Source organism: Ambystoma mexicanum, chromosome 2p (assembly GCF_040938575.1).
Source record: "Ambystoma mexicanum isolate Mex_15411 chromosome 2p, UKY_AmexF1_1, whole genome shotgun sequence".
NCBI classification, from domain to species: domain Eukaryota; kingdom Metazoa; phylum Chordata; class Amphibia; order Caudata; family Ambystomatidae; genus Ambystoma; species Ambystoma mexicanum.
Window position 1 is genome coordinate 196,101,940 of NC_090923.1, and position 72,089 is coordinate 196,174,028.

A 72,089-nucleotide genomic window follows, 5' to 3' on the forward strand; every position below is an offset into this window, starting at 1 on the left:
GGATCAACCCATGACACAATGATCCGGTGGAACAGCACGGTGCCAGCATACATGGGGACACAGAGAGCAACAGACCTGGATGTTGGGTGAGTACATGTCCAATCTCACCTATCTTGCTGTATGAGTTGTATGCAGAAGGGTGGGCAAATGTTGTGATTGCATGAGCTGACTAGGCCCTGTAGATGCAGGACCCATGAGTGCACCCCACAAATGAAATGCTGGGACCTACCGATACAGCAGTCACTGGCCAGCCGATGCACCCCCAACATGCCAGCAACACACAAAGTAATGCAGGGACCAGAATGCAACACCACAAATACCACAACATGCATGGTCAGCAAAGTGGTTAGCCAGGCCACCTAGGGGTGTCTGAAGTATGTGTCAGGGAACCCCCAAGAGCCAGGGACTAAGGATGAAGATGATATAGGACAACAAGAGCAATGACCATGGTTGATGTCATGCACAGTAAAATTCACATTGTACAATGCCACACAAATACCTCAGTTGCCCCAATCACACTCAGTTGTCCTGGATAACCTGCCCAGGACCAGACACCCCTGCTGTGAGGTGAGGAAGGTGGGGAACGACTAGGAGCAGGGCACACAAAGACCAGTGTAGCCCATGGGGTACCTATGATATGATATGATATGATATGATAGGATATGATATGGCATTTGTAACATGCCTATACACAAGTGTTTCAAGGTGTGGCAAGGAAGGGGGAATAGAGGGAGGACAGAGACAACGATCTTACTAGGCCAAGTGACATTGAGATCTCGCAAGTGTAGGGGAGGCAGGAAGGGAAAAGTGCCAGAGGAAAGGGGAGAGGGCAGTGCTGTACATGGGATCAAAACAATAACAATTATTGCAGCCAGCAGATGGCAGGTGCACGGGTAAGTGCAGACAGCAGGTGTCCAAAAGTGCAGGTAGTGGGACTGTAGGGTTACAGATACAGACCCAAGTGCAAGGGTTGCCGGGAGGCAGTGCGGGTATGCTACTGGGCGGGCAGGGACCTGGGCCCGAAATCAGAGGGTAGCCAGGTGACCAGTACAGTATCAGACAGGAAACTTGCAGGAAGGAGGAAGAGAGAAGGCAGAAGCAAAGAGGAAGGTCTTGGGGTGCTTACAGAACCGGAAATGGTTCTCCTCAAGTTTCAGAGAGGCAGGCAGGTTGTTCCAGAGGGAGACCCCAGCCGAAGAAAGAGATCTACCACCAACGTTGCTTGGAGAAGCAACTGACCCTGAGGGAGTTGGAGGTGGAGGAGCGAAGAGCTTGAGTATGAAGGTATTTACGAAGAGCGAGTTGGAGGTATTGAGAACCCAGGCCCCAGAAGGCCTTGTGGACAATGCAGAGGGTCTCGAACTTAATCCTTGTAGCCACTGGGAGCCAATGCAGAGATTTCAGTGCTGCAGAGATATGATCCCTGGGCTTGAGGCCATTGAAAAATCATGAAGTCCTGTTCTGGATGAGTTGCAGAGGGCGGAGAGTAGAAGCAGGCAGGTTTAGAAAGAGGCATCGGGACGAGACGACATTCCTCCATTTGTTCTTAAAGAGGATCTGGGCCTATGGGCCGAGCTGTTGAAGCCTGCGTTTGACTGTATCTTTTTGTCCCATTCTGTTCCCGACTCTTGGGTACAATCTATCATTGTACCGATCCACAAAAAAGGGGATAAATTGGATATGACTAATTACCGACCAATAGCATTGATTTATGCAACAAGCAAGGTCTTCCCTATCTTCTTTCTAAGGGACCTCAACTGTGTTATTAAGGGACATAATCTGTTCAGTCGGTTTCAGGTGGGGTTTTGAGAAGATTTAGGCAGCTCACTCAACGCAACAATTCTGTCACATCTTAGACATTTTGTTCAACATTCATGGGTGGGGCAGGTGTATCTAGCCTCTTTAGATATGACTAGCGCTTTTGATGGTGTTATAAGGTCCAGACTTTGGCATAAAATGCTCTCTATGAACATCCCCGTAAATTGGTTCAATTGATTGCCCTTCTTCACTCTCATACCACCATAGCAGTTCGCTTGATGGAGGATTCGTCTTTATCCCCCGAGATACATACTTGCATTGGTGTGAAACAGGGGTGTACTCTGGCACCTACACTCTTCAACCTATATGTGTGCGATGTGAAGGGACTATGGCAGGGTCCTTCCATCTGGCCGGCTAGGTTGGGGGTGTTAGGCTGGAGTGGACGGCCTTTGCAGATGACTTTATACTTTTTGAGAGAACTCTGCGAGACCTGAGAGTGAAAATGCAGCTGTTTTATAAATATGCTGCGGATAATAATCTTTTGCTGAATGCCTCAAAGTCCAAGGTCTTGGTTCTATCTCGTAGTCAAGAACATAATGTATTTGGGCCATCACCTCTTTAATAGGGCTAGCATTGAATATTGGAACAACATTCTGGCCGATAAAACTAAGAAACTGAATGTACAACTGACGTTTTTGAGGCATAACGCTGGTAAATTGTCTCTGCTGCCCGTGAGGCGTTATTATTTAGCCAATTTCGAATCTATCATCTTGTACGGTCTGGACTTATGTAGCCACAATACGGGAAACACTTTAAACCTCCTTCAAGGGAAGCTCTGGAAGGAGGTACTGGGCCTCTCGATGACCATTCCGAACACAGTCATTAGACATGAGTTGTGCCTGATTTCCCTTAAGGCTAGCATTTCTTTGGTTTTAGCTCTGAATTCTTTTCTAACCTTTCTTAATTCTAAATTGGATAACAAAAACTTGGAATCATGTAATGTTAGTTTAATGAAATTAGATTCTGCGAAATAGATTTGTATCAAATGAATGTTTATTCTTTTATTTTATTTTTTTATGAATATGACTTGTATTTTTTATGTGATTTTATGTCGGATTTACGTCTTTTTAATGGATTTCTTTTTTAATGTTACTTATGTTGTGTAAGGTTTCTTGTAAACTATATATGCAACAATAAAAAGAAAGAGGCTGTTGTAGTAGTCCAGCCTAGGGAGAACCAGAGTTCTATAGACAGTGAGCTTCTGCAGGGAGGAGAGGAAAGGAAGACTACCTCTAAGGAGGTTCAGTTGGTAGTTTGACTTCTTAGAGACGTCAGAGATGTCAGGAGAAAAGGAGAGTGTGGAGTCGAAGATGACCCGAGGTTTCTAGCCTCACAGGTGGGAGCAGTAAGAGGGCCAAAGGAGGCCGGCCAGAGAGTGACAGGAAAGGAGGATGCAGGTGGGCCAATGAGGAGAATCTCCTTCTTACTGGCATTAAGGCAGAGATTGTTGGCGGTGCACCACTCCCGGATAGCAGACAGACATTCGGAGATGAGAGAAGGAGAAGCGGTGGCAGAGGGGAGACTGACAACAAGCTAAGTGTTATCTGCATAGCACTGACAATTTGGAGCAGATAGAAGCAATGCAATGGGCAAGAGGTGCCAGGTATTGGTTGAACAGCCAGGGAGATAGATTAGACCCCTGGGTAACACCACAAGGTAGAGAGTGATATTTAGGAAAGGAAGGACTCAAGTTGGACCTGGGAGGGTTGATCATAGAGGAACGAGGTGAGCCAGGCCAGGGCCTGATCAGCGATACCCAGGTTATCACTGAGACGATTGAGCAGGGTGGCATGGTAGACCGTGTCAAAGGCAGAAGAGAGATCGAGTAAGATGACGACAGAGGGGAGATTAGAATCAAGGTTAGAGAGCAGGTCTTCATGGATGTTCAGGAGAGCAGTTTACGTGCTTCTGGCTCCTCTGAAGCCAGACTGATGGGCATGGAGACAACCAACAGATTCAGTGTGAAGATTAAGCTGGGAGATGGCAAACGTTTCCAGGATTATGGCCAGGAAAGGAGTGATGGAGATTGGGCGATAGTTAGGTAGGAAGTAGTGGTCGGCTGAGGGTTTCTTGAGAAGAGGATGCACAAGAGGGTGTAAATGAAGCTCCTATTACAACCCCATGCATGTGATGACATACTCCAAAACTGCATCTGAGGGACATGCCCCTTGCATTTGGCATGGCATTCACTCAGTTCCCCATGCAAGCCACCCCATCATGGATGCCAGACGGACGACCTGCACACATAACCCAGAATCACATTAATGACATGGCATGGGTGCAATGAACAGGCCCAAACCACCACGAGGCATGCTGCCCTGTCTGTCATGACCCTGAAAGTAATGAGTGTTGGCCGTGAGCTGTGAGCAAGTAGCACCATGTCAGACTGAACACGCCCCCCCGAGCAATGCAATCCACATGCAAATACTAGAATGTGAAACACTGTGGTGCAATGACACATGGGAGATACATGCACAGACTGTGTATGGAGATGCTGCTGTAACAGGCAACACATCAGCAGAACATCATGAGTCCCACAAGTGTCTTTCCCCCTTGTAGGTGACTCTAGATACCAACAGCTACCGTGGCTGATGACCCTCTGAGAAATCACCAGATGCCACAGGAAGTGGCATACAACCGGGTCCATGTCCAGACTAGGGTGACCATTGAGTGCACCTTTGGACTGTGGAAGGCCTGCTTCAGATGTCTACACTTTTCTGAGGGTGCGCTAACGTAAAGGTCCGGCAAGGTGGGACAGATTGCCTTGGCCTGTGTGATGTCACATCACATCTGTGTCAGGCGCAACATTCCCTGCCTCCAAATATGGATATGCCTCCCCCTGAGGATGATGCAGCAGTGACTGCGGGACCTATGCATATGCACACCGAGCATATGGAGGCCAAGGATGGGCGTATTGCCGTCATTAACTGCTTGACATTTTTTTCTGATTGCCACATCCACATTGCACCCTCCTTCCACCTATGTATATGGTTTGCATGTTCACATTCAACACAAATAAAAATGTCCTGTCGTTGTTTCAAGTGAAAATTGTATTTATGTGGCAATGTGATATCTGAAATGCACTACACAAATACAGCTTCCCAACTCCCCACCCTCAACACACGCTCCCTCAACCCATCTTCCCCAAACACACACAAACTTTCTATTATTTCCTGTGCCTCCTTGGCATGGTGCTCTTTACCGGCTCCTTTCCAGTTAGGAGGCACTGAGAGTGCCACCTTAGGGTTCCTGAGGAGGAGTTGGTGTGCTCCAGCACTCTCTGGGTGAGATTGACAATGGCGTTGGTGGCTTGGCCAAGAGATTAAGCCATCCTACGGCTGCACCCTTGCATGCACGGATGCATTGTGCACATTTCCTGGAGTTGCTGGCCTGCAAGTGAGGCCATGTCAGACTAGCGTGCCTAAAGGGTATGCAGGCATGTATCCATGGATGACAAAGTGGGCACAGGCAGAGGTGTAGGGCTAGGCCATGGCCCCCTGCTGCAGCAGGCCAATGGAAATTAGACGTCATCATCATCCTCCTCTTCATCAATCGTAGGCCCATGGTCCTTTCCACGTTGGCCTGGTGGCTGCACTGCCGGTGATGGTGATGCAGGATTGCCTGGGCCCCTGCCACTACTGGACACGGTAGTAATGGCAGCACTGTGCCCCTTGACAGGGGCTTGACCAGGCCTTGTGGTGGTGGCTTTGCTAACTGGCGAATCTACCCGTTGGCCTGTGGAGCGGACACTGACCACTGCCATGGGGATAGTGACAGCCACAGGTACTGCTAGTGTGCCAGTTGCAGTGGTCGGTGGAGGTGGCAGAGGGGGTGATGGTGGTGATTGTGGTGGAGGTGATGATTGTGGTGCAGGTGGCCGAGTAGCCCTTGCCTTGATATCTGGCCATGCTGGCAAGGGTTGGGGATTGATCGGGGTTGGATGCAGCTGATGCGCCAGATGTTAATGGTCCAGGTCCGTCACTGGCCATGAACTGTGTGCCTGCTGGGAATTGAATGGCATGCATATAGTCATCTCAAAGTCATGTCTACAAGCTTTCATTAGACAAATGTGACATTGTGTGTGTCCTTCAACTACTAATTTTATGTAGATTACTTGGATGTGTTGGCTCCAATGTGTGCTCCTACATGTAGGGGGTGGGAGTGCACATTGCCTGTTGGCCTGCTGAGGTAACTTGTTGTTGTGTGTACGGTGAGCCATCAATTCATGACATGGACTCACTTGGCACACATGGGTGCTTCGCGTTTGTCCATATGTCGGGCTGCACGTTTCGGCTATGGTGTTTGTGCATGGCTGTATCCACCTGCATTCCCTGGCATACGGTGTTCACTGGTCATTTCATGTGAATGACGTGTTGGAACAATTCCCTTGCCCATTTGGTGCTTGTCTGCCAGGGGATGCATGCATTTTGACACAACATTTTCTTGTTCATGGTGTCTGTTGCACTTACCATCATAGCCTTGGGTTCCTGATCTGGCCTCTGCATTCCCAACTCCCTCGATACCTTCCATGTGGAGTATGGAGCTGTCTGACTGCATGCACGACATGAGGCAGAGGGGTTTCACCGTCCCTCCTCCTGTGGTAGCACTCTCCCAACTGTGCTTTGCAATGAGGCTGTGTACCCTTTCTTTGAAGTTGCCCCACCGTTTGCGGCAATCTGTCATGCGGGGACCAGTCCCCACAGCTGTTACCCTTGACATCACCTCTGCCCATATTGCAGACTTTCTCTGCACATGGTGCCAAACAGAGCATGAGAATTCTCTACCACTGCTCCAGCCAATTCAGTAAGATCTGTGTCTGTGAATTTCGGCTTCTGCAACTGGATGCCAAGAGGAAATGGGAGATTCGGGGTAGACTGAGTGTTAAAGATGGCCGTCGGTGAACTTCCCATTCTGGCGGTGATACTATTACCGGCACTGGCGATTCGGCACTGGTAATTTGGGTAGTTTAGGGGCAGTATCAGTATTAAAGGAACAAATCTGCTGGTAATACCGGCTGATGACTGTAGACACAGGTATTACCAGCGTACCGGTATTACTGTTTCCAGCGGTATGGGTGCGTGCGCAAGAGGACTCGTGATACACAAGTAATTCCAGCAGTTTACCCACCGGTAACAGTAACACCGGAACGCCAGTATATTCGCTTTCTTACCGTCAAACTCGTAATGAGCCCCATTGCCTTGTTAGTGGACCTCATGTAAATGGTACGAGGAGGAGGAATGGTTACTTACTGTTAATATTAATTAATCCAATTTTCTCTCCATTGTCCCTTTCCTTATGCCCCTCCCCATATCGCAAATATTTAATTTGCCTTCAATCCAGATGTTCTTGCATAGAGGCAAAAGACACATTTTGTTTTAGAGGTGTTCACTTTTGCCCCCACCCATTGAGAGAGAGGGACTTTGTGATAAAATATGTTCTTTTTTCTCAGAGGGTAATGGGGTGCCTGTTTCGCACGGTTGACTCACCATTTGTAGCATGATTACTGGCATGAGTAAGGGAAATTCTGAGAAATTAGGATTATCACTACATAATCACGTAATTACCATTGCATTTCTGATCCTCATCAGGGCACTAGCATATGCTACAAAAGATGGAAGAGTACAACAAAAACCTTGATGTATGATCACCTTTTTTCCGCAACAAACAAACGTATTAAGACAGTTTTTGCTAACCCTATAATTAATTGAGCGGAATAAGCTCCATGCGTTTTCTTAAAATAAAGTGCTAATTAAAAGAAGTGATTTCTACATTTGCGGAAAACCCAAAGCACAAAAGATCATGCACAAAAGCATGGCGAGCTCTGCATCATGTTTATTTATTTATTTTATTTGTTTGCTTTTTAGGCACTTGTACAGCAAGTATCAAAGCACCCACAGGGCGAAGGGAGGGAGTAAGAGGAGGGAGTAAGGGAGTGAAATACATTATTTACACACAATATTTAAAAGAACAGTAGAGGGGAAAGGAAGAAAGGACGAACCTACTATGTCTTGTTAGTATTCAGAACATGCAAGTGCAGCAAGGAGAAGGTCTGAGGGGGTAAGTGCTGGGGAGTCCAATCTCATGGGTGAGCCACAGATGAAGTGCTTGGGTTGTTGAGCGCTGCACGGCCTGGAGCCACATTAGGAGTAAGTGCGAACCTACAGGGCGCAGGGTGTGCCAAGACAAGTGCTGATGGTAGACAGGAGCTGGGTCGATTGGATGTGGGAGGTCAGGGACCCAGAGTAAGCATAGGATTCCCGGACACCAATCACAGCAAATGTGGGATTAGCAGTGGGAGGCTGTTCCATAGGAGGGGGCCAGCTGAGGAAAGCGATCCACCACCTACCCTCTGTTTATCAAAATGCTTTACACACAAAGTGTTGGTGCAAGAGGAATGCAGTGGTCGAGAGAGAGAGTATTTAGTAAGATAACGGTGAAGATAGTGTGGACCCTGGTCCCAGACAGCCTTGTGGATGATGCAGAGGGATTTGAATTTAATCCGTGCAGCAACCAGAAGCCAGTGAAGATGTTTTGGGGCAGGAGAGATGTGGTCCCTGGGCTTAAGGCCAAGGGTATGTCTTCCCTCTCTATTCTGGATAAGCTGGAGGGGTCACAGAGTGGAAGAAGGAAGATTCAGAAGAAGGCTATTGCAATTGTCAAGCCTAAAGATAACCAGGGTTTAGGTTACACTGAGCACCTGGGGGAAAGTGAGAAAAGGAAGAATTCCTTTGAGAAGGAAGAGCTGAAAGTTGGCAATGTCCTGAGTGTGAGGCATGAAGCAGAGGAGTCAAAGATGACTCCCGATGGTAAAGATCTCAGTTTTACAGGTGTTGAGGCAGAGATCGTTGGAGGTGCACCAGTACTGGATGGCAGACATCGAATCCATACATATGAGAGAGCAATATACAAGCAGTCTAGGAATAATGATACTTCTGCAGACATTTGGGGATAATTTCTTGATGCATATGGTTAATCCTTAAACTATATAATGCACGTTGTTGCATGTTGTTCACTGTGCACTTATCTCCCCCCATTTTTTATTTCTTCTTTTTCTTCTCTCTCTTCTCTTTTTCTTTTCTTCAGTCAATTCAATGTTTGATTTTTATGAACCATTATTGACTATTCGATTCTGTTTAATTATTTGCTAGTCTCTACTCAGTGGTTAGATTTCAATGTTATGTACCATTTGTTATGACTCTTGAGACTTGTTTTTGATAATTGAAAATAAAAAAATTGAAACAGGAGAATTCGAATCCATTGAAAATCTGGGTCACCGGAAGTCCCTTTTCAACTGAATGGACACAAAGCAGTGCTTTATATATTGGGGCAAAATAATATCACATCCTGATGCAGTGCCATGCTCGATTTTTCTGACTTCTGAGTGTTATGATAATATGAAAGATGAGAGCCCGAGTCATAGCGTGGCCATTCCTTATTACCCACCCTTGGGGGTCTAAGACATCATGCAATGCAATGGTTACACATTACCAAAGAATCACAAGGACAACTGGTGTATATTTGGAAACACAAGATCACATTTATTAGAGTCAACAACATTTTGGGGGTAGGCCCAGTCCTAAGTAAAGACACGTCCGCTAATACTTCTAAGGTAGCCCATTGGTCATGAACTGTTGGACTCCAGCCCTTTAAGACGAGGTAGCAATACCATTGAGATGGATGGGGACGCAGAAGTTACTCAAACATCAATAATCGAAACAACTCAGGTAGTTGGCAAAAAGGTAACTGTTTTAATATCAATTATAAAAAAGGGAGTACAACGGACATCAACGGACATCTCAGCGTAAGATCTCTCAATGCATCTTAAAAAAAGCATTCCTTTATAACAAAAAATCGTCATTGATGACGTTAACCTACCTATTACTGTCATCCTACGTGGCAAACTACAAAAACCTAGTGTTAATTGTGATAGCTTCTTAAGGAACCTCTAAGTATACGATCCGTACTCGTCTAAGAGAGTGAATAAAAGTGATAGGTTTCTTAACATCAGGTGGGGCGACTAAGCCCTCTCCTTAAACAGGTCACTACGAACGTCACTAAATACACAACGTACCATTGGTTACAAGAACTATAGGACCCTTAATCACGCAGCCCCCTACAATTGGTTGGCACGCTAACCTCCGTCAGTACCTTTCCACCTACGTTAGCAGCACGCAGGCTGGTCTTCCAGGTGCTGGTGAGCTAGTCTTAACCATTGTTTCCCACCAACTAGCATATTCATCTATCATCACCTCAGTGGTCTGCTGTCAATTAAGGGTTTGAGCTTGTCCTTTTGCTCTGGAGAATTCAAGGGAGTGAAGGCCCACTCTGCCCTCATACGTATGTGTGACCATTGTGTTTGTCCAACTTCATCCTTCCACGTGACTGAAGACCACAAAATTGAGCTCCAGAGCATAAAAAAATACTATTTTTTAATAGACCTCTGACGTCTTCCTTGTTTTTATCCATGTCTTCTGAACAAGAGTTTTGTTCTTTCACATGATTTGTATTCAATGTCTGGTCACCCCAACCTGATAAGACCTTAGCTACTTGGGGCTCGTCCAGCCTTGCCTTTTTGAGATCTGCTTCTGTAATGCAATTGCTTTTTTAACTATGACACACTGGAAAAGAGGCCTTCCTTCTCTAGGCCATCTCTGCTATAATACGTAGTGGAAGCATCCATTCTTTACTCACGTCAATATATATATATATATATATATGTATATGTTGGCGCAATCTATTCACTATAAAGCTAGCCTCAAGAATACTACGTCTGGTTGGTTTCTTTTCATCTGTACGCGTGTAAAATAACTTGATATTTTCATCATTTCTGCAGCATAGGTTTCTTCATCTCGATCTCAAGATGTCACTTATCTTTGATACTTTCTTGATGCCTTATAGAATATCTGCATCATCTTGTCTCTGCATCTCTTCCATGTACGTTAGCTTCTTCATGTGATGTCACCATTCTTCCTTTCCATTAATTGGTCCTGCTTCTTCCTGGATTTCATTCAAATGGCCATCATACTGTCTCATATGCAGGTATGGCTTTCTCAATGGGAACATTGTTTCCAGGATTCTCTTCATTATCAGAATTCTCACTGGTACCGCACGTGTCTCACATTCTGGTTCCAAACATATAGGCAATAGGGGCAAAGTGGTTGAGGTGGGGGTACTTGGCTCCTTCTCTACACTCCCCCCTCTGGGGGATTCATCGACCACTCTCCCATCATCCTTCATATCTAGACATCTTTGTTTGAAGAAATGCTTCTTTGGGATCCATACTTTTATGACTCCCTTCAGGCATCCAACTGATTTCACATGTTCATCCTTGTTCCAAGTCATAGACATGCACTGTCCGCTTGGGCTGCAAAAGATCCACTTTCACACATACTTCTTCTGGTTCTTTGGATAAAGGAACTTTGTTCCCTCAGGTGCATGGATACTGGCCTTCACAAAGTCTCTGATGTCTTCATCTATCAAATCTCTGGCCTTCCATCCTGATTCAACATTGATCATAATTGTCATCCCTATGGGTGTCTTTGCTGTCTTCTTGCATTGTGTGATTATTATCTTGATCACACAAAATCCAAGCAATACCAACATGGTTAGGGCTCCAAGGAACTTGAACATGTCTGCCATCCATTGTGTAACCCAAGAAAAAAGCGATCCAAACCAGCTGTCATCAGCAATATCTTCTACTTTGTCTATCATCTGGACGTGTAACTTAAGTCACTTTTAAGAATCACCAATGCTGGAACATGAACATTCACTAGTGAGTATCGTCCTCCCCAATCCTTGAGTAGCCTCATATATGCTCTGGATCCACAAGCCCAATAGTGATCCATGATCACTGCTGCTCCAAGTTTCATTCCTCGTACATCAAAGATACAACCACAGTTCTGATTCGCTCCAACTTTTTTTGAGACATTATTTTTAAAGCACAGCTTTGCACTCTGCAAAGACACTATCTGCAAGGGTCCTCCACTATCTTCGACCCAGGTCAGTAACTTAGCAAGTCTTGGCCGTAGAGGTTTGCAGCCATTCTGCACTATGTCAATGGCTGGTTGATAACAACCAATGACCACCCAGGCTCTGCAGATCACCACTCCTTCTTCCCATCCATCTGGTGACAGCACTGGTCCCCAGATCTGCATTTGGCCTTTGTTCTTCCATCTACGAATTTCTTCTGCAGATTTTCCTGGACTCTCCAGTCTTTTGTTTACTTCCCATCTGATTCTAACTTCTTTCACTCCAGGTTTTTCATATCTGATCACATGGTTCTTAGTATGAGCCCTGTTTCTTGTCTTCGTGTCTTGGATATAATCATCTGCATCTGGATCTGTCCATTCATTTGCCCATTTGAGATAGGCATCTCGACCCATGTACTGGCCTCTTGTTCGACAGAGTGCTATGTGTGAAAGACAATGTGCTGTCTGGAAGTCAATTTCAATAGCTATGAAGATCTTAGACTTCCCCATGCTATAGAGCAGGAGTGCACATACAAAGCATTCCTCCTTTGAGGTTCTCCTTCCCACTTCTTTCATATGCTGATACCATATGTTAATCCCCAAGTGTGCTGTACTATCCAGGTAATTATTCACCTCATGATCATCCTCCCTAACATTTCTCTTAGATCTCATTATTTTCTTATGAGCTTCTCTAACCATCTCATTCAATATGCCAGCATAGTTTCTCCTTACTGGACCAACCGTAGAAACATTTGTCAGTGGACTGGGTGTTTTTACATGTACTACCTGTGTAGGAGAAAGATCTAAAAGTCTTTTCCTATCCTGAAACCTAATTTTAGCAGCAGCTAAGGCCGGCCATATGGAGTCTGCTATAATCTCTGCATGTGACCTCCCTCCAAAAGGTAACCCAGGATTATCCATCACAGGACCAGGTGCCCTTGTGTGTATCTCTAGAATAGGAAAAATCACATAAGGTCTCGGCTGCCTTGTAGTTGCCACATCAGTACCCCCCTTCTGTACAGGGAGATGCACAGGAGTCTTTGCTCCATTTACGTCTATATAGTAAGCAGTACGTACTGTAAGTGAGAGCAGTATCACTATGAATAGAATCCAATTGTAAATTACGTACAGGTAAGTCCATTTACAACAACAGCATCTTGCACATCGTGGTCATCTCTCAGGATCTGCAATAATGATATTACCATTTTACTTTTTCTTAAGGAGGGAAAAAATAAACTTTAATCAAGCAACAATATGCAATACACTGAAAGTTGCTGAGTCTGCTCCACAAGTTCCCTTGATCAGCTTCGGCTGGCTGACTATGGGATGATGAACATAAGTTCCCAGTGAAGACCATGAATTGGTCTTTTACCAGAAGACATGAAGATTCTCCTTCAGCATCAAACAAAGTACTCTAATGCACAGACTTTTGGATCTCTCCCCTCGAAAGTCTCATTCAGTTCTCAGTGTTCTCTCAGAGTAAATGTTCACCTGCACAATCATGTCTCTTAGTATTTCATTAAATGCAGCATTATTCCTCAAATCCTTCAGGAACGTTCGGACATCAGTTTGTCTCCCAACGAGATGCAGGCATTCCTCAATAAGATAATAGAATACCAAGCTGACCAGTCTATGTGCATTATCCGCTGATAGGGGTATTTGCGTTTTCCCCACTGAAGCTGAAGGATTTGCTCAATGATAGCTACAAGCAATCTCCTCAACATTGGACCATTCTTAGGATCTTGCAGGAACAGAGGAATGCTAGTAGTTCTCCCCACAAGTGCAGGTCATGCGCGCAAAATGAACAGAAAAACTGCAAGAGCGTTCCGTGAAATGTTGTCATGGGGCACTTCTGAAAAGAAATTCAGTGAGAAAGGAATCAGGGAACATTTTCCTCTTTCAGTTGTCAAAAAGGAACTCTAAATTGGCATGCTCTCCTTTATGATCAAGACTTAAACATGTCTCAGTTCAATTTCAACAAACTCTTGTGGCTCAAGAACAAATAGCTTCACTTAACTCATTTTATAGTGACTTTAAAGAGTGTTCCAAAATAAGCCACAGTCCAATGTACTCTTTATCTTTATTCAACAGCTTTTGCGTCCTTCTTCCTCGTCATAGACCTAGTCTGCATGTGCTTTGGTTCTTCCCCGATGCTTGCATCTGACAGGGGTGGGCGTGAAGGGGGTTCGCCAGCATAGATGTTCACGTCTCTGAGAAATATCCAAGTGCGTCTGCCCTGCACTTTGACTGCAGACGGTATCACATCTTCCACTATGAAGGGACTGTTGAAACGTGGCTCGTGCCACCTCCTGGTGAAATTCCTGATCAGGACTGAATCACCAGGAAAAAGTTTGGGAAGACATTCCTTTTCAACTCCAGTTGTTGTAGCATCTCCTTCTGTGTTCTGAGCTGCCCCACAATCCTTCCGCTTGAGCTGATCTGAAATGACAGAGATATTTGAGGTCATGCATGTTAAGTAATCACTTAACTCCTTTCCTAACAATTCTGCTGTTGTCTGGGCATCACTTCTAGTTCTAGATGGAGTTGTGAGAGGTGCCCTCATTCGCCTCCCTGTCACTATTTCATGGGGGGTAAGATGGTGGTCTGAACCTGGTTGATTTCTCAATGCGTACAATGCCAGTGGTAGACAATGCTGCCATCCTGTCTTAAAGTAAGCTTCAATTTAGCTATTCTCTCTTTAAGCAAGCCGTTCAGTCACTCAAAGATTCCATTCGCTAGTAGGTGGTAGGCCGAAGGAAACCTTTGCTTTATGTTAATCAACAAGCTTATTTGTTCAAAGACTTCATTAACAAAATGAGGGCCATTATCTGTTCTTAATACTTCACATATTCCACATCTGGGAAATACTTCTCATACTAGAAATTTTGCTGCACAGGTGGAGTCTGGGTGTGTACAAGGTCCAGCTTCAATCCACCTCGAGAAGGGACATACCACTACAATCATATATCTGTATTCATTACATAGTTTCAGCATGTCGACATAGTCGATATGCAAATGCTGTAAAGGACCACTAGGTCTTGGACTAACTCCTCTAATTGTGCGCAGTGTGTGTCCAATAGTAAACCTTTGACATACAATACAATTTACTACATAAAATGCAATGTGTTCTACTATATTCGGAACAAACCAATCCTCTGCAATAGTTGCGGCAAGGCTCTCTCAAGTTGCATGTGCAGGGTAGTGTAGCTGTTTCAACGCCACCCTTAGTGAGGGTACAGGCATCACCGGTTTACGGTACAGGCATCACCGGTTTACCAGTGCTGTCTTGTCGCCACAATGCTAAAGAGGGTTTTAAAGAACATCCTCTCAGCGTCCACAAGTCTTTTTCATCATGAAGTGCTTCCCCTTGAATCCCTGCCACTTGAGTTCTAGACAAGTTATTATAACATTCAGACACACTCATCATCACCACCATGCTTACATTCACATCAGGCATACCAAACAACATAATAAAACATAATAATATCTGTAAATGCAACTCGCTTTGCTTCCTCATCTGCTTTTTGATTTCCACGTGAGATAAAATCTGCTCTCTTAGTGTGTGCTGCACATTTAACTACTGCAATGGCTGCTGGGAGTTGTGATGCTCTAATGAGTCTGTCCAATAAGGCTGCAGGATGTACTGGAGCGCCATCCGCTCTTTGGTAGCCCCTCCTTTTCCAACGTGCTAATCCCACATGCACTGTCGATCTCACATAGGCGGAGTCGCTGTGCACTGTGACTTCCTGGTCTGCGTGTCTCTCGAGCACGATAATCAGCGCCACTAATTCTACAGCCTGTGCCAAAAAGTGAGACAGTAGTCGTGCACTTATCAGTACTTCAAACTCGCCATTTGCCATGTGCTTCACCACAGCAGCACATTTATATCTTTGTCCATCATTCTGATCAATTGTAGAATAACCATCTATGAAAAGAATCTCCCCAGCTGCCAACGCATTTTCCTTCACCCTCGGGAGTTCATCATAGAATTCCTCATAATTCGAGCAATCAGGTGCATGCTCGTCCTCTGCCAGGGGTTCTGCTACAAACATGGCAGGATTCACAATTTTACATGGGACTATTTTAATCACCGGATTTGATATGACTACCTCATAGGCAGAAGCCCTTTAGAAGTCAACGTTCCTTTAGGTTTTTCCAAGATGGCAAACGATGCATGTTCAACAAACAACATCATGGAACACCCCATTACTATGCTAGCTGCCTTCTCAATGGCGAACACTGCAGCAGCCAAAGATTGTTTGCATGGAAAGTGACCCCTCATTACTGGGTGTAGAATCCCACTATAATATGCAAGGGGCTTGTAAACCAATGTGGTTCTCTGCGTAACTACAGCTGTCATAACAGTGCCATTCCTGTGCGAGAACATAAAGAATTCCTCAGCATATTTGGGAATCCCTAAAACTGGAGCTGTGTAAATTGCCTTTTTCAACTCATCAAACCCTTCCTCCATTTCCTCAGTTCAAACCATTTTCTCCTGAGTTGCCTGCGCTTTCTTCAGAGTTTGCAACAAGGGCCTTATGTATGAACTGTAATCAAATACCCATGCTCTTACATAGTTAAACAATCCCAAAAATATCTGCATGTGCTTTATCGTGAGTGGCTTTACTGTTTTCAAAATAGCCTCAGCCCTCTCAGGAGTAACTTTCTTTCCCTCATGCGAAATTAACTTACCTATGTATAGTACTTCCTTTTGACAATACTCTAATTTATCCTTGTCTACTTTATATCCTTTGTCTGCAAGAATAATCATCAGTTGAACTGAATCGCGTCTGCACTCTTCTTCTAAGGTGCTACAGACCAATATGTCATCCACGTATTGCAACACAACACTTTTCAAATCAATATTGCTTACGTCCATCTGTAGGACTCAATTGAAAATTGATAGAGACTCACAGTACTGCCTGGGTAAGCGAGTACTTTTCAGACGAGTCTGTCTGAACGTAAATGATGTCAGATCTTGCAAGTCTTTATGCAAAGGGATTGAGAAAAATGCATTTTTCAAGTCAATCACAGTGAAATATCGGGCTTCAACAGGGATATTACATAAGATCGTTGCAGCATTAGGAACTAGAGGGAACTCGGCCTCTACAATCTGGTTAATCGGGCATAAATCTTGAATTACACGCCACGACCCCCCTTTCCTTTTCTTCACAAGATAAATTGCAGTATTACACTGTGACTCTGACATCACTAGGATGGCTTGTTCCATCATAACAGATATTATATGTCTTAAAAATACCTTCATCTGGCTCTCTAGACATGGGATACTGTCGTGCTCGAGGTAAAATTGCTCCTGGTTTCAATTTAATGTTCACCTCTCCAACTCCCCTCAACAGGCCTACATCATAGGGGCCTTTTGTCCATAATGAAACTGGCATGTCTTCATCGAAATACTTGGGGGCGTTTCTGGGCTATCCTCATTTTCTGAGGAATCTCACGATTAATTGCTCTTACCCAATAAGTAATACTACTTCATCATCTGATGGATGGTCACCAAACATATCCTCATCAGTGACGTCAGTCAATCTGTAACCTTCGCCAGTGGCAATCACTGTGCACCATCGTCTGCCTTCAGAATCATTCCCATCAAGCAAAGCCATTTCTCCTCGCACTATGGCTGCTAGTAATTCTCGAGGAAAGATTCGCCCTTCCTCTTCATCCATAGGTATCTTTGCCATGAATAAGAATCCATCAGGTATTCTCATAGTTCTGCCTACCAAACCTGTTAGCCATGTCAACAGAATGCGTACCCCATAGTGAAAAAATTCTGGTTCTAACGGATCTCCTCGCATGGCCATTTGTCCTGCAAATGCCATAATACATTCACTCACATTTAAATAATGCATCCCTGATGTTGAACATACTATGCCTTTATCAGTGAACGCAATTGTAATGTTCAACTTGGTCATTAAATCTCGACCTAATATATTGACAGGTGTCTGCCTTGAATATAACAACAGCACAGACATGTCACACTCTCCTATAGAGACTGGCAAAACTTCAGTAAAAGGAACTCTGCTTGTAGCTCCTGTGAACCCTTGAGTATTCATGGCATTTCCAGACATCGAAAATGTCCCCTCTCGTATACATGAGCGTGTTACACCAATATCTACTAAAAAAGAAAAAGATTTGCCTCCAATATTGATGTCAACCCTCGGTTCCTCTTGAGGATTGGGCGTCACTGATAGTATTGAACATATCAAGTCTCCTAGTGAACTGTCCTATTATGGATACATTCTCATTCCATACCTGTGAAAGGAGTTCCTCCTTCAACAGTGACACCCCCTATTCTAGGAGTCATTAACAGACCCGTACTTGGACTCTACTGTATCTGCATGGGTGACAGCTGTGAGTGCCCATGTGGTGGATTCATTATTGCCTGCTGTGTTTGAAAATCTTGTTGCATTCTCAGCGCTTGTGTTTGCTGTACTGTCTGATTCTGAGCAAACCCATCTACATTCTGCTGTGAATATGCAGGCGGGTTTGCTGTCCCCCCTCTTAAGAATTGTCCATTCTGCACAAATCCTTGACTTCTATTTGTGCAAGCATAATGCCCTGACATACCACATGTCCAACATATAGGAGGAGGTCTCCTAACTTGCCCCTCCTGCATGCCTTGACTATCGTTCTGCATGTTTTGAAACCCACTTTGATTGCTCTGGAAGTGTCCCTGATTATTCTGGAAGTATCTACCTCGAAAGCCTCCCCTTCCATGTCGTGCAAATCCATTATTACCTTGATCAAACTGTCTTTGGTTATTCACCTGCAGCATGCTTGCTGCTTGCTGCGAACCCAATCCGTCTCCACTAGTCAACATCGCCCCTTCAATGGTGTACATTGATCGTTTTTTTTGCACTAACTTTGCCTCTTCACCTTTCCTAGCATTGTCTGTCTGTCGATTCTTCTCTTGCAAAATCCTGCAATAATGTGCAATGGCCAGCTGAATCTCTGCCCATGGCTTTGCTTCCATGCCCACTCTTTTCTTGAGCTGCTTTTTTACTGCTTCTGGCAGCCCTTGGCACACTATATGATAAAATACAGGTATGGATTTCCCCCAAGCCTCGCATTTCTCAAAAGCCCACTGCTCTTGAAAATTCTGATTGTAAACAAGAGGACCCTCCCCTTCCTGCCTCTTCTTTGCCATTATAGTTCCCATGTCGGACATGTCCGGATCTAGTATTCTAAGCGCTTTCCAGACCGCCGCGCTACAGTTATTGAACGGTGCTCGATCATGAGCAGTGTTTACCGTGGTAACAGTAGAGTACACTGCTCTTGATCATACATCATCAGCCCTTTCCCCAAGGATGGCAATCAGAGACCTTTAATGGCCCCTATAGCTAACGTGTTTCCTCCTGTCATTTTCTCTAACTCATGTATCCATTTCCCAGCACCAGAAGTTAACCTCTGGAGTGTACACCTTAAATTATCCTTATCCATCTGTGGCCAAGGTATATACTGTGGCCTAGCTCCTCCCTTTTCCAACAAAGGAAACTGCGAGATCCCAAACTCACATTCGTCTCCCATCGTCTTTCTATCCATAGCAGGGACAATGGTTCCACTCCGCCTTCTACCTGGCAGCGACCGTAACCTGCTCGCATAAGATGGCGAGTCCCTCCTCTCACCATAGGATCACCTTCTAGGTGGATCTCACCTTATCAATGATTCTGATGCCCGAGATTTGGGTAGGTCTAGATCTGTCCATTTTACTTCCGTATCCATTGAAAAACACCCTTCAGGGCCACATGCATTGCTTCCTCCTCCCCAAGGTTTCCCTGTCCTCGTCTGACATATCCTGTCTCCAACTTGTGTGACTTCTCTCCTCTTCATCCCTATTCAGAGTCTTTCTATCTAAACAGTAAACAAGGATTGTAGATTTGCAACTGAGTACCTGTGCGCTATTTGTCACTTATCAAAAATTGGGAGAAATGAAGAACAAGAAGAGGTGTAAGCAGCAGTCCAACTCCGCCAACCTATCCACACAAGTTGGTGCTAATACAATGATTAAGTGAAAAGAGGGGTGGAATTGCGCTTTAAACCATTGGGTTAAACACCTGCAATCAGAATTCTGTATTTTAATAAAGTAAAGAACAGCCGACACATGTTTTGACACTCAGGTCGTCTTCAAGGCTGAGTAGTTGGATCAAAATCAATTATCAGTTAACAATAATGCATTTTTAATCACCAGCACTCACCATCATCACTTGAGCTCTATTTGAGATGTTAGCACCAGCCATTAGCCACTAGTTAGCATTCAGCCAATCTTAACTTGTTTTGCCCTACCTCCTTTCCTTACTCTACTTTCTCTGGTATGCCAGTTATTTTTCCTTGCCAATTCCTGTTCTACATATCCAATGATTCTGTTCGTTCAGCTTTCAGTTTATTAGTTTCTTTTTCTTGCTTGTGATTCACCTTGTCTACCATTGACGTCATTTGTGCGACGTAATTCATCCGCGTTACCGCCGACATCACTTCTGTGACGTACGCGGCAGCCGCGATAACACACACGCGACCCCATAAAGGCACCTCCTTTGACTCAAAACTGCATGAGGCTCCTTCTTTGTTGTACAACTGCGTATTCTCAATTTGATCATTTTAACCCTTCCTCTGCAGCACTTTCTTAGTCCTCATATCATAATAGACTTTATTGATAGCATCCCCAATGCTTCTAGAGTCAAACTCATCCTCTAGATTTGCTCTAGACAGACCTGCTATTGGCTAATGTGCTGGGAAGACCTCTTCTATGTCTTCCCATGCCATTATTGGATTAGGATCTATTACTTCCTCTTTCACAGTTCAAGATTGTGTGCTCTCTGCCTCCTCTTTCTTTATAGTTCCTCATCAAACTCTCGTTGTTTCCTTGCTTCTTCTCTTACTCTTATGTACTCTTTTCTTTTCATATGTCTCCTCTCATTTGGCCTTCGTATCTCCTCATCTTTTTGTCTTTGTATTCTTGTATCCCTTAATTTCTGTTCCTCCTCTTCCTCTCTCTTTCTTTCTTGTCTTTCTCGTTCTTCGATTGCCCTCTGTCTATTGTCATACATTCTCTGCTCCTCTGCTCTTTCCTGCTTTCTCAGTTGCTCCTCTTGATACAACTGGTCCCGTCTTTGTCTATCATTCCTTTTCGCTCCGTCTTCTTTCAATCTCCTCTCTCTTTCTCTATCCTTTTTGCCTGTTCGTCTCGATCTTCCCTTTGCCTTACATCCTCGATGCTGTTACCATCGAGTATGAGCAGAATCTGACCACCCATCCATTCGTTCTGTATAAGTGCTAACTCATCAGTCTTATCTTTTTCTCCTTTCCATCTCTTTATTTCCCGTCCTATATCTATGGATGCACTTGGTCGATCACTTCTCTCCTTGTCGCGTATCTCCTTGTCCCTTGGGACCTTAGAGATTGTATTTTCTCTGGGCCCTCGTCGCTGCTTTGCGCAGGTGACTCATATGCCGGATTACCGTACCCCGTTACTGCCTTAAGCTCACTTAATGGGTATAACCCATCATCTTTGTTCCCATCAACATCTGCTTCAGGTGTGGCTGGTGGAGCGGAAGACTCTTCACCCCCCTCTTTGCATATGTTCAATATCCAGTCTTCAGGAGGTGGCTCTTCTCTCTCCTCCTGGTACATTTTCCAGAGCTCTAAGCTTGCTAGACGTTTATCTCACTTTTTTCCCGTATACGCTGCATGCAAATATGTCATCATATGCTGCAAATCTGCCTTCGATAAGGATCCCCCTTGTGGCCATGGCATGAACATTTTGTCTGCCGTTCCTCTAACCCATTCTGCACTGTACTGTCTAACTTTGGGTGCGTATTTTGGCAACTGTTTGCGGACTCCTCACACTTCACTGTCGAAACTCACCCTTACACTTTGCAAATTTAAAAAATATGTTTCCGAAAAACAAAACAATATGAGCGCGCACCAATCATTGCAGGCTGCAAACCCTCTATATCACGTTTTTTACTTTAATCTACTTTTTCATTAAACACCATCAATTCAATTTCCACTAATAAATAATTAATTCTCAAATCTCGTGTTTTCGATTCACATCTATCAATTCCTTTATTGTTTTTTCACCATATCCAGCCACATAAAATGAACACACAAATGGACATACTTGACCGGCCACATACATTTCAGTCTTCTCCTCAAGACCAACCTTTACCTACCCCTAAAAATACCCCGATTGCTATGGGAATCATCCTCTTTAAATTTGTCTTTAACCGAGTTCGTAGTCTACGTCACCCATCAATAGGGCTCTAGGAATGATTCCTTCTGTTACGTCCTTATGACGCAGGAAACTGGGCGTACTATTTACTGTGGCACCTTCCCTCATAATACATTTTAATTGCTTGGCCTCTCCTCAAGTCAATTACCTAATATGTCAATGCTCAACATTCTCAAGTTACTTTAACCCAACCTCCCTCCATTACTCATTTTTCCCTTATCACTTTCTTCACCCACTACCCATTCACAATTTTGCCACATCACTCAGTTTTACTCACCATTTGTTTTATCAACTTCCGACTCTCGGAATTGTGCGCTTCTTTAACAGCCGTTTCATCTTTCCGTTCATTCAGCTTCCTGCAGATGCTGGTAGGGGTTTCTGCCTGAAAACAAGGGAGCCGTTGCGCATAGCTTGCAAGACTTGCTTTAAACTAATATCCGGCTTCTACAGGGAGCTTCACGTCCTTTTAGCCAAATGGCAGAGGTTGTGCGATATTTCCGGGACCCTAAAGCCTACTATCTCGATGGATTTTAAACCATCCTGTCCGCAACCATGTGAACTGGTGGACTCCAGCCCTTTCAGACGAGGTAGCAATACTCTAGAGATGGATGGGGATTCAGATGTTGCTCAAACATCAATAATAGAAATGACTCAGGTAGTTGGCAAAAAGGTAACTATTTTAATATCAAATGTCTAAAACAGGGAGTACAACGGACATCAACGGACGTCTCAGCGTAAGATCTCTCAATGCATCTTAAAAAAAGAATTCTTTTATAGCAAAAAATCATCATTGATGATGTTAACCTATGTATTAATAATGTCATTCTACATGGCAAACTACAAAAACCTAGTGGCAATTGTGATAGGTTCTTAAGGAACCTCTAAGCATACGATCCATACAAGAGAGTGAAAAAAGTGATAGGTTTCTTAACAACAGGTGGGGCTGTTGGACCGTAATACAGATGAGACAAAATGTACCAATGGCCTACCCCTTAGTGGGCAACCATGTATCAGTCTTAGACAACCTCCTAGGGGGGTGTGGATCACTATGCCCCCCCCTGCTTTTGTATCTCAGGGCCTTTGTGCACTGTGTTACTCCTAGATTACTCCTATCTTACTCCAATGAACACATTAACATAAGACACAAAGAAAACACATGAATCGATTCAACAAAAGAAACACTTTTATTCATACATAGCAATGAATGATGAAAATACTACTATAATGCAAATCTCGAATTTGCACCTTTTTATGCTTTTGGTGCAAATCTACCATGCAAAGCAATTAATATAAGCCTTACACTATAAGCTATAAGCCACACCATTCCTCTCCATTGCACACCATACTTCACACTCTCTAATTCCCCATGCACATCTCTTATTCAACAATACTCCCCTTCTTCTCTGTGTTTTGCTCTTTCTCTCCTCTCCTGCTAACTCTGCAACCAGTCAGTCAGTGTCAGGGCCAGGCCTCTCTCTCAAGATCTGGTCACTTGAACTGCCTCAATGCCTCTGGCAAGCTCTCGAACGCCTGCTCTCATCAGAATGCTTCCCCAAGATTCCTCGATCTCAGCTCAATCTCTCTGAGCGCAGCTCTCTCCAAAACTCCATCTCTAACAACTAGAAACTCCCAAAAACCTCACCTTTCATTATACTGTTCAATGACGTATTGAAATCCCTATGGTTACACTCTCTTTCTGTCTGTCAGCAATTCTAAATATGAGCAGTGCCTAAATGTCTGTGTTGCATGTACTTTACTTTGCAATCACTGCGTGTTCTTTGTCAATGTGACATTTTGGCCTATCTATATCATGGCCTTCTTCAGTCTGCCTGCCATCCTCATATTTCTCCATTCACTCCCTCTATCGTCCTGCTGCAAAGCTCTCCCTGCAAAGCTCTTCTCCCTCTCCATGGCGCTGCCCCCACCTTTTCTCTCTGTGTCTGCGAACACAAGGCCTCCAAGATGCTGATAAGGCTCCTTCTCCCTCTCGGACAAAGGGTTACGTTATCTCTCTCTGCCAAGCAAACTGTTTACGAATACTTGTACACTGTAACTCATAACAATCTTCACACTCCACGGAACGAACAGCTTCTGTGTGTCTCAATGGAATGGCTTCATAATGCCATAGGCCTCATTCTTTCTCTATTCTCGAAGGTAGTGCCTAACACATTCATTCATACCAAGCACTATACTCAAAGCTCAATGCATATTCTAAGTACACACTCAATGCGTGTCCCTCTACATGCATACATAATACATAACAAAATATCTCTACATGTGTAACGTGTCTCTAAATGGCACTTCAAATATAACAGGCCTCATTCTATATTCAAATTGCAAATGCATACAAAGTGGCAGAATAATGTAGATAGGCTAATGTTACTATTTCATGTCACTACTAATCAGTACTAATCAGAATATATAATGAATAACTAAATCCCTAAATGGGTAATGATTCTCTAATAATGGGTAATGATTCCATAATGATAACAAAACAGGCCTCTCCATACTATCAGGTTCTACAGGGGATCTAAGCCCTCACCTTAAACAGGTCACTATGAACGTCAATAAATGCAGGACTTCCCATTGGTTACACAAACTAAAGCACCCTTAATCACGCGGCCACCTACAATTGGTTGGCACTCTAACCTCCGTCAGTACTTTTCCACCTATGTTAGCAACACGCTTCCAGGTGCTGGTGAGCTAGTCTTAACCATAGCTTCCCACCAATTAGCATATTCATCTATCGTCACCTCAGTGGTATGCTGTCAATTAAGGCTTTGAAATTGTCCTTGGGAGTGTTCTTTTGCTCTGGAGAATTCAGGGGAGTGAAGGCACACTCTGCCCTCATGCGTAGGTGTGACCATCGTGTTCGTCCAACTTCATCCTTCCACGGTACTGAAGTCTACAAAATCGAGCTCCAGAGCATTAAAAATACTATTTTCAAATAGACCTCTGACGTATTCCTTGTTTTTATCATTGTCTTCTGAACAAGAGTTTTGCTCTTTCACAAGATTTGTATCCAATGTCTGTTCACCCCAACCTGACGAGACCTTAGCTACTTGGGGCTCATCCAGCCTTGCCTTTCTGAGATCTGCTTCTGTAATGCAATTGCTTTTTTAACTGTGACACAGTGGAAAAGAAGCCTTCCTTCTCTGGTCCAGCTCTGCTATAATATGTAGTGGAAACATCCATTCTTTATTCACTTCAATATATATATGGATATGTTGACGCATGCTGCAATCTATTCACTATAAAGCAAGCCTCAAGAATACTTCTTCTGCTCGCGTTTCTTTGCATCTGTACATATGTAAAATAACTTGACATTTTCATTGTTTATGCAGCATAAGTTTCTTCCTCTTGATCCAAAGATGTCACTTATCGTTGATACTTTCTTGATGCCTTATAGAATAGCGACATTCTCTTGTCCCTGCATCTCTTCCATGTACGTCAACCTCTTCATGTGATGTCACCATTCTTCCCTTCCATTCACTGGTCCTACTTCTTCCGGGATTTCATTAAAATGGCCATCATACTGTCTCGTATGCAGGTATGGCTTTCTCAATGGGAACCTTGCTTCCAGGATTCTCTTCAGTATCAGTATTTTCACTGGTACCGCACGTGTCTCACACTCTGATTTCCAACATATAGGCAATATGGGCAAAGTGTTTGAGGTAGGGGTACTTGGCACCTTCGATACAGTCAGGCTTGTCATCATATTATAATTCCCGGGGACACTTGTCACTTCTGGTTTGCAGAATAGCAGACATCTACTTCTGCTTGTACACTGTTCAGCAGTAATTCTTTGGGACCACAGAATCTCGTTGATGAGGAGTCTCAACCGTCCATAAAGGAATCAGTGCCCGTCATCCGAATTTGACTCTAGTGCCGCCATCGAGACACCGCCTACAGCTGAAATTGCAGCGTCAAACTCCTCCCCGCCTAGGACTACCTATAACTCTGCCACATTTTGGGGATGGCTCCCCTCTGCTGCACCCAATGCCCCCGAAAATGTGCTGACCTCACATAACTGCATCTATACTCCCCTCTCTTATTAGCACATCCTGCCCATTTTAGAGCTGTGAACACATCCCAGAAGAAACCTTTGCCTTATGCTGTCTGACTGCCAGTGTTGGAGAGTGTGGGGTACATTTAAGGCCTAAGGCAGAACCCCTCCAACAAAAACTGCATTTCAGCAGTCACCCAAAAAGGGGCTGTGCTTTTGTCTGCTGAGCACATATGGGGTGAGAGTTGAACCAAGCCACCCCACGAATAGCTGCATTTTGTTGTCATTCACATGAATCCAGAGAAAACAACTAAAATTCAGAATGGTTGTGCATTGCTGTTCTGTCATTTAAACATTCAAGGCTGCACAGGAAAATGACCTACATTTAAAATGACATCGCACTGGCGCTACTTTCATTTCAAACATCACGCAATTTTATTCCATTAAAACACAGCCCTGTCCATGTATTTCATTTTGAACACCATCAAATATAACCATCCCTCCCAAAACGGCATTGTTTCATCAGTAAAGTACCTGAAAAGCAAAAGAATTCTGCTTCAAGTCCACCCGGCTTGGATTTACTTTTTGAAATAAACTAACACCCGCAAAGTACTTCAAAGAAAAGATGTTCTCTCTTGCCTCGTGTCAATTACCAAGAAACCATTTTCAAACATATCTATGTGTCCAGAAACTGACCACATCTATAAAAAGCCTTTCAGAAAGTAAATGCAAAGGAAACTGTGTGCGGGAGAAAAAAAAGTATTTTGTGAAATAAACATGAGAAAAAAATTAACACATATAAATCTGCTTTGCAAAGCAGAAAATGACATTGGGAAAGCTAAATGCGAAAAAATACTGTAGCTTGCACAGAAACACAATTGTACATGTGGGGAGAGGGGCTGCAACAAAATGTATATTGTGCTCTGTTTTTCCCCCCAAAAGACAAATCATCCTGGCTGAGGCCCAGGAATTTCTGTCAAACCGGTTTGGCAGCAAGGCCAATGTCGCACCTCCCCGTGAACTGATATTGCAAGGGCATGTGACCTGTTCTTATGGACCTGACTGTGTAATAATTACAGCTTCTCCCTAACTGCCAGGCAGAACTGCCCCCAAAGACAAAGGATGGGGTGAAGCCCTGTGTTTTGCCTCCTAGAGCTATGGGGTGTTATTTCCTCTACAGTCCTTCCCAGTATCCACTGGAGGACTTCAAAGGGGAGTCATGCAAACCCTTGGGCAAGCTGACCCAGTGGAGACAATTTGGATTGTGGGGGTGGCAGCGCCACCCACATCTTTGGCAAATCCACCTCATTGACTATGCAGGAATTTTATACTTTAAGACATTTTTCTCCGCAATCTGAATCAGTAGTAATATGATATTATGACAGTTTTCATGTGATTTTTGGACAAGCAAAATAGGACTATGTGCATCTCTCTGGTACATGGTGGACTGAAATGGCAGGAAAAAGGCATTTCTGGGGGAAGCATAAATGGCACAGATATTAAACTTGGGGAAACTATGCCCAATAATATTATGCATATGTGGAGCCATTTGCAGAATTTTAGATAATATGTTTCTCCTGAAAACGATTAAATTGTGCCCAAGGACGAGGCAACATCGCAAAGAACTGGGATTGGAACCGGCAAATTTCTTGTAAAATATGGGATCTTGTTTTCTGATTTTTATGATGGTGACTATTGTAAATATGTGGTTTTTATTCCATAACTCATTTTGGTAAAAAATAACTGTGGTGAGACAAAGCAAGTCATAAAACGCACACACTTAAAATGATGTCAATTCCCCGGAACCGATCAGCCCACAGGGAGAAGGGGACACTCTGCCTATTTAAGGGGTAGACAGGGAGACACAGGGATATTCAACATTCAAAAATCACACTTCAAGATTTCAAGACTCCAGACCCAGACATACCCAATAATCCAGGGAGAAAGGATAAAGACCGCTGATCCCCTTTAGGACAATCCAGTGACCAGACCTTTTGCCCAGCTGACACATCCCGCTGTCCACATTGACCAGACTTTGTCCAGCTGTTCCCCCACCAGGAGGGTCACGCTGACCCAGTAACCAGATCTCTTGACCCCACTGCCTGTGACCAGATTCTTGGCCCTGCTGTCCAGAGACCCTTCTGGCTGTCCAAATTACTCAACCCAAGTTTGCCTTGTAAGTATCCATCACCTAGTACCCAAAACTGCATATCCCGCAATTTTTCCTTGCATCCTGTTCAAACCCTATCCAAATCCCATAAAACCCTAGTCATATCCAAAATTGCCAGTATCCTCTGTTCACCCTTTCCCTAGAAGATTCTGTTTAGTCTATACCTGGCAGCATATTTCTTTTCTATTTCCTTCAGTTACCTGTGTAAGTCCCTAGTATCATTATGAATAAATCAACTAATTCCTCATTGAAAATTCACCTTCATTATTTTTGCACTTCGAAAGTAACAATTTGGGGGAGTGTTTTTACTAATTATAGCCTTAATTTATAGTCTCAGTAGAACTAATCATTGTGCTAACAAAACCGATTTTGCCCGTGTATTTTGTTTTCTTTAAAATCCGCCTAATAAAAACCCATAACAATATCCAATAGAGAGTAATCCCTTCCCCTCAGTATCCTATCTGTTCTGTATCTTTGGTTCCCATCCCAAAAATCGATTTCCAATTTTGCCTGCTAAGCGCATTTTCTTAGCTGTTTGCCAATTTAAAGCCTGTGTGAATTTGCAATTCTGATTCGTGTGATTTTTGTTCAATTGTTTTCCTTCCAAAATCGATCTTCTCACCTGTGTTCACTTGGCTTTGGTGCCCTGCTCAATAGCCTGTAAACTTCCTTGTCTCTTTAGTGCAGCCACACAAATGTCTGTCCTTTCTATCCTACCGCAAGTGTAAACTGATCGACAAGTAACAAGTGCAATCCGAGTATGCTATTTTGCTCATTTTGAAGGTTTTCATTTTACGTTTTTGGCCTCCCATTCTGGGGTGCTGGGTCGAATTTAAAAACCGATTTTCCCTCTTCTTGCTGACTCCTTGCCACTGCTTTCCATCCACACAGAATTTAGTTAGCAGGTGTTTGGAGGAGTGTTGCAGGGGGAGTGCATGACTAATGTGTCATCTATGCTTGTGAAGAAAAGTGATTTTATTTCCATTTCTATTTAAGTTTTATGTAGATGATGTAGAAAGTTGAATTAATTGTATTATATAATTTTGCATTATATTGTCACCACACTGGTGATTGCTGCCCTAAATATTTTTTGCTCTGATTTTTCATTTGAATTATAAAAATAAATAAATATTTCGTTGTTACACACTGGCCTGGTTCATGGTCCATTGCAACACATGGTATTTGTTAAGGTGGGTGTGAGATGGGTTGGGTGCCTCTTCAAGAAAGAATCCAGGGATCAAATAAAAAATAAAAAGATGTTTTTTTAGTGTGCCACCTTCAGTCTCAGTGGATTGAGTCCCTGGCTGGAGTGTGCCATGCCATAAAATCCATTACAATAGAAAACCGATATGCCAGAGGTCTGGGGATGGCTAAGAGCTTACCCATCTGGCTCCCAAGGGCCTATCAACACTTTCCACAGAATAAACAGAGGATTCAGGCAAGGGCAAGTTAGAAATGTCGTTTATTACAAAAACCGGCAGGGACCATACAGGACAATCACAATTCTCCAGCAGTTTCAATTACACAAGATGCGTCTCCCTGTTTTGATACCAAATTGCATCATCACCTGGGCCCTCCCCTAATAATCTATCCCTTACTTCTGTTGGATGCTCGCAGTGGTAGACCCTACATTGGGTCAGTATAGGTCTAATTCTACAGAAGCTTGGAATGCACTTGTTTATCTCAGACCTTGTCAGTGAGCTCAGTTTTCTCGCTACATGCAGCCTGAGTCTGGTGTCCTGCAGTTTTAGGCCTTCTGTGATTTTCATTAGACTTATAATATGATTTCTAAACACTTATATTGTGCTATGTTTTTCATAGGTTAGTCATACGTGGCCCTACCAGGCTTCATATATACTCCTGTAGTTCCATGGGGTTATTTGCCATAAGCATAAGCAAGCTTGCTCAGGATTTCTGTGTTGACTTGCATTTAGCGTTTCTGCTCTTGGCCAATGAGGGCAATAATAAAAGCTTAAACAGTATGTATATGGATCTGTACTTGTGGGGTGTTTTCGCGCGATTTGGCTGGGAAGTGGCCAGGAATCGCGGGGTGTTTTCACGCGATTACGCTAGGGTGCGGCTGGGGATCGCGGGTTGTTTTCACGCGATTATGCTGGGGTGCGGCCATGGATCGCCGGGTGTTTCCGCACGATTTAGCTGGGCGCGCTGTATGCTGGCTCAGGGATGGCATTGAGGCTTGCGCTGTGTTAGGCATTTCACCTGCTTTTTACTGTGCGTGGGGGCGTGTTGTGGCGTTACTCGCGCAGCTTGCTGTTACTTGCGCGACGGCTACTGATGCGTCTGGGAATCCATGGCGCGCAAAGATTTCTCTGCACCACGGCTCACGCAGGCTAGGATAAGCCCAGAATTATTTGCCGGTCTTTACCAGGGCTAGAATGAGAATTTAGTGATGCACACTTTCATGCTCCACCCACCTAAGCACAGCACCACCTACAAATGCCCCACACACTTAAACATAAACACACACACATATGCACATACAGACACTCTGCGCCTGACTTCCCCATTGCAGTTTTGAGTTCTGAACCTCTGCAGTGTGGCTCCCAAAATGAGAATGTAGTTCTGGAGAGGGCATCTTGCCCAAAAATAAAATTTGTGAAGGGAATGTTTGTGAATGTGTGCAGGGGGGTGAAGGACTGTGTGGGTGGGGTGTAGGAGAATGAGTGTGGGCCATCTGGGTTAGGGAAGTGCCAGCAATATTTGTTCCTGGATTGTTGTCAAATTTTGGATACTCGCTGAAAAATAATGTTGTCAAAGGGCAATGATGTCATATTGGCACAGCAAGCTTGAACACATCTTCTTAAAGTGACAGTAGTATCAATATTAGGCAAAGCCAAGATGAGTTTGTTCTCACAGTTGCAATACTGGCATTCACAGGTACAGCAAGCATGAAAACATCTCCTTAATGTGGCAATATTGGCATCATTAGGCACAGTCACCATGAGGTTAGCATAAATGCATTTGCCTGCTGGGTAATGACTATTCTTCCCACTCCTACTGTTTCTCTATCTTTTTCCCCCGCCTGGGGACCAAAGAAACAAGCATTGGCAAAGCTAACACTTTTGGCTTTTGTATAAGCATGAGGCATTTGCCAGGCACTGATATTAGATGCCCGGATACTTGCACCATGTTGCACCTGCTACCATCAGTAGCCAGTTAACACCACTACGGAAGTGCCTTTCCCATGCCGACACAAAAGCCCATACTATTGGCATTGATAATGCCAGTTTCCTTTGTGGTGGGGATGTTGGGCCACTCTATTATTGACAGCTGCACGAGCATGGACTCCCCATGCCTGTTGAATATACTTATTGCATGTGTACAGAAAGCAATTGCCCACCGCTGGAAAAAGAGTGAGCGCTTTGAACAAATGGAGCTGGCGAAATATTGTACGTCAAATGTACAGAATTGAAAGGATTGCTGTTAGGAGCATGAGGCATCCTGCAGACATGAGGAAATGGCTGGGCGTCAGACATCTTTAGAGACTTAATTCACAACCCCAGAAAATAAGGATGGGAGATAAACTTCGCATCTGCCAAAGTATGCCTCATGTTCATGAGTGGGACGCATTCTTGGGAATAATCTGTTGCATCAGATTCAGCACACTATCGTCCAGCACACTCTTCCTTTGTACCATACATACATGGTTATTTCTCTGGACACTGCCTTTAAACTTGGTAACAGTTTAGAGAGCAGTCGGCTGATGAAAATATGCAACCTTGATTAGGCAGCATGCAATGGGTTGTTCGCCCAATGGAGCAGTACTTCCAAGTGAGCATCGCCTGCAGAAATAGCAGATCCTAACCTCCTAAGCTTCCACCCGGCATTCCTTGCTGGTGATAGAAAATGCCAATGGATTATTTTAAAAAACATACAACTAGAATAAAACAAGCCGAGCGTGGAGGTGGTGTCAGTGCCCACTGTGTCCTCATCTTTCTCTCTCAATAAAGTGCCTCCTTGAACAGGCCCAACAGTGGGGCATGTTTTCCAAAAAATGTCATACTTGAGAGCATGTGGGCTTTGTGTGTTACCACTCTTTTCATACCTCAGAGGCCAAGGGAAAAGTGCCAGGGACTTGGGTGCCAGCCACCTCTCCCATTTCACAGCGCAGCAAAGCTGCAAAGCTGCAGGACAAAGGCCTATGGGAAGCACCAAGCCTCCCCAAAGAGCACAATGGTTGGAATAGGAATTATAATTATGAAATCAATCAGCAACGTACTTATAGCGCTCGCTGCTAGCCATCCGACAGCGTAGACCTGCAGATAGGCGGTGTCCTCGTATACTTTAAAAGCTAAGTCTAGTTAAATAAATAGCCCTCTTTTATTTTATTCCCAATTGAAAGCAATGCCATGTTTGGCTGGGGAGCTGAAATTTGTTCTAGAAACAAACTTGTACAAAGAAACACAGACTTCTGATCCAATGACATTATGCTGACATCACTAACTACGCATCCAATCAGGTTGTGTTTACATCACAAGACATTAGAACATCACCCACAATCAGTACATGGACAATTTGAAGGCCATTTCACAAAACACGTATCATTAACAGTAACTTCTTTATTTGGAAAACCAAATACATCAAAATATGTAACATAACTTAAAAGATAACAAGTAACTGTGTTATGGGCCACTGCGACAAACCAAAAATTATAAGCACTAATGTTTCAAACAATGGTTGTTAAATAGTTTACAGAATCCCATCGTCAGCAAGTGCTGGGGGAAGGACTGTAACACCCAAAGTCAAAGAATATAAAGTATGTGAAAAGGATCCCCCTGCTATAATGCACCCAGGGGCTATGATAGGCAGCCTCTTGAATCCATTTAGTACGTTTATACTTTTAGTATTTATTATATAAACATGTGAGAAAACTCCAAGATCAAATTACATTATACAAGCACGTGACATACATGAAAAACCATGTAGCCAACAATCACCAGTTAGCACACGTGCCTATTGTTTCTCCAAGAGCAGCTTTTTCTAAGCTCAAAATATCCATTGCTTCTTCTAAGCTCAGTAAATCAAAATTATAACATTTTATCACATGAGTCAACATACGCTGTATGCGTAACATGTATGCACATTTGTTTGTAAATATAGAGCGTATTCATGTGTAGACAACTGGTTGTATTTAAATTCACTTTATGGGGAACTCTGTGAGAAACACAAAAGGCTGGGGAAAAAGGGAGACAGAAAAAATAGAAAGCAACGTTTAATGAGTTATTCCTTTGAGATTCATCATACATGTTTTAAAAATGCATCTATATCTGTGCTTCTTGCTATAGAAGCCATCTATTTACAAAGGTGGCTCTGTTCGTACATGACTCAGTTCAGCCACATGTGTCATTAGTATTAAGGTTCTAAATGCCACTATTTCTCATTACAAAAAGACTTATCTTAATTTCAAATGCAAATTAGGAGTGCAGTTTTACTTAGCATGTCACATTGTTCCACTGAAGTGATGGGTCACTATCTGATCTGAAAATACAGCGATGCCAGCCTGCTCTTGGCATTATTGAGAAACGTAACCCACTTATATGAGGCTTTTTTGTGTCCTAAAGTAACTGGCATCATAAAGTATGGGACCAATTACCTAGTTATTGGTGCTCTCCTTTTAGTGTTGATCACTGTATATACATCACCATATATTCAATATAGTCAATTCAATCTGAAATAATAGCATGGTTTTGAATTATAATTTTGCATTGAGAAAGCTTCTACTTAATGCTTAGGTTAAGCATATGTTAAATTTATCATCAACAATTACCTTAGAGTCTGCTATTTGCTATGCGGGCTATTCTTATTTCTTTCAATGATATTGCACTGTTTAGTGTTTCAGAAGAGGTCTAATCTGGAAAAGGTAGCAGAGGTTTCCATTAGACCCTTTATTTAGGGTGCCCAAAGATGATGCCCCTTAATGTTATCTGATCGTTATATATTTTCTCTTTAAGGCTGATCATCCATGGCACTGCTATTTGAGGAAAAGTGGTCTTCCTAATTGGTTCCCATTGGGTGGTTGTATTTCAGAGGCCTGAAAATATATATCTCGATTTCAATTATTACGCTGGAATTGGGATTTCCCTTGCACTAAGTACTTCATTAAACAAATAGATAAACAAGTGACCAAGCAGAGATCTAATACTATAAATGATTATACCTGGGACACTAATATTATAGTGACTAAAAGACCCAACAGATTAAGGGTATGCTACAGAGATCCATGTTTTGGGGTTTTAGATACTCATTTATATTCTATTAAGGCAGTTATAGATGTTTTTAATTATGCACTAGTCACTTTAAAATCGGAAGAAATAAAGTAAAAAACTTGGGTGGTGAATATTCCATACCCCCCCCAGCTGCTAATGCACAATGCACTTTAAATTTACCTCTAGGAACAAAATGCTCATTCGCATGAGTGTATGTCTGTTAGGCAAACTCACTAGGCAAAGATGTCTGCCATGGTTTTGCACTAAGTACAGATAAACAAGTGACCAAGCAGAGATCTAATACTATAAATGATTATACCTTGGACACTAATATTATAGTGACTAAAAGACCTAACAGATTAAGGGTGAGCTACAGAGATTTATGTTTTGGGGTTTTAGATACTTATTTATACCCCAGTAAGGTAGTTATAGATGTTTTTAATTATGCACTAGTCACTTTAAAATCGGAAGAAATAAAGTAAAAAACTTGGGTGGTGAATATTTCATACCCCCCCCAGCTGCTAATGCACAACGCACCTTAAATTTACCTCCAGGAACAAAATGCTCATTCGCATGAATGTATATCTGTTAGGCAAACTCATTAGGCAAAGATGTCTGCCATGGTTTAGGCACGTAATGCAGATCACTAAATGAGGCCTTCTTTGATTTCTATGTTGCCTGCCTGCCCACCCCCTCCTTTCCCTCTCTCCTCCTCCTAGTTTCATGTTTTAAAGTGGTGTATGGTGGAGAGGTTGTTTGTTGTGAAAAAGCGGCGAGTTGGCCGCGAAACGCGTCACGCCTCGAGTGTTGCACTTGGGAGGACCCACATTGGGGTCATACTTTCTACTTTCTGAAATGGATTTCCATGATTTTTAAATATTTTTTCCCGTGTGGATCAATAAAAGAAGAAAATTAACAAAACGGAAAGCGGTTGGTGTGGAGTTTTACTTTCCCCCCCCCCCCCTCCTTCGTTTGCTGTTTGGTGGAAATTGGGCAAGCATGGCTTTATGGAGAGTGCAGCTCGACTTGGCTACCCTAAGGTAGAATTGATAATATCTTTAAACGCTGTGATCGTGTCAGCGTGGAGCGGAGCACCAGTGTTAAGGTTGGAGGAGGAGCGCACAGTGTACACGGAGAAATCGACGGTATGTCCTGTAGCTGCTCGGATTACGGCAATACAACAGAAGCACGGGAATACGGAGGCGGCAGCTGGAAAACCCAAGAGCAACGCAGAACCGCAGGTTGAAGGACAGGCGGTAAGGTGGAGCTGGGTGAGTACAGCAGTTGTTTTCTGTAACGTGCAAGCGAACAAAATTTGCATTTGTAATTCTTTTCTACTCGGAAAAAGAACACGACTTGAGAAGTGGATTCAAAACTCTTCTCACTAGTTCCATAATCAAAAAGCCCTCCACTTCTAAATCAGCAAAAACAAAAGGAAAAAACCACACACTTCCACACGGGCAAAGTATTTGGAGTGTATTAAACTCGTGACTACTCTTAAAGGGACACTTGAAAAATATGGCAAACTCCCAGGAGCAGAGAGAAGCAACACGGCGGGCACAGGCCCTTACACTTTTCAATGAAACTTTAAAATCGACCACAAAAAAAGATATACCCACAGAAGCAATACCTAAAAATGACAGCGAGATAGGCCTGCTAAAAGAACTTGAAAAATTACAACGTAAGGAGGTTAGCAAATGGTGGGAGGAGCACTCCCTAAAAAATTATGTAGAAGTTGGGCGAATACCGAGAGGACTGAGGATTTTAACAATTCCATCCTTCGAAGAACAGGACCCACTGATGTTAGAAGAATGGAGTGGGGCCACCAACCAATGTTCAAAAACCTTCCTTCTATTACTTATAAAGTATGCAGGCAGTGATCGCGAGAGGCTACTGGAAAAAATAACAAAAGTGGAAGAAAAATTAAAATTGATTACAGAAACCGGTGATGGGAAGAAATTGAAAGATTCAATGGAAAGAAACTTGCTTGAGTATGAGGAAGAAATAAAACAAAGAAAACAAAGAAAGTTTTTAAGAGACAAGGAAGATTATGAAATGGGCAGAGTATACACCTTTGCAAGAAGGTTTGATCAGATGAGATTAACATCTTCCAGAGCAGCACCGATAACCACCGAAATTACACCAACAAGTGCAAGCGAATCTCTTTCAATGTCAGAGTCTGACATAACAGGGAGCGACACAGAAGAACCACAAGTGCGCAGGAATTTTTTAGAAGAAATGCGTTTGCTACGCCAAGATGGCAAAAAGAACAAACAAAAAAGAGGTGGAAGTGCGAATCGTGGCAGAGGAAGAGGCGCCCGAAAAAAACGAGGAGGGGAAAACGGAGCAGGAAATTCCCAGAACAATACTTCGGGCAGATCGCTGCGCTCTGGCAACTGAGCGAGGCTGATATGCAGGAGGATGGCAGTTTTAAAATAATAAATTTATCTGATCACACCTTAACAACAACTCAACAAAAAGTTCTGAGTTTGGGACTAAACTACTGTCCTTCTGCTAATAATGATTATGTGGACACTAGGATAGATCTGGACCATTTCATAAGGAAGATCCGCCTCAGGAAATTCTTTGCCAACAACATGTGGCAACAAAAGAAAAAGGAAATACAGACAGGAAAAACAGAGATTATGATTAAGGAAATGGACATACTTACCGATCTTATGGAACTAGAGAAAGGAATGGACATGGAAGAAGAAAACTTATCGACTGATCTTGCAGAGATAGGGATCAGAACTGATTGGATGGCAAAAAGTAATCTGAAATCGAAATCCAAATTCAATCCCACGACAAACGTAGCTAGCACTATTGGTGTATTTCAGAATCTTGTTATAGAGGACTTAAAAAGCTTACGTCGAAAAACTAAAAATGTGAAATTCAAAGATAACCTCACAAGAAATGAAAGAAAAGCATTAAAAGAACTGCAGGAGTTGAAGAACTGCATTATAAAACCCTCAGATAAAGGACACAATATTGTTTTGCAGAAAAAAACAGAATACATTAAAGAGGCGTATAAAGAGCTCAATGACACCAAGTGCTACACGAAACTAAAGGATAATCCTATGCCAGCATTAGAACAAACAGTGAAATCCTTCCTAAAGAAATATGAAGAAATGGGTATTATATCGGAAGAAACATATAAATTTCTCTATATCAGTAAAGCCATAACCCCGACTATATATTTTCTACCTAAAGTGCACAAGAATCTGCAACAACCCCCAGGGAGACCAATCGTGTGCCTAATCGGCTCAGCATTGGAAAATATATCGAAATACATTGACGAGGTATTGTTCCCTTTTGTGTGTACACTTCCTTCATACGTAAAAGACACTACTGATTTCCTGTGTAAAATAGAAAATATTCCCTGGGAAAAAGACTTTTTAATGGCCACGATGGATGTTGTCTCCCTCTACACGTCGATAGGACATGAGGATGGGAAAACAGCATGCCTACACTATTTGAACACTAAATCGTTGAATTTCCTGAAACACAATGAGATGGTGATGCAAATGATCAATCTATGCCTTACAAACAACATCTTCCTTTTTAACAATGAATATTTCAAGCAGATGCAAGGAACGGCGATGGGAACAACTTTCGCGCCTTCATATGCAAACCTTATGATGGGGTCGTGGGAAGAACTTGAGGCTTGGTCAGATGGGAATCAGGTACACACGCAAAATGTGGTTTTATGGTTAAGATACATCGATGACCTGTTTGTTATCTGGAGAGGCACTGCAAAGGGCTGGTTAGAGTACGTAACGGTATTGAACCAAAACAAAAAAAACTTAAGATTTACGGAAACTCACAGCCGGACACTAATCACCTTTCTAGATGTTAATATCAGAATTGTGAATGAGAAAATAACCTGCGAGCTGCATCGAAAGAAGACTGGCTCTAATACTCCTCTACACGCACATAGTGGACATCCTAAACATGTGATCTGGAGTGTGCCCTATGGAGAATTTGTGAGACTCAGAAGAAATAACACCACTTTGGAGTCTTACGACAGAGAAAGCAAATTGACGGCAGCAGGTTTCAAAAGGCAGATGTACCCCAAAAAAGTCATCGAGAGAGCCTTCCTGAAAGCCAGAACAATTGAGAGACACACCTTATTAGCTGGAAATAAGAACAAAGATCGATTTGAAGGAGAAAAGAGCACCCGATGCATTCTTACTTATGACAACCAGTCAAAAAATATTAAACACATTTTGCAGAAACATTGGAGCATTTTGCTAACTGACCCAGATCTGGCCATAAGCCTCAAACCCCATCCCGAAGTCACTTTCAGAAGAAATAGGTCCTTTAAAGATATGCTGGTTCCCAGTTTTATGGCCAAGGAAGAAGAAAAGATAGAAGGAAACTGGCTAACAGTGAAAAGGAAAGGCTTTCATAAATGCACACGCTGTAATATATGTAAATTTGCAATTGACGGCGACACTTTTAAACATCCAGTGACAGGACACAAAACAGAGATCAAACAACGGATCACCTGTGAAACAGACTATGTAGTCTATGCCCTCACCTGTGCATGCCATAAATACTACATTGGCAGCACAAAATGCAAATTAAAGATTCGAATACAACAACATGTGCGAGCCATCACACACAACGATGTGAACTACCCCATGGCTAAACATTTCTATGAATGTCACAACAAAGAAATAGACAGTTTTAAATTCTTTGGGGTATACAAAATAGAATTGGGCCCCCGGGGAGGTGACAGGGAGAAGCAATTGAGACAAAAAGAAACAAGGTGTATACTAGATTTTGAAAGTAAACATCCCAACGGGCATAACATTGATGAAGAGTTATACACCTTTTTGGGCAGCTAAAGGAATATTCTTGTCCCTTTCTTTCCTCCTAGTGCTCTGTAACGATATACGAGATCAAATAGTTGGTTTTAAAGTTTTTGTGTTTTAAACAATTTTTTATGATGTTGGTAATGGTGTGTTTGCTTCGGAGCACATTTGTTGCTCTGCACTATTTTTTCTATACATATGGTAATGGGGGAGTAGAGAAGGGGAGAAGAAGAGCAAGGAGAGGCTAATTGGGAAGTAGATTTAACTAGAAAAACATAGTCTGCAAACTGGATATCGATTTACTAGTGCTGTTATGTATTTGGGGATAATCTTCCATTCATGGTTGGATATATCTAGAATGTTATCTCGATTTCAATTATTACGCTGGAATTGGGATTTCCCTTGCACTAAGTACTTCATTAAACAAATAGATAAACAAGTGACCAAGCAGAGATCTAATACTATAAATGATTATACCTGGGACACTAATATTATAGTGACTAAAAGACCCAACAGATTAAGGGTATGCTACAGAGATCCATGTTTTGGGGTTTTAGATACTCATTTATATTCTATTAAGGCAGTTATAGATGTTTTTAATGATGCACTAGTCACTTTAAAATCGGAAGAAATAAAGTAAAAAACTTGGGTGGTGAATATTCCATACCCCCCCCAGCTGCTAATGCACAATGCACTTTAAATTTACCTCTAGGAACAAAATGCTCATTCGCATGAGTGTATGTCTGTTAGGCAAACTCACTAGGCAAAGATGTCTGCCATGGTTTTGCACTAAGTACAGATAAACAAGTGACCAAGCAGAGATCTAATACTATAAATGATTATACCTTGGACACTAATATTATAGTGACTAAAAGACCTAACAGATTAAGGGTGAGCTACAGAGATTTATGTTTTGGGGTTTTAGATACTTATTTATACCCCAGTAAGGTAGTTATAGATGTTTTTAATTATGCACTAGTCACTTTAAAATCGGAAGAAATAAAGTAAAAAACTTGGGTGGTGAATATTTCATACCCCCCCCAGCTGCTAATGCACAACGCACCTTAAATTTACCTCCAGGAACAAAATGCTCATTCGCATGAATGTATATCTGTTAGGCAAACTCATTAGGCAAAGATGTCTGCCATGGTTTAGGCACGTAATGCAGATCACTAAATGAGGCCTTCTTTGATTTCTATGTTGCCTGCCTGCCCACCCCCTCCTTTCCCTCTCTCCTCCTCCTAGTTTCATGTTTTAAAGTGGTGTATGGTGGAGAGGTTGTTTGTTGTGAAAAAGCGGCGAGTTGGCCGCGAAACGCGTCACGCCTCGAGTGTTGCACTTGGGAGGACCCACATTGGGGTCATACTTTCTACTTTCTGAAATGGATTTCCATGATTTTTAAATATTTTTTCCCGTGTGGATCAATAAAAGAAGAAAATTAACAAAACGGAAAGCGGTTGGTGTGGAGTTTTACTTTCCCCCCCCCCCCCTCCTTCGTTTGCTGTTTGGTGGAAATTGGGCAAGCATGGCTTTATGGAGAGTGCAGCTCGACTTGGCTACCCTAAGGTAGAATTGATAATATATATATATATATATATATATATATATATATATATATATATATATATATATATATATATATATATATATAAATATATATATTCAATGAAAGAAATTTGTTAAAGATACGCTATGGTTAAGTTGCACTAATAAAAACATATGAAATTGAATGAAAAAACGTTGTTAAAGGGACGTTATGGTTAAGTTGCACTTATAAAAACCTATGAAATTCAATGAAAAACACTGTTAAAGGGATGTTATGGTTACAAGTAAAACCAAAAAACCTCAGAAATTCAGCTTAGCAACCATAACTCGAGCCACCACGTGCACTGCTAAGACTAACACCCATGACATCAAAGATGACATCACAAATGTCATTTATGTCATCACATGTCTGGCCCCTTGTTCTTTGTTCACTAACATATCTAGGCGAATGTGGTATTGTTCACTGACAGTCACAAACTGAATGTTCAAAATGTACTATACTTGTAGACGTTACCCTTCTTATATGTTCTTACAATACTTTCCTTAGGGTTCAGTCGCATCTTGTGATGCATGTACATGGAGGAAGAAGCGGGCCTTAAACACAGCAATAATTTATGTACATGAAGATAACCATTTAGGTTATGAACACTTTCTGATGTTACTACTTCTTTATTGGTTAATTAACTTTCCCTGTATATGCCCCAGATTTGTATGCATTATTCTCTCTTTATGTTTTTTTTTTAGTAGTACAAATATGTAGTTAGTGATGCATCATTAGCTAGTTATTACTTGTTTAACAGTACGCAAAAGTGTGATATGGAAGCATTCATTATATTACTATCCAACATTGCAAGACTATAAATATTGCACCTCTATGGGGCATGCTGCTGCCAATGCCTATGTTTGAGTAGGTTCCTGTACTAGAAAGAACACAGCATTGGAATTTTGTTTATACCAGTACATTGTTTAATGAAGTACATAGTTCATGATACGTCTCCCGATCATCCCTGACAGTTTTTTGCCAACATTATAATCACAACCCCTTGTAGGGACTTTTCATGAAAAGTAAATGCTCATGTGATGTCATTAGTGATGTCATCAATGACATTTGTGATGTCATCTTTGATGTCCTGGGTTAGTATTAGCAGTTCATCTTGAAACAACTGATTTTTAATAGCGCCAGGGCCGTGATGACATCATCACGGTGCGTGCCCGTGATGTCATTTATTTATGTATGTAAATCACTGCTCGGCTAAGGCCCAATCGCAGGCTGCATTCCTGTTAGGATGTTCCTAAAGTAGGCCATGATTCATAATTGTTATACATAAGTGTATGGACAGATAGTGCCCATCATACCCAGTTACACTGTGATATATGTGAACACCTGGATAACAAGTATGTAAACAGTACATCGAGGGCGGGTTATGCATCATTACAACCACATATCTACGTGATGTTACAGTTATAGAACCCATTTACCTGGTTTTAGTGCAGACATGCTTGTCAAGCTTGATTTAAACAAAAATGCTTTTACAACAAACCTCAAGATAAACCCAAGAATGTTAATACAATTCAGAGCGATTAAATCCCCAGACTGTCAGTGGTGCAATGCTACAGCAACATTGTGTACGCAATACTCGTTATTATGGAAGCCAATTGAATATGTTTTGTGTAAAGATGTTTATGCAACCTTAGAAATAGCAATACATATTTTTGCACCACTGAACCTCAATGTTACTGAGCGCTCTCCATGTACAATGCTTTTGTTGTGTGCAATATCAATCCAGTTAATCATGCAAATGTGTGCTGAATAGCATACTGTAGAAATCAGGACAGTAGCCGATGTGGAGTTTTGTAGACCTTTATTACACACTGGTTAAATGTAATGTCTTAACCATGGTAGTTGAACTCCAGGATTGACCCCACAGTTACTTCACTGTGAGCAAAAGGCACCAGGAGTTCCTCTTCTCTGGTAGTGTCTCCTATTTTCCCGGACCCGGATAGGCCCACCAGTTGCTCTCACTCTCCTCTCCTTCTCCCTGCAAAAAGCAACCAAAATGCCATTAGGCCAGTCCCTTTTATACCTGGTGCTTGGAGGGAAAAAGGGCCAATCAGGGACAACTGCCCTCCCCCCCCTTCCGATTGGTGGGGACTCTAGGCACTCACCCTCTATAAATAGAGCTGCCTCCTCCACTCCTCCTCCTCCCTTACTCTGGCTGCCTGGTTCCGGCTCCCCCTCCCCTTTGTCAGCCACGCCCTCTCCTTTGGCCCCGCCCCCTCCCCATGGCGTCTCTCCTGAGGCATGCCTCCCGGAGGCCCGTACTGCTCGAGGCCCCAGGTTGCTGTTAGGGGTCTGCCCTGCTTGAGGTAAGGAGGGGGCTCTACTCTGTTCCCCTTGTTGTGCTCCTGTCCAGCTGTCTGGCGCACCTCCGACGCCGAGCGGTCGGCACACGCCGGGCTCTCCAATTCCCGAGCCTCGCCGCTGCTCGCCGCCGGAGGCCGCCGAGTCCTGTCGGGTTCGCGGGTCTCCCAGCCGCAGCGCCAGTGTACCAGGTCCTCGTGGAGACACGCGGCGCTGCGGCTGCGGGGACCCGCGGCGCCGCGGCCGCCACGCCGGCACTGTCACGGGCCGCCGACAAGGCTCTCCCTTCAACAGGGACGCCTCCCCGGCGGCCGCCCCCAGCGTCGCACACGCCCGCGGCATAGCGGGCTCCTCTAGCCGTGCAACCCGCTCCTCCCCGTCCACCCTCACCTATTCACACATACCATATAGTTTCTATCCTGTTTTGTTACCCATAACATGTGGTTTTCAAATAACATTGTTCTAATTGTTGACCCAGGCCCCCATTCAGGTTACATTAGAAAAAAACATTACATTGGATAATATGATACATATGGATAATATGATACATGGTATCCGTCCTGAAATAAAAACCTGTAATAAAGATTTCTCAAAATCTTTTGTAAAAACTGCAAAAACCACATATTGTCATTATAAGAAGACCTGCATATCATCATCTTTGTTCAGACTTAGTGTCGTGCTTCTTAGTTGGCAGATCATACTTGCTTATTCTCTTCTCAAAGTCAGTTCTCAATCTCCTAATCTCTCTTCTTGCCGAATAAGTTTGATTCCAATAAATATGATCTTGTCTTTGCTGTCCATCTGATGGATGGTAGCCCAGTGTTCCTGTAGTGGGAGTAAATTACTTATTTGGTCTTACAATTGATAAATCCAAAATTGGTAGTTCCTGTCTATCATTGGTTGTGAATGTTTTGACATTATTTAGAGCATATTTGCACATTGAACAGTTCATACACCTGAAAAAGACCTGTACTTTACTACCCTTGAGTAAATTGGTTTAGCCTAATTGTTTATGGCTTCTCATAAACCTTGCACTGATTTTATTTGTGAGGGTCGGAGCTTTAGTAAATACAAAATCTGGTTTATCAGAGATAAAGTCATCATCCTATTGCAGAATGTGCCAGTGCTTGTTGATTATATTTTGGAAAACCCTATTATTGCTGCTATATGTTATAATCATGTGTGTCTTTCTTCTACATAGCTTTCAATTTTTGGGACTCAGGAGTGATGTTCTGTTGATACTGGAGCTTGTCTCCTTGCTTCTTGTATACATTCAGTGGTGTATCCTGTGTCAAAAAATTGTTTCTCATTGATGTGTGATTCTTGTTGGTAGGCAAGCTATTCACTACAGTTGTGTCTTGCTCTGATTAACTCCCCTTTGGTGATATTAGGTATTACACTCCTTGTGTGGCAGCTGTCTGCATGAAGAACAGCATTCACCTCAGTCGGTTTCCTAAACGTTCTCGTACATATGCTGTCATCTGATATTTCTATATGCAGGTCCAAAAAAGTGATATGATGGTTACTCATATCTAATGACAGTTCCAATCCAAAGGTGCTATTATTATGATGTTGGTTGAATGTGTCTTCTTCGTCCTCTGTTTCTTTCCATGTGATAAAAATATCATCTATGTATCGAATCCATGTATGGATATTTACAATAAAGCCAGGAAAGGTGAAAACATGTGAAAAAATCAAATACCCCCATGAAGAGGATGGCCAAGGAGGGCACATAACTTGCCCCCATGGCCACGCCCTTGGTCTGTCTGTACAGAGTATTGTTAAAAAGAAGGATGTTGTGTTTTCAATTCTTTGAACATGTTCATTTGCAGTAAGAAGGAGGCTGATTTGTTTTTGAAAAAGTAATCAATAGTTTTAGAGCCAACCCATGATGTATTGAAGTATAGAGTGCCTTGATGTCCATATTTCCAAGAATGACAATTTTTTTTCCACTGTACCTTGTCAAGGATGTGAAGAACTTGCACAGTATCTCTCACATAGGACGGACGTTTATAAACTTCTGTTCTTAAAATCGTGTCTATGAAAATGTACATATTCTCTGTTAGCCAACCTTTTCAGTTAGCAATTGGACGGACTTCAGGTAAGTGTTCATAAGTCTTGTGAACCTTTGGAAGAAAGTATATTGTTGATATCCTGGGATGTTGCATACTTAGAAAAGCTTTTTCATCATCGCTAAGCAGTGTTGTACGGTGCCACTTACATATTAGATGCTCCATAGCTTTAATTCTGTTATTTACAAGGTTGATGTTGATTATCTCACAATAGTCAGGAAGGCCACCCTTATCAGCCTCCTTTATCATAATGTCTTCATACTTTTGTAGTCTTTTCGAGGATTCACGTTCTTGAAATGTTCTTGAAACAGCAAAGTGTCCAGAGAGTGTTTGTGGTTCATTGATCTGTTATTGATCAATCAATGTATATCCTTAATCACAGCTTGGTGAAATGTGACAATCAAGTTGTTCTGTAAAGAAGGAGGCACAAATTTGGATGCAGGTTTCAAATTGCTATCCTTCATCACTGTGCCTTCAATGCCTACATTTTCTATCAGGTGATTGGTTGACATAGTACTACTAGCTTTTAAAGACATTATAAGTTGTGTGTAAAGAATGTCATTAATGGTAAGTCTTGAAATTACTGGATGAAAGCTGACTTGAGTTTGCGTCCAATTCATGTTATGAAAAAAAATGTAAGTTTAAGTTTACAAATTAACTTGTAGGTGTTAATCTGAATGTTAGCAAGATCATTTTTAAAAGTTGGAGCAAAGGAAAGACCTTTCTTTAACACTCATTTTTCGAATTCATCAAGTATTCTTGAGGATAAGCTGGTGACTAAATTGACAGCATGGCAATTAGATTACTTGATCTCACTCTGCGGGCTTCCGATCTCTTTTGCACCCCTCGTCTTCCTTCCTCTGCCCCTGGTGTGGCCACCCCTGCCTCTCCTACCTCTACAGTGGGTATTGGAGCTCCCATATCTGTGTGCGTGGGATCCTGGAAACGTACTTGCTTTGTGGGGGGCTGTTGTCCTTGTGATAATGTTGAATTTGGTCTAAAAAATGTTCTAACACCCTCTCTGCTGGAAGACTGTACACGTGTAATTCTTTCTGTACCACTATCTGCATCTGAGCTAGTAGGCAAACTTAAAAGATGCAGTCAATATTTTCAAAAGCATAAATCAAGTCAAAAATAACTTTTTAATAGCATTAACACATGGTGGCTGTCATTTTGGAAGTACAAATGGCTGACAAATATAGCACCCAATACAAATGCAGGTAAGAGAGTGCAAAAAGGGGTGTGGTTTGAGGGAAGATGGATGAGAATGGGAGGAAAATCATATAGATTTGACTTAGAGATTGGCTTTAAATGGGTGGGACAAATAGCCAAACACCACAAATTCATTCCACATATGTCATCTGCAATGAAAAACATTAGAGCCCCTATTTCAAACTCTTACGTTAAAACTCTTATTCTAATGACAATAGTTTCAGCTTAAAGGTAGCTCTTTCAGCTGCCCCTAATAGCCAAAATTAAGAACTAGCCTGCAAACTAGGCCCTCCAATCTGCCCACATTTTATGACTGGCTTGGCAAAAAGATTCCTTTTCCAGAAACTCTTGGACTGAGGGAACTGGGAATGCTCAGCCCATCAGAGTATATCGTTCATATGCCAGATATTTAAAGGTACATGCCCCCTAGCATTTCTGGTTACAAGTGAAGTCGGTTTGGGTGGCAGAGAAAATGTCAATGCCTGTTAGTGCCTGTTGGCACTCTGTGGCCTTTAGAAGGTTTGTCTCCCACTAGCTCCCATCTATGACCCCCTCACAAGAAACTCAGTTCTTGCCCAAAGTTTCTTCCAGTGTAAGCCTTCTTCTAATATCAACACTGCATCTTAGCACTAGTATTCAGCCGGGATTTCCAGTGCAACCACCAGCTAAAATGTGTGTTAATTAATTGCCACTCTGCTGTGCACACCCTGCATACTGGCTACCTAATTATAGACCATAAGATCTCCTTTCTAGCCTTGGCTGCACCCTGGTTCTATTACCATTCACTCAGCACTCCAAACTCATAAGTTGCTTATAATAACTCTATTTTATGGAATAAAAGAGTTCATGGCAGAAGCATTTCAAAAATAACTCTGCCAGAAGGCAGAAACATCCTATTACTTACAAATCAAACATCAATCCCAGATGTCCATCTCCTGACTAACAGCTAAATCCTACCAACCCCTCCAAGATGCCTTCAAAGACATATCTATTTGTAAAAGCTATCATCTCCCCACTAGGCCTCAGCTCCAACATGCTGCTTATTTGGAGAGACTTTAATATCCATTCAGGCTGCCTAAACCAGACAAACTAAAAACCAAAAAAGTGATGGGTGGAAGGTTTCAAATTAATCTGAACCAATGGCATTGCTCTGGGCAACCTTCCACACCACTGTTTTTTAGCCCATCTCGGCCATTGCAAAAGGGGTCCAGCCATATGCAAATCAGTCAGGTACTGCCACCAAGGGCTGCCTTAACTGCTAGGCAGGGTCCCCTCTGCATGGAAACACAAGCAACCGCAGACATCTTTCAGCCTTGTTGGCCCTACTCAGTGAGGTGCAGCTTGGTTATCTATGTAGCAGCGAACAAGCAACCCACGTCTGGGAATACCCTCTCTCACATAGGGAGACACACTAAAACCTAAAAGGTGATGGGTTGAAGGTTTAATAAAGCACTTTCAACCGGCTGGTGGCAAATTGTTGCTGCTGGAACCGAAAATAGTGTATGAACAACCAATATATGAGAAACTCTAACATCAATATATGCCCAGAACAAAAACGTTTTTTAAAGATTTTTACACCCTGTAAACTAAGCTTCTGCCCAAAGAGAATACAAAAGTTGATTCCAGATTAGGACACCTGGTGTTACCGGGATTTACCACCTGCTGACAGCAGACCTGCCAAACAAGTGTTGTGCAACTAGTTTAGGAGTCTCCATCAAAAAGAGGTTGTCTCTCGCACTGCCGCAATTTAACATAATTCTACAGCAAAAATAGCCTGGAGGGAATCTTCCTGTTGTCCAAGCATATCTCAGTCTTTCTTGGGATAAGTTAAAAGACTTCCCCAATTAAACACTTATATGTGCTAGAAATAAGTTTCTTGATGATTTTGCCATACAAATGGTGGAGGTGGCTTGTACTTTAATCTTAGAAAAGGGAAAGGTGGAAATGTGACACGGTCAGAGGCGTAGAATACAGAAATTGCAAAGGGCACGTCTCACTGCTTGTGCCAATGTGTGTTTCAGCCTGGTGGTAGTGCGTACCTCAGTCCCTCCATGAAAATATGTGCCTTTGCATTAGGAAGATAGTAGCATTCCCCTGTTTTATTCTTTGCAATGCATTCTGGGAATTGTAGGACTGTGTCCAGAATGGAGAAATCCAAGACTAGCAGTCAAAGAATGCATGTAAAAACACATGACTGGACTAACATCTCCCGATTGGAATGTAGCAGGTATGTCAACCATTCTGTGTGGTGGCATTAGCAAGAAGGTGACGGCATGCTCTAATGCATAGTGCACATAGTGCACTGAGGAGCTGAGGAGCATATGGTGCACAAGCCTGCAAGCATGAAGTAGCAGATAACACTCTTTTTTACAACCATGGCTAACATGAGTGCCAGATGCAGCAAACAAGACTGGCCTTACTATGACAGAGGGAAGAGTGTTCATGCATCTTTGTTCCCTGAAGCAGGGGGATCTAAAAGAAATGGTGTCCTATTTAAAGGCTTTGCAACGGTGGGGCATCATTACCTCTCCCCATGAAACACCAAAGGTGCAACACAATTGAGCTGGAGAATCACACCATATTTTATTATTATTTACAATAAAAGTTGTTACAGTCCACAGAGAATTTCGCATTATATATTATACATACAAATACATAACTTCCATTAAATAAACTCATAATTAAAACGTATTAAGTCTGATGCTGATAGACATGGGCAGTATCGATGCTGTTGGAGTCATGGTGGCAGAATATGCAGTTCAGTACAGAACACAAAATACAGCAACTGTATGAATGGGCATGCAGTTTCTCGATGTCTTATGTCTTCTCAGCATGCTTGCTTCAGGCTCGCATCTAACCCATGGGAACATGCAGCCAACACAAATGTGGTGTAAGTTCTTCCACATGGTGCTTGATTAGTCTGTGCATGAGAGACTATTAAGCATGGGAATCTGCCTGGTATCATGAGCGCTTGTGTTGACCAATGCTCCATGGTGTCAAACGGGAAATTATATTGTGCCTCCTATTTTAATAAATATATGTATATATGTATATTGGCCTACGCCAAGCTGCATGTAAGCCACTTGCGAAGAAATCCGTGTTGCAAGGTCCCGACCTTAGAATCAATGTAAGCCGCCATTTTAGGTCAAACCGCCATTTTAGGTTCTCTCTGCAAAGTCACCCTGTGAGCTAAAATGGTGGACAGTGTCATTCCGAAAGTGTAATATGGTCGTCTTGACCTCTATGTATAAACTAATGTGTAACTTGCCTGCAGGCCACTTGTTAGGGTCATGAACTGAGACCTTGTCCTTCGTTGATCTGTGTGTAAAGGATTACTTGTGTCAATGAAGCTAATCCGTGAGCATATGTTACGAACAATGTATTCAAATACTGAACGGAGACATTTGTTTAAACTACATTGTATAGATGTTTGAGAAGGTCTCTATAAGAAATCCTAAAGTACACTGTAGCCACGGAGGCTTGTTGGTGAATGCATTAAAAGTAAACCCTAAACGTATACATGTGTGAACTCAGCACAAACCCTAGATCTGTAATGTATTAATGAATATTAACCCACAGTGGGGTTGGACATCATGTTTTCAAAGGTATATAAGGTGCGACTATTCTAATCTACAGTCCCACTCACTGAGCACACCGAACCACGCTGGAGTTCGCTGTGTTGTACTGAGGGGCGATAGCTATCCGTTACTTTTGTCCTTTGAAACTGTTCAGTATAAAATAAAGATCTTTTGTATGTTCCTTTGTAACCCGTGTTCGGTGTATTTCCTTTTGGGGGTACTCAGCCTCGATATTTTCTCTTTGTTTTCACAGTGGAATATATTTGCTTCCATCTCTGCTGCACACATATACATGCACACTGGATACCTGTAAACCCTTCCCAATACATCAATAATAAAAACAGCCAAGGACTATGATCATCCCTGTCTCTTCATTTGCACTTCCGTAAGTGCTTAGGGCCGGCCTGCATGATGTGAAAACCCCCTGAAAACTGTAGTCTGCGGTACTGTTTTCTGCATCTGCCTATTCATGTTTGTACATGAGAATGTGAAATACAACAGTTTGCCCCCTTAACCAACAGTCGCATATGATTTCTCTCCCTTTATTAATTTAACATGGCATGTACCATTATGGTATTCCTCTTGTTTCGAGAATCAGCTAATGGGTATGTGGGAAGGAGTGGGGAACAACATGTACCTTTCACTGTATCAGGCCCTCTATGTGTCTCAAAACAGGAATGTCCTTAGAGATGCTGATTTTGTGTGCCTGATAATATAATAAATGATCAACATGGCTCTGCATCTACAGCCCTGGTATAAATATCACTTTGTGGATTTATATTTCTGGATTTACAATAGCAAATCCAAAAGTACAAATCCCAAAATTATATGAAAACCCATGACTGGACAAGTACATACTATATGTAAATGGTTTTTGCAGGTAGACCATTGGCAAAGGGGATAGTGTGTGAATCATGATTCAAACAGATGGATGGACGAAGGAAACATGTAAATTACCACATCAGTGTTTGACACGGATAATTAATTCCCTTCTATTCTTAGTCAGTTTCCCACATCCTTATTTTGATACTTAACACAGTTTTCAAATAGAAAGCAGATTGGGTACCATATTATAAAACTGGGGCTGATTCCCATGAATATTCAGTCGAAATTCATATGAATCACAGAAATTGGGTCGCATGCAGTTTACATTTTTCTTTTGTTGTGATTTCGGCCAGAGGCACGAGGGGTAGCAAGGGTGACAGCAGGGGCAGCAAGGGAGACAGCAGGGGTTGCAGCTGCAACCCCTAGCGAACACCTAATGACGTCCCTGACCTGGCAGCTTGGTGCGAGCACACAGAGCAGATTACATTGCAGAGCCCCCAGCTTCCCTGAAGGAACACACATGAAGCTGGGGGCTCGGTGAAATATGCCAGCAAGGATTCTGGTATTTGTAGTCTCTCAGTCGAAATGGGGGAATGTCACAATTGTGCACGTTTTGCCTTCCATATTTCTCTTTATGTTTATAAAAGATGGCTTGAAAAGTACACAAACCATGCTAAGGTACACACACAAATATATAAATCCTTAAATATATTTGTGTACGTACATTACAATGATTTGTGTACTTTTCATGCCATCTTCTATGAAGCAGAGCATTGTTGAAAGTTGACAGCCAAAAAGGGGGGTGAGCAGGGGAGATGCGAGTGCAAGTGAGTCCTGAATATTTGCCTAGGATGTCATGTGGCAAGGGAGTTTACAATCCTGGAGACTGGAGCAGTTATTTTCCCTGATTATGGCCCTGTGCTGCTTTTCAGGGCACAAAGAAATGATCATGGGTGGACTGGTCCATCGGGAACTCTAGAGATTTCCCGGTGGCCCTCTGCACCCTTGGCCTCTTTTGTGTGGTATTTCAAAATGTTCCCATAGGCTGCCAGTCCACCCCTGGAAAGGATGCATGTGGGTGGACCCTTTAGGTGTTTTTGAGGCCGTCAATCTTGCTCAAATGTTTGGCTACCAGGATTTTAATCAGGTTGCACATTCCCAGTGTTGACACATACTCACAACACCAAACAACATTGTCATCAAAGCACATGTCTCATTTTTGGATATTTTGTTTTCCAAGGAATATTGCACTATATATTGGTGGGTTTAAAAGGTGACCACCTTTTATATTTGGCAACGTAGTTATTGGAAAGAAGCAGCATGAAAGAAATTGCACCATTTTAAACTATTATTTTGAACATTTCCTTTGAGTGGAGTTCTACTGCCAGCTTCGCCCCCTCTGAACTCTGCCTCCTCAAAACTCTGCCCCCTCCTCCAAACTCTGCCCCCACCTGGGCCCTTGTGGAAATCCCCCTTTAATTGTTTTCCATTTCTACCTCTGTATTTTGGTGAAGGTTCCTTTACATCAGGCTATTGAAGCCCTCCAAAGCTTATACTGTTGCAAGTATGCACTTCTAAACACTATGTGAGTGGAATAAGAACTATCACAGAACTCGTGGATAACATAGAGCTCTTCTGCACCTTTAAAAAAATATTTTTAAGCAACCTGTGTGATATGCAGGAAATGGCTATACTGCCACAGAAGTGGTGTTCCTGAGTTCTTCCTATAAGTGTTTATTTTAATCGTGTGACCCTGGGCAAAGTGCAGCAACTAGAAGAAAGGGAACATCACACACCATTAATAGTTGGACAACATCAAAATACCCCCATCTGACATAAGCCTGGTTACTTTAGCTCCCTCTGAAGGTATAATTAACTGGCAAGAAGGCAGAGATTCTTGTGAAAATAATATTACTACACCTGTAGCGCTCCCCAATCCCACAAATGAAACTTTTAAATGTGCATGTAAACACAACAATTTTAGGCTCCAACGTGAACATTTAAATATGCCCACAATAATAATGAACCTTGTCTGAAGAGAAATCGATAAGGAATGTACAACATTTGGAACCATTGGTACTCACAGTCATTTTAAATTATTGTGAGTCTTACACCAGCTGGCTAATTTTACTACCTACATCCATGGCAGCTGCAGTCTGCCAATAGTAAAAGAAAAAAACCTTTGGGACCACAAAAAGAGAAATAAAAGACTGCAGGCGTATTAGGTTATCAGGAGTGGCATGCATGCCATTGCTTCCTTTCAGCCCGCTCAGTTGCGCGTGGCTCTGTTGAGAGGTTTCCACAGGCTCTCATTAGGGGAGGCCTAACGTCAGGTCCGCTAGAGGGGAGATTACTGAAACAAAATGGCGCTGTGTTTTGCTTTAACATGTGATGACCAGCAGAGCGCAAGTGTCTGTGTACTTCCTGGGATGTTCACTTCTTTCCGTTTCCTTTCTTGCACATCATGTTCGGCTCTTAGACACTCCCAGAAACTTCATGTTATTTGATCATGCTTCTCGTTTCCTCTTTTTTCCTTTATATCTTTTGTAATTCTCGACGACTGGGAAGCTCCGTGTGGCATTGGGGTAGACTGACTTCTGCTTTTCGTTTTCTTCTTTAGCCTTTGCCATGACTCCAAAAACTGCAAGTGGAATTTGGATCATATTTGGTTTTGATATACTACATGCTTTATTCATTGATGGCTGCTGAGAGGCGAACAGTTCATCCTGGATTCCTTTAATTCCTCTAGCGCCTTCAGTAGAACTTTTAAGGGCCGCTCCAGCCTACTTTCTCTTCTGTTAGGCACTACATGCACGAAAAATGTGCACTAGGAATTTGTAGAAGAGGCCAGCATCATCTCTCTCCCTTTAACATTGCCATCAGCTATGTTTCATTTTATAGCACTTGAAGGGATTCGCATTTTGTTTTAGCATTCATTTTCTCGTAGTGCATACCAGCTTGTAATACCTGTATAAAAGCCTGTAATTACATTTCGTATTACAGGCTAGTTGTGACCATGAACAGGGGCACAACAAAACCTAAATTTTGGGGGGTTGGGTGTGGGAGGGACAAATTCTTCAAATGTTGGGAGAGGTGCTAACTTTAGAAATGGGAGTGAAGGGAAAACGTATTTGTGTGGGGGAAATCTAACTTATTTACGCATTCTAACGAGACTATGATGGTGCAGCTTCAATGTTACATGCAGTTAACTCCCTCATCTAAGTCTTAAAGCACTCACTTAATGGCTGCCATAAGAATAAGTGTCCTCCTGTCCCCTCTCAACCCTTCCAATCACTACCCTGGCATACAAGTACAAACCCCACATCACGATTTCAATTGCCTAAAAATGTATGCATATGAATGCAGGTTCTAACAATGAAATTCTTTATGTTAGTAATTGCCAGTCCTTTGTTAACTGCAAAGCTCGTATGCTATTTAACATCTGTGTCCTGTTCTGTCCGGCCACGGCCGGGTGGCTTAGCCAACAATATATTGGCAAACCAATTGCTGCAAGAAGAATAGGGTGCCCAGAAGCAGTCTTTGTGGTTGGCAAGAAAACTGGAAATGCTGTGGCATACTATTGCCAACGCACAAAGTGTAAATTCCTGTTGGACTTCGCTGAAGTAATCCAATAGTGGCTTGTTTAAAACATTTTCTCCCAATCAGGAGTTCTGTCACATGTCACGTGTCTGTGTGACTTTCAACGCTGCAGCACTTCTCCTGGATCCTACTGGTACAGGAGCAGTTTCCCGAGGACACCAAGATGTTCCTCTGCTCGCTCTTCACGCCTGTCTGCATCGACGACATGGACGAGACCATGCAGCCATGCCACGCCATCCAGGAGAGCTGCACATACCGTCATGTCTGCTCTCAGATTCCTGTGGCTCGACATGCTGGATTGTGGCCGCTTCCTCCAGGAAAGCGACCTGTGCATCTAGCTGGCAGCTGCCGACCAGGACCTGCCACCCCCCAGGCAAGGTAAGTGTGCCCTTATTTGTGAAAAGAATGATGGTAGGCAGGGAACCTCTACAATTTACAAATTCTGAGGAGGGATTGCACCATCCTGCAAGGTTGGAATTTTGGCCATAGCCATTTAAGAGGTATTACATTCAGAGTCTGTTTTCTTTAGCCCCATGGTCAGATAAAAGCAAGCCTGCTCTGGTTTTGAGTCGTCCATGGCTATCAGGTCTGTCACAGAATTGGTGCTCCTCCAGATCCATGTATGAGTGTTGCTCTGATGCATTTTTATTCCTTTCCGATAACGTTTGGGCCCTATTCCAGGCAGCTTTAGAAAAAGAAGGAAGTATTGGAACGCTTGGTGACTTGAAAAGACTAGGATGATGGACAAAGCAGGACTGATGGAGGGAAGGCGTGACTCTCATCTTGAGTCTCGTGAATGGATCTGAAAATAGAAGAGCCTGGCTGAGTAAAGCAGTGCATCAAACCGGCACAGCAGATCACCAGATCCTGGAAGCATACAGGTCAATATTCCCCATTCCCATCTGGAGATACTAGTCCTGTTCCGGTTTTAATTTTGCATTCTGTGCCTTGTAGTGTCAGGTTATCCCATTATAGACCCTGAACTACAAGCCCCCGAATGTAAATTAAAACCAGGACTGGAATATCATCTCCTGACTGGAAAGCGGCGTGTTGGCATGTTTGAGGGCAGTGAGACATATCTATGCTGGTTATGAATCTGATAGCAGACAAACAGCATTAGGCGAGGACTAGAAAAGTATCATTTACTAGTGAATGTCAGAGATGCAGAGAGAGATCCAGAAAAGCAGCTCCCAATCCCCAATTGTTCATAAGAAGGGCTTTTATTGTCTGCATGTTGGGTTGAGATTTTTCACATATGTCTGATGGCTGGTATCAGACTCGATTTGGACTCGATTACTGAAACTTTGCAGACACGCATTTGTAACTTTGCAAGGATTTAGTACTGGGGCATAACCTGTCCCCAGTGAGATAAACGTATTCCTTCAATGCATTTTTGCACTAGGGAAAACCTTACCCTAGTGCAAAAATGGGATGAGCGCATATTTGCCCTGCTCGGACTATTTTTGCACTAGTGTGAATACAATGCAACATTGCACTTGCACCAGTGCACAGTTCATATACATTGGTCGCATCAGTGCACTTGTCACATTGGACCTGCCAGTGCACACATTCCAGTCATATCCTGTATCCCATATGCATTACATTGGTCCGGAAATAGTGGCTGCGTGCATGAGGTTTTCCCGGGAACTTTGCTTTATTTACACTGCTGCTGCCTGCTGCCACAGTCCGGATGCTGACAGGAGACACGCTTCCGTATGTGGAGCCGAAGAGAAAATCAACCTTTTCCTAGGAAATTGCAGATTATTGATTTTTTTTACATTAAAGCGAGTTAGAGTGCTTTGCGGTACAATCAGTGTAAAGGGCTTCGCACTTCAATACGGGAAGGAAACTGAGCTCTGGCGACACGAACTCCGTGCAGGGGATTTCCCGGAAGCCGGCAGTATTGATTGAAAGCTGCTGGCTGCCGGCAGCATTAACGCTGGCACCACTCAATGTAACTGGTGATTGGCAAGTGGGAAATAACACCTTTAAAAGGTACATGTCTAACAGATCACGATATGCCTCTGAGCCATGCTTGCAGGACATAATATAACCAACTCCAAGGTGTGTACCTATCAGAATGCGTTCCACCTCTAATCTATGTGTGTACTAGATATTTAACCAACATCTACGATGCACGTGTACCAGACAGTGAGCACTAAGATGATTGTGTGCCAGATAGTGATCATTCTCTGTACTCTGCATCAGATCACCTTTCAATTTAGCTCTGCATATAGCCGATATTTAACCCAAATGCAGGGTGCATGCCTACCAGAATGCGTTCCACCTCGAATCTATGTGTGTACTAGACTAGGCCAAGGGCGAGACAAGTGTGGTTGCGCTAATTTTGGGCTGTTCTTCCTTTGGGGACTTCTTCTACTGCGGCACCTTCTCCCTTTCAAAGACGCAAAAGAAGGCATGGAGTGGAGCCAGTGGCGTACCAAGGGAGGAGTGGCCGGACGGTCAAGCTGCCTCCCCCACTACCTCCAAAGCCTCTACTGAGAGCCATATGGGGACATTTATCAGTGGGACACCTCTCCAGTTTGGAACCTCAATTTGGGTGCCCAACAGCAAAGGGGTCCCACTCACTGGCAGGACAATGTGTGCCAAACATTTCCTGATCAGCATGCTCATTGTCCTGGCTGCAGAACACCTTACCCTTTCCGAACGGAAGAGGTGTCCCGCTGTCAGGCCAATGTCCAAAGGAGCTCTGGGCAGCAGAGGGGCTCTCAGGTTGCTCAACAGAGCATTTCAATGTGGGCCATTAGGCACTGATGGGCGGGAGGGGTCACTATTAGAAGGGACCTTTGTTCCTTTAGAAATGTGAATGGGAGGGAGTGATCAGAAGTCAGAAGGGTGATATGATATGGTAATTATAACGCGCCTGTACACAAGTGTTTCTAGGCGCCACAAGGTAGGGGAGACAGGGGGGAGACAAAACAAACAATCCTACTAGGCCTTGTGACATTGGGATTGTGCAAGTACAACAACGGGAAGTGCAGGGGGAAGTGCAGGGGAAAGGCAGGGGGAAGTGCAATCAGGGCAGCATGGCTCTGAGTAAGTGTGGACAGGGCAGAACAGATCTAGGTAAGTGTAAGGAGGCAAGGGGGCTGTAGGGGTTACAGTCACAGCACCTAAGTGTGATGGTAGGCCAGGAGGTAGTGCAAGGAAGACTGATCATGGAGGAGCCCGGTACCCAGTGAGACTCTGAGAGAGTACCAAGCAACCAGTTAGTGCCGCAGACAGGTAGTTTAGCAAGGAAGCAAGAGAGAGAGAAAGCAGATGAGAGAAGGAAGGTCTTGAGCCGCTTCCAGAACTTCAGGTCATCTGGCTCAAGTTTGTGAGGGGCTGGGAGGCCTTTCCAGAGGGAGGCACTTGCTGAGGAGAGGGATCTACCCCCCCCCACACCCCACTCTCTGCTTGGAGAAGCATCTGACCCTCAGAGAGTTAGAGTTGGCTGAAGGGCTCCAGAAGGAAGGTACTTAATCAGAGAGAGTTGGATATAGCGAGGGCCCCAGACCCAAAAAGCCTTGTGGATGATACAGAGGGTTTTTATCTTGATCCTTGCCAACAGAGGGAGCCAGTGAAGAGATTCCAGGGCAGGAGAGATGTGGGCCCTGGGCTTGAGACCAAGGATAATCTGGCAGTCCTGTTATGGATTAGTTGCAGGGTGCGAAGAGTAGAGTTAGGAAGATTGAGAAAGATGCTGACAGAATACCTCTGAGGAGGTGCGGCTGGAGGTGGGCCTTCTTGGCAAGGTCCGTGATGTGAGGATAGAAGGAGAGAGTGGAGTCAAAGGTGACACCAAGGTTTTTTGCCTCACAGGATAGAGAGTGAAGAGGGCCCAAGGAGGCGACCAGAGGGAGGGCAAGCGGGAGCAGGAGTCCCAGTGAGAAGGATATTGGTTTTACCGGCATTAAGGCAGAGATCGTTGGAGCCGCACCAATCCTGAACAGCAGATAGACAAGCAGGAAGGAGAGAGGAAGGAGAGGGGGCTGAGGGAAGCCTGAAAGAGAGCTGAGTGTCATCCACATAACACTGAAGGTTAGACGAGAAGGTGGAGATCAGGTGGCCAAATGGGCCATATAGACATTGAAGAGCCAGCATGAGAAGACAGAGCCTTAGGGGACACCACATGTAGAGAGAGGTTGTGGAGAGAAAGGACCCAAGTTGGACCTAGTTCTCACAGAGTCGATTGATGAGGATGGCATGATTGACCGTATCAAAAGCAGAGGAAAGGTCAAGTTGGTCAAGGAGGTCAAATAGGTTTTTGCCTATTTATAGCTTGCTTTCACCCGCGCGCATCATTATTGCTTTAGTCTACTGTCTCGCTCTGTGTGACTGAAATTTGAATAATTGTGTGCTTGAAGAATAACTTTGTTAGCACAATCCATTTTCTGTTTCATTCTTTGTATCAAGTTTATTTTCATTAGCTTGTGACCTTGTAGGAGTTGCATAGCATTATTCACACTCCATCTAGTTGCACAAGTTAATTGTTACTCGAAATCTACTGTTCGCTGCACGTAGCATGTAGTTTCAAAAAGACTACACTTTCCTGGTGGCCTAGCAGCAATTTAGAGCCATTAAACGGCTTGTCAGTGCCGGTGCGTTAGTAGAGGCCGGTTTTCGCCAGTTTGCGCTGTGTTGCAGCGTTTGGCATAGGACTGTCCTTTTCTCTGCGCTGAAGGATACACTTCTGCTATGATCGGCACAATACAGCAGAGCAGACAGTTGGGTGACGTGGAGATACAGGAACTATTCCCTCAGAGCAGGTAACCTCTCCCATGACAGAATCCTTACTACCCGTCGCACCATCCACATTGAAGGAATCTGCTGAGGCTGCTAAACCTCGTTTTTCCAATGCAGTCACCACAGTAATCACAGTGGATAACAACAATCACATGCAAATAGACCACGTCGATAGTAACTAGAGACACATAGAGGTCCTTAAATGCATGCTTTTAAACAAACAATCGCTTATCAAACATTTGTTGAATGTAGCCGATTACATTACAGTGCATAAAATTAATTTCTGTGCCATTAGGGAATCATGGCTGCACGAGGCTGCAGGTCCAGCACTAACACTCGCCATGCCCACAGATTTCAATACCCTGAGAGCAGACCATGGTAAAGTTATGGGCGGTGTTGTGGGCTGCCTCCGGTCTCCGGGGCAGCCCACCGATGGTGTCGGGATCACCCGACACGAGAGGCGAGCCGGGTAGCAGCCGGCGAACCTCGCGTAGCGGAACACCCTACAGCGCCCGGTGTCCCCGGGCGCCAGACTCACAGTGCGGGGTTGTCACCCCCAGTTTCCACAGCCACGGCTCCGAGGTCACTCGGGCCGCGGTACACAATAGGCCACATCCACGTGGCAGGCCCACACACAAGAAAAACACAGACACGAGTTGCCACTTCCTGGGGCTCTGCTGCTCTCCCTCGCAGCGCCAGCAGAGGCCATTTTATTAAAGGAGCACCTGGACCGCTGCCACCTTGGGGGTCCTTCTCCCCTTCACCTCACTCCCCCCTGATGCCCCCGCCATGCCGGCGGGGGCTGGAGCGAGACACACTCGTGCGAAATGGTCTCCTTTCCCACACCTTCCACAGATTTGTCCCAACGCCGGGCAGTCCTGCGGGTGTGGCAGATCCCACCCACACTGATGACACATGGTGGCGTTGTGGTCTCTCTTTGGCCAGTCTCCCCTCCTCATTACTCTTCCTCCTGGCCACCTGCCGACAGCGGCCACCTCCTCAACCTTCACTCGCTGCATGGGGACCTCCATCTTTAGGTGGTGTCTAGAGGAATCCATGGCCGAGGCCCGCACCTCCGCCAGTTCCTGGGCCCGGCCAAGCTCCAGTATTCGATCGAGGGTCAGCGCTGGGTCCCTCAGAACGTGCTTGCGCAGTTTTGTGGAGCTGCAGCTGTAGATGATCTGCGCTCTGACCTCGTCTTCCTTCAAGTTTCCCAGATCGCAGGATAGTGCAATGCCACGCAACTTGCCGTGGAATGCATCAAGGCTCTCCCCTTCTTCCTGCCTGGCACACCTCATTCTGAACCGTTCATAGTCCCGGTTGACCATGGGTCGGAAGTACCCGTTCAGGGCTGTGATGGCAGCGCCGTAGGACTCATCCGCTGGCCTTAGTATCTTTAACAACCTCTGAACAGCCAGTCCGGCGGAGTACAGGAGCGTCGGGCGCTTAGCGGCATCCTTGATCTCCACCGCAGCAAAGTATAGTTCCAGGTTCTCCAACCAGGCCGCCCACCTGGCCCCCAGACTTGCAGGCGCACCCATGACATCGAAATGGGGTATTGGTGCCAGCTGACCCCTACATGTCCCCTCATCGTCCGACATGCTGAATGCCGTTGGGTATGCCGAATGCAGTCACCGGTGTTTATGGATGCCTGTCGTTGCTGGACTCTGGGTAGCTTGACCCCCTATGAGGAGATTCTTTGGAGGCATCCGTCTGCTCCGGGGCAGCCGCTGCCTCTCAGGGCTTATGGCTGGGGTGTCAGCATGGGGTATCCTTGTGGACGTGTTCACTGGTAAGGGACAGAAACGCATCCCATTGGTGGCCTTAGCAGTGCTGTCTCGCATCTGCTTCCCTGGGGCGCACAAGCACTCCAGATTGAGCCGCTACCCCTTCTCCCCCAACGCGGAGCAAGAAAGCCCAGGGGTTTACTGTGACCCCTTGTAGTTGGCGTGTTGCTCTTCTCCCAGCAATAGTCCTTGGCCAGCAAAATCACCTCTGCGGCCCGGGGAGATAAGACACGCCCCGTTATCCTTGTTGGCCCGTCGATTGATTAGAGGGCACGCCCCTTGCCGGCCGCACCGCGGGCGAGGCCCAGTGTTCCCGTTGGTCATCTGTTCTTCACCCGGCAGCCCGGGTGTTCCTGGGCCGTTGTCACCTGCTCCAGCTGGGCAAACCGGATGGCGAGTGTCTGCGGCCGCCACTCCAGGTGCCCACAGCCACACCCCACGGGCACGGGCCCACACAGGCTCCGCCCTTTTCCTTTGTCCGGGGCGCGCCAGGCGACCACGCCCCCCTCACGGGCCGCTCCGGTCTCGACAATGATGGGGGAGGGAGGGGAAACCGCAGAGAGGCGGAGAGCGGCGGGGCTACAGTCGCGCCCTTAAGAATGAGCCCTCCACTGCCTCCACCGGCACCCCTCACTGCCAGCACCGGCCGCGTCCCTCGATCCTGAGTGCTTCTTCCACACGGCCGTGTGCGCGAGTACCTTCGTCCATCCGCCGTGAGCACCAAACGACGGGCGCGACCCTCGTCGCCAGTGTTGTAGGCTGCCTTCGGTCTCCGGGGCAGCCCACCGATAGTGTCGGGATCACCCGACACGAGAGGCGAGCCGGGTAGCAGCCGGCGAACCTTGTGTAGTGGAACACCCTACAGCGCCCGGTGTCCCCGGGCGCCATACTCACATTGCGGTTTGTCACACCCAGTTTCCACAGACGCGGCTCCGAGGTCACTCGTGCCGCGGTACACAATAGGCCACATCCACGTGGCAGGCCCACACACAAGAAAAACGCAGACACGAGTTGCCACTTCCTGGGGCTCTGCTGCTCTCCCTCGCAGCACCAGCAGAGCCCCTTTTGTTAAAGGAGCACGTGAGCGTCATGACGCAGTCACGGCGCTCACGTTACCCACACAACTAGACCCCCACACAACAGGCGGTGGGGAAGCCCTTTTGTAGCATAACTGACCACGCATTAGGAAGATTGATAACATTTGCCTGGCGATTTGCAAACTATTAAAGGCCAAGCTATATATAAACTCTAATGAGAATGTAAATATCTTCCTTATCTAAAGGGACATCCGATCATGCCAGATTTTCTAAGTAACTTCTGTGATCTTGTCGTAGCCAGCCTCAAACCTAAATCTAAAATACTGATTCTGGTTGATTTCAATCTAGGCTATGATGACACATCAGATTCCCAATCGACATTAATTCATAAAACACTGTGTGATCTGGGTTTCACCAACATGTTAAGACACTCACCCATGTTAAGGGCAGAATCCTGGACTGGGTTCTTATCGAAAATCTCCCCATTACCAATTTGGGATGTATCCCCTGTCCCTGGTCCGATCATTATTTGTTAGACTAGGCTATGGTTTTTCCAAGCTTACAGACAAATCAATCCGAAAAGGAAAGGTTTGGGTGATGTGCAGGAACATGCGCAATCTGACTCCAGACACTACGGCCCCTTTTATAACCGCCACTATCAATAACCTAGACTCTCTTAACACCACCGAAGAGCTGGCTAAGGCTTATGATGATACTCTTGAAAGAGCCACTAATCATTTGGCTCCACTGAAAACAAGCCTGTCTAATGACAGGCCAAACAAAAACAAAAATGTTCTCCTGATATTCAATCCATACGCACAGCTAAGTTTAGGGCGCTGAAACAATTGGAAAACCCAATTCAGCAGAAGATAAAGCCATGTATGCTGGTGTGACAAAAACATATAAGAAGGCTATTTTAAATGCCAACATATTTTACTATGATAAAAGAATCTCCTGAGCAACCTCCTGCTCAGGTGAACTATTTAAGATTCTTAAGGAACTGGAGGATCCATGTCCAGTTCCCTCAAAGGTGGTAAAGGTCACCAGTTTGTGTACATGTATCCAACAGGCCATGATGAACAAAATAGAGAACATACAAAAAAATCGAGCAACCAAAACTAACTCTAGTGTCGAAGCTAATGTGACCTCACCACCGGTATGTTCCAATACGGACTTTGCTGAATGTGAGTTTCAGTCCATTTCCGAGCAATACCTTTTAAAGGTACTTAATCAACTTAAACCAACTAATTGTAAGGGGGATGTGTGTCCCACCACAATAGTTAAAGAATGTGGCAGCCAACACGCCCCTCTCATCACCATATTTATAAATATCTCTTTTAAAGAGAGTTTTGTTCCCACTAACATCAAAAAAGCCTGGATTTCACAACTCTTTAAGAAAAACACTCTTCACCAGAAAGTGCTGGGTAACTACCGGCCTATTATGAATGTGCTGTATTTACTGAAGATACTTGACAAAGTTAAAACAAAAAGTGTCTAAACTTAAAGACACTCCCGTCCCCTGCACACCTTACAAGCTGAAATAAATCAGTCAAATTTCATAACATTTGCACTTTTATATATAGAAAGAATTGTCAATTTAGAACATAGGTAACAAAATATCTTCATAAAAGTACAGAAAAAAGCTATCAACTGACTTCCAATATGGCCAGCATGAAAAACAAATCAAACCAGACAAAGAAATAAGCTCCCAATTTTGAACTGCAGCTTCAAGCTCTACGCGTTTCGGGGACTATCCCCTTCTTCAGGAGCAAAAATATCTGCAAGTATAGATATATATACAATTAGAGGACATCTCACATATCATTAAAAGTTTGGACAAACTAAACACATTAAATAAAGAGAATACATTAAATAATTATGTACACATAAATCGAACCACAATTCTACATAGCATACACAAGTGGTTGTATATTCACAGTGGTACAACTGGTATAGCTCCAAATGTAAATCTCAAAATGCATTAAAACCTAAAACACTTATTCGTATGTACCTCACAGTGGGAATGTTGTCAAAGAAAATAGAGTCTCTGTCTGTGCATCTGTCTGTGCACGACGTACACATAACCAGGATCCCTGCGAATACTCCTGCCGTCCTCAACAAGTGAAATGTGATTGCCGAACTCTGGAATACCAAAGTATATCTATCAGCTCCAATTACACGTAATTAAATCACCAAACCTTAATGACTTAATGACTAAACAACTAGTTCAAAAAACACCTATTACTCATTGGCAACTAATCTGTGCAGCTCAACGATCACCAAAATCCACAACCTTGTGCCACCACCTCATCTTTGTGCCAACACATCAACTTAACACAGAAAGTTAAAAAGCCCAAATCCTCAAAGAAAACCCAAAATTTAAAATGTGCAACTCTTCCAACATATATTATTTACCTAAGGCAAATCAATAGCCAATCCAATCCAAATTCAGGACTTCCAGTACTCCGCATCCAATGTAAAGCATCCTGCTGATTATAGATATGTATAATGCAACTAAAAAACAAACACAAAATATACCATTTACAAACTAACACCACCTTTCCAATACAAACATAAATAAATATAAACACATCCACACAGCTTAAACTTACTTCCAGAAGCGCACCTCTTCACCTCAGATTCTGAGGCCAACTTTATGTAAGGAGAACAAGGAGTTCATTATTAAATGGGACCAGATATTGAATAAATGTTCATTGGACCTCATCCTCTTGACCATACAGGAACTCGCTAATTCCTTAGATTCTATTCAGAAAGAAATTACTGATCTGACTAATCAACTTTTAAAGTTGAAGACTGAACAAGACCTTAAGTGCATTTTGGAGGATATCAATCTGAAGCTCGCTTCATACAAACAAGATATTGAACAGCGTAAATTGCGTAAATTTAGGAGAGACACTTTTGACTATTACAACGATATTGTATACTCGTGGCAGGAATTTTATGCTCAAAGAAATAGGAGTAGGTTTCCTAAACCACCATCTAAATCATCAGGCTCAGATAACACTAGTGAGGGGAGTATTGGTGACCCCATACCAGGTAGAAGCTTGCCAACTCGTATTCTGGCTGACAGTGCAGATTCAGGCGAACCTGCTTTAGCTGTACCGATATTGCCACGTTCTCCGCAGAGGGTTCCTTTTTTAGAAAAAAGACCCGACGTGGGAACAAGGTCCAAAAAGAAAACCAAGTGAGAGAATCCATAGTAGTGAATATTTCAAGTAAAACTCTCACCGTTAATCAGTTGGATATTTTGAATAAGGGACTGTCATTTGTTCCAGCAAGTAATTCTAGTCTGTTTGAAGAAAAAATTAATTTACATCTGTTGTTGCGGAAAATCAAACTGAAATTGTTTTTCTCTATGCAAACTTTTGACAGAACAGTTGATGAAATGGAGGATGTTTTGGAAATTAAACCTAAGAGTACGTTTGACCCTCCTATAGAAAATCCAGTGATCAATATGTTTAAATTCAAGGTGGAAAATGATTTGAAGAAAATTAAATTCAATTCAAAAACTCCAGTTAATCTTAAAGAGTCTCAACTTAAAGATATTGAGGCCTTGGCTAAAGATTTAGATCTAACGATAAAACCAGCAGATAAGGGTGGGGCAGTAGTAGTCATGGACTCTGCTTTCTATCACACCCAATGTCAAATGATGCTTAATGACAATTCCACGTATCTGCGATTGGATCGTGATCCTACTATACAGATTAAATCAGTGATTGAAGCCTGTGTGAACAGAGCTTTGGATAATGAGTGGATCTCGATTAAAACAAGGTCTTTTCTCCTCAATAAACATCCAATCATACCAGTACTATATGGTCTTCCAAAGATACACAAAAGCACAACGCATCCTCCCTTGAGACCCATAGTAGCAGGAACAGACAGTATTTTAGATCCACTGTCTAAATATGTTGATAAGATCTTACAACCCTTGGTGAAGTTGATACCTACCTACTTAAGGGATACAACTGATTTTTTTTTGAACATAAATGAAATTGTTTGTCTATCTTCAGAATGTATTTTGTTTTCTATGGATGTATGTAGCCTGTACACCTCGATTCCCCACCAGGAGGGAATTGAGGCAGTAGAGTGGTTACTATTACAGTCTGTGAATGTAGAATGTGATCCACAGTTGGTGATTGAGTTGATTACGATTATTTTACACAACAGTTACTTTAGGTACCAAGACTCATATTTTGCACAAATTTCTGGAACATCAATGGGGTCAGCGATGGCCCCTGCATATGCTAATATCTACATGTACTGGTTTGAAAAACAATTTGTACTAGACAATGTTGAATGGTCCAGTAAGATAATTGTCTGGAAAAGGTACATCGATGACATTTTTGGTGTGTGGTGTGGCTCCAAAGGTGAACTCAAAGTGTTTCTTGAGTATTTAAATACTGTTCATTCACGGATAAAATTTACTTTGGAAATTGGTGACCCCAAGTTACACTTTTTGGACGTTCAGTTAGAAATTGTTAATAATCAGGTCAAAACATCACTCTTTCATAAACCAACTGATGTTAATAATTTATTGCATTTTGCGAGTTTTCATCCAAAGCCAATGATTGCTAGTCTGCCATATAGTCAGATATTGCGAATTAAGAGAATTGTTATGGATACTGATGAATTTAAAGTTGAATGTGAGTCGCTCTCTAAAAAATTCTCTGAAAGAGGGTATCCAGTACAACTTTTGAATGAGGCCCAGAACAGAGCGCTCCCGATTACAAGGGAGCAATTGCTTACACCTAAGGTGAAGAAGGAGTCTGATTCAATTTTGCATATTTCCAAATTCTCTCGACAAAGTTGGCATGTTAAAAGAATCATACATAAACACTGGTCGATTCTCCATCATGATCCTATACTTCTGGGATTGTTTCCATCTCCACCAATGATGGTGTATAGAAGAGGTAGGAACCTGAGAGATAGGGTTGTGAGAGCCGAAAGAGGCCCGAAGGAAATTCAGATGACATTGGTGACTAAAAAAAAGGGAACATTTCCTTGTTTGTCGTGTAGTCATTGTAACAATGTGGCTAAAGGAGAATACATTCTTCACCCGCAGACGGGCAAAAAAATCACTCTTAGAGATTTTGCCACATGTAGATCCACAGGGGTGATTTACAGCATTAAGTGCCCGTGTGGATTAATGTATATTGGACAGACAGCCAGATCCGCACGTGAAAGATGGACTGAACATAAATCTCAAATACGGTGTAAAAATGAGAAATCTTCAGTTGCTAGGCATTTTAATATGTCTAGACATACTATTGCACAATTGAGGTTTAATGTTTTGGAAGTGGTGAAGAAACCACCCAGAGGAGGTGACTTTTTGAGAATATTAGCTCAGAGAGAGATGTTTTGGATTGACCTCTTGGGGACTTTATCTCCAAGAGGGCTCAATGAAGAGTTCTCTTTGAATTGTTTTGTGTAGGTATCGAGGTATGGTTGGTGAATGGTTTAAGTCGTTCATAATGCATAAATTCATATGTGTTTGAGGTCACATGGAGTGATTTGTGTTTTCCGGGTGTTACATACTGGTTGTTCCATTAGAGGTGTATGGAAGAGTAGTTATTGGATTTGTGTAATGAGTACATAACTAGGTTACTTGGTTATCTCTGAATTTGCCGCGTAGTTCATAATGCATAAATTGATATGAGTTTGAGGTCACATGGAGGGATTTGTGTTTTCCGGGTGTTACATACTGGTTGTTCCATTAGAGGTGTATGGAATAGTAGTTATTGGGTTTGGGTAATTAGTACATAACTAGTTTACTTGGTTATTTCTGAACTTGCTGCGTAGTTAGGTATGGTTGATGGACAGCAATTGTTTTAAGGCACTTATTCATTATTTTTTCTATTTTTTCAAAAATGTAGTCTTTCTTCTATGTCTATCTTCTTTTTAAATACATACACATTTATCTTTAGTACATAACTAGTTTACTTGGTTATTTCTGAATTTGCCGCGTAGTTAAGTATGGTTGATGGACAGCAATAGTTTTAAGGCACTTATTTATTATTTTTTTATTTTTTCAAAAATGCAGTCTTTCTTCTATGTCTATCTCCTTTTTAACTACACACACATTTATCTTTGGTGTCTTTTTTATTTTGTTTGATTTACTCACTCAGTACCTGTGTGCTTAGTTAGCATTAGCTGTGTATTTGGCAGGTTGCAGGGAGTTTTGTGCATTCTTTTAGTATTCAGTGCCGGCGGGTCACGTGACTTTATCATGTGACTACCAGGAAACAGTATAAAATGAGCCAGGAAGTGTGTTGTGGGTTGGGATCTGTTACGTGTAAATTGGAGAGGAGCCGTTGAATCTGAGGTGAAGAGGTGCGCTTCTGGAAGTAAGTTTAAGCTGTGTGGATGTGTTTATATTTATTTATGTTTGTATTGGAAAGGTGGTGTTAGTTTGTAAATGGTATATTTTGTGTTTGTTTTTTAGTTGCATTATACATATCTATAATCAGCAGGATGCTTTACATTGGATGCGGAGTACTGGAAGTCCTGAATTTGGATTGGATTGGCTATTGATTTGCCTTAGGTAAATAATATATGTTGGAAGAGTTGCACATTTTAAATTTTGGGTTTTCTTTGAGGATTTGGGCTTTTTAACTTTCTGTGTTAAGTTGATGTGTTGGCACAAAAATGAGGTGGTGGCACAAGGTTGTGGATTTTGGTGATCGTTGAGCTGCACAGATTAGTTGCCAATGAGTAATAGGTGTTTTTTGAACTAGTTGTTTAGTCATTAAGGTTTGGTGATTTAATTACGTGTAATTGGAGCTGATAGATATACTTTGGTATTCCAGAGTTCGGCAATCACATTTCACTTGTTGAGGACGGCAGGAGTATTCGCAGGGATCCTGGTTATGTGTACGTCGTGCACAGACAGATGCACAGACAGAGACTCTATTTTCTTTGACAACATTCCCACTGTGAGGTACATACGAATAAGTGTTTTAGGTTTTAATGCATTTTGAGATTTACATTTGGAGCTATACCAGTTGTACCACTGTGAATATACAACCACTTGTGTATGCTATGTAGAATTGTGGTTCGATTTATGTGTACATAATTATTTAATGTATTCTCTTTATTTAATGTGTTTAGTTTGTCCAAACTTTTAATGATATGTGAGATGTCCTCTAATTGTATATATATCTATACTTGCAGATATTTTTGCTCCTGAAGAAGGGGATAGTCCCCGAAACGCGTAGAGCTTGAAGCTGCAGTTCAAAATTGGGAGCTTATTTCTTTGTCTGGTTTGATTTGTTTTTCATGCTGGCCATATTGGAAGTCAGTTGATAGCTTTTTTCTGTACTTTTATGAAGATATTTTGTTACCTATGTTCTAAATTGACAATTCTTTCTATATATAAAAGTGCAAATGTTATGAAATTTGACTGATTTATTTCAGCTTGTAAGGTGTGCAGGGGACGGGAGTGTCTTTAAGTTTAGACACTTTTTGTTTTATGTTTAACACATGCTCCAGTGTCAGGGCGTGTATTCCTCCCCAGCACCCAGAATTGTAATAAAATCTCTCTAAATAGTTATTTAGTTTTTGAGTAATTAGGTGTGCTCTGATAGATACTTCTTTTTGTAATTTGGTAGTTGCCCTTTATGTGTGACACTGATCATTGGTAGCACCCACTATATTATGTCATTTTCGAAAATCAATGAGATTACTGATAAACATGCCACTACTTTGGCATTTACTAACGAGGAAGCCAAGCAGATCTTGGCTCTAATTGGTCAAACTGAAAAACTTACAGACACACAGGACAGTCCGGATCGTTTGATTTCTAGATTAGAACGCGTCATTAGACGTGAGATTTCTCAGAAGCTTCATGCTTCAACTTTGGTTGAATATCATAAATCTCAACGAATTCCTAGAGGCCTCAGAGTATATCTGAGGCCAACTTTATGTAAGGAGAACAAGGAGTTCATTATTAAATGGGACCAGATATTGAATAAATGTTCATTGGACCTCATCCTCTTGACCATACAGGAACTCGCTAATTCCTTAGATTCTATTCAGAAAGAAATTACTGATCTGACTAATCAACTTTTAAAGTTGAAGACTGAACAAGACCTTAAGTGCATTTTGGAGGATATCAATCTGAAGCTCGCTTCATACAAACAAGATATTGAACAGCGTAAATTGCGTAAATTTAGGAGAGACACTTTTGACTATTACAACGATATTGTATACTCGTGGCAGGAATTTTATGCTCAAAGAAATAGGAGTAGGTTTCCTAAACCACCATCTAAATCATCAGGCTCAGATAACACTAGTGAGGGGAGTATTGGTGACCCCATACCAGGTAGAAGCTTGCCAACTCGTATTCTGGCTGACAGTGCAGATTCAGGCGAACCTGCTTTAGCTGTACCGATATTGCCACGTTCTCCGCAGAGGGTTCCTTTTTTAGAAAAAAGACCCGACGTGGGAACAAGGTCCAAAAAGAAAACCAAGTGAGAGAATCCATAGTAGTGAATATTTCAAGTAAAACTCTCACCGTTAATCAGTTGGATATTTTGAATAAGGGACTGTCATTTGTTCCAGCAAGTAATTCTAGTCTGTTTGAAGAAAAAATTAATTTACATCTGTTGTTGCGGAAAATCAAACTGAAATTGTTTTTCTCTATGCAAACTTTTGACAGAACAGTTGATGAAATGGAGGATGTTTTGGAAATTAAACCTAAGAGTACGTTTGACCCTCCTATAGAAAATCCAGTGATCAATATGTTTAAATTCAAGGTGGAAAATGATTTGAAGAAAATTAAATTCAATTCAAAAACTCCAGTTAATCTTAAAGAGTCTCAACTTAAAGATATTGAGGCCTTGGCTAAAGATTTAGATCTAACGATAAAACCAGCAGATAAGGGTGGGGCAGTAGTAGTCATGGACTCTGCTTTCTATCACACCCAATGTCAAATGATGCTTAATGACAATTCCACGTATCTGCGATTGGATCGTGATCCTACTATACAGATTAAATCAGTGATTGAAGCCTGTGTGAACAGAGCTTTGGATAATGAGTGGATCTCGATTAAAACAAGGTCTTTTCTCCTCAATAAACATCCAATCATACCAGTACTATATGGTCTTCCAAAGATACACAAAAGCACAACGCATCCTCCCTTGAGACCCATAGTAGCAGGAACAGACAGTATTTTAGATCCACTGTCTAAATATGTTGATAAGATCTTACAACCCTTGGTGAAGTTGATACCTATCTACTTAAGGGATACAACTGATTTTTTATTGAACATAAATGAAATTGTTTGTCTATCTTCAGAATGTATTTTGTTTTCTATGGATGTATGTAGCCTGTACACCTCGATTCCCCACCAGGAGGGAATTGAGGCAGTAGAGTGGTTACTATTACAGTCTGTGAATGTAGAATGTGATCCACAGTTGGTGATTGAGTTGATTACGATTATTTTACACAACAGTTACTTTAGGTACCAAGACTCATATTTTGCACAAATTTCTGGAACATCAATGGGGTCAGCGATGGCCCCTGCATATGCTAATATCTACATGTACTGGTTTGAAAAACAATTTGTACTAGACAATGTTGAATGGTCCAGTAAGATAATTGTCTGGAAAAGGTACATCGATGACATTTTTGGTGTGTGGTGTGGCTCCAAAGGTGAACTCAAAGTGTTTCTTGAGTATTTAAATACTGTTCATTCACGGATAAAATTTACTTTGGAAATTGGTGACCCCAAGTTACACTTTTTGGACGTTCAGTTAGAAATTGTTAATAATCAGGTCAAAACATCACTCTTTCATAAACCAACTGATGTTAATAATTTATTGCATTTTGCGAGTTTTCATCCAAAGCCAATGATTGCTAGTCTGCCATATAGTCAGATATTGCGAATTAAGAGAATTGTTATGGATACTGATGAATTTAAAGTTGAATGTGAGTCGCTCTCTAAAAAATTCTCTGAAAGAGGGTATCCAGTACAACTTTTGAATGAGGCCCAGAACAGAGCGCTCCCGATTACAAGGGAGCAATTGCTTACACCTAAGGTGAAGAAGGAG